This window comes from Lepidochelys kempii, chromosome 14 (genome assembly GCF_965140265.1).
Source record: "Lepidochelys kempii isolate rLepKem1 chromosome 14, rLepKem1.hap2, whole genome shotgun sequence".
Taxonomy (NCBI): domain Eukaryota; kingdom Metazoa; phylum Chordata; order Testudines; family Cheloniidae; genus Lepidochelys; species Lepidochelys kempii.
Genome location: NC_133269.1, coordinates 35037860 through 35109948, shown reverse-complemented (window position 1 = coordinate 35109948; position 72089 = coordinate 35037860). Strand labels below are relative to the sequence as shown.

Below are 72089 nucleotides of genomic sequence, written 5' to 3'. Positions count from 1 at the left end.
TGCCACAAGTACTCCTTTCCTTTTTACTCACAGAGAAGGTGCAGCGAGGTAAATCTAGCCATGTATCAATCAGAGGCCAGACCAACCTGCTTGTTCCAATAAGAACAGTTACTTAGGTGCACCATTTCTTATTGAAAGTCTCATGAAGTCCTGCCTGAAATACTCATTGATGTAAAGCCACCCCCTTTGTTGATTTTAATTCCCTGTAAGCCAACCCTGTAAGCCATGTCGTCAGTCGCCCCTCCCTCCGTCAGAGCAACAGCAGACAATCGTTCCGTGCCTTTTTTCTGTGCAGATGCCATACCAAGGCAAGCATGGAGGCCGCTCAGCTCACTTTGGCAATTAGGAGCACATTAAACACCACACGCATTATCCAGCAGTATATGCAGCACCAGAACCTGGCAGAGCGATACCGGGCGAGGAGATGACGTCAGCGCGGTCACGTGAGTGATCAGGACATGGACACAGATTTTTCTGAAAGCTTGGGCCCTGCCAATGCATGCATCATGGTGCTAATGGGGCAGGTTCATGCTGTGGAACGCCAGTTCTGGGCTCGGGAAACAAGCACAGACTGGTGGGCCGCATAGTGTTGCAGGTCTTGGACGATTCCCAGTGGCTGCGAAACTTTCGCATGCGTAAGGGCACTTTCATGGAACTTTGTGACTTGCTTTCCCCTGCCCTGAAGTGCATGAATACCAAGATGAGAGCAGCCCTCACAGTTGAGAAGCGAGTGGCGATAGCCCTGTGGAAGCTTGCAACACCAGACAGCTACCAGTTGGGAATCAATTTGGAGTGGGCAAATCTACCGTGGGGGCTGCTGTGATGCAAGTAGCCCACGCAATCATAGATCTGCTGATATCAAGGTTAGTGACCCTGGGAAATGTGCAGGTCAGAGTGGATGGCTTTGCTGCAATGGGATTCCCTAACTGTGGTGGGGCCATAGACAGAACCCATATCCCTATCTTGGCACTGGAGCACCAAGTCAGCGAGTACATAAACCGCAAGGGATACTTTTCAATAGTGCTGCAAGCTCTGGTGGATCACAAGGGACGTTTCACCAACATCAAGATGGGATGGCCGGGAAAGGTACATGACGCTCGCACATTCAGGAACTCTGGTCTGTTTCAAAAGCTGCAGGAAGGGACTTTATTCCCAGACCAGAAAATAGCAGTTGGGGATGTTGAAATGCCTATAGTTATCCTTGGGGACCCAGCCTACCCCTTAATGCCATGGCTCATGAAGCCGTACACAGGCAGCCTGGACAGTAGTCAGGAGCTGTTTAACTACAGGCTGAGCAAGTGCAGAATGGTGGTAGAATGTGCATTTGGATGTTTAAAGGCGCGCTGGCGCAGTTTACTGACTCGCTTAGACCTCAGCAAAACCAATATTCCCACTGTTATTACTGCTTGCTGTGTGCTCCACAATATCTGTGAGAGTAAGGTGGAGACGTTTATGGTGGGGTGGGAGGTTGAGGCAAATCGTCTGGCTGCTGGTTACGTGCAGCAAGACACTAGGGCAGTTAGAAGATCAAAGGAGGGCGCGGTACGCATCAGAGAAGCTTTGAAAACCAGTTTCATGACTGGCCAGGCTACGATGTGAAAGTTCTGTTTGTTTCTCCTTGATGAACTCCCCCGCCCCTTGGTTCACTCCACTTCCCTGTAAGCTAACCACCCTCCCCTCCTCCCTTCAATCACCGCTTGCAGAGGCAATAAAGTCATTGTTGCTTCACATTCATGCATTCTTTATTCATTCATCACACAAATAGGGGGATGACTACCAAGATAGCCCAGGAGGGGTGGTGGAGGAGGGAAGGAAAATGCCACACAGCACTTTAAAAGTTTACAACTTTAAAATTTATTGAATGCCAGCCTTCTGTTTTTTGGGCAATCCTCTGTGGTGGAGTGGCTGATTGGCCAGAGGCCCCCCCACCGCCTTCTTGGGCGTCTGGGTGTGGAGGCTATGGAACTTGGGGAGGAGGGTGGTTGGTTACACAGGGGCTGTAGTGGCAGTCTGTGCTCCAGCTGCCTTTGCTGCAGCCATACACTGGAGCATACTGGTTTGATCCTCCAGCAGCCTCAGCTTTGAATCCTGCCTCCTCTCATCACGCTGCCACCACATTTGAGCTTCAGCCCTGTCTTCAGCCTGCCACTTACTCTCTTCAGCCCGCCACCTCTCCTCCCGGTCATTTTGTGCTTTCCTGCATTCTGACATTATTTGCCTCCACGCATTCCTCTGTGCTCTGTCAGTGTGGGAGGACAGCATGAGCTCAGAGAACATTTCATCACGAGTGCATTTTTTTTCTTTCTAATCTTCACTAGCCTCTGGGAAGGAGAAGATCCTGTGATCATTGAAACACATGCAGCTGGTGGAGAAAAAAAAAGGGACAGCGGTATTTAAAAAGACACATTTTATAAAACAGTGGCTACACTCTTTCAGGGTAAACCTTGCTGTTAACATTACATACTTAGCACATGTGCTTTCGTTACAAGGTCACATTTTGCCTCCCCCCACCGCGTGGTTACCCCCTCAACCCTCCCCCCTCCCCATGGCTAACAGCAGGGAACATTTCTGTTCAGGCACAGGCAAACAGCCCAGCAGGAACGGGCACCTCTGAGTGTCCCCTGAAGAAAAGCACCCTATTTCAACCAGGTGACCATGAATGATATCTCACTCTCCTGAGGATAACACAGAGAGATAAAGAACGGATGTTGTTTGAACGCCAGCAAACATACACTGCAATGCTTTGTTGTACAATGATTCCCAAGTACGTGTTACTGGCCTGGAGTGGTAAAGTGTCCTACCATGGAGGACACAATAAGGCTGCCCTCCCCAGAAACCTTTTGCAAAGGCTTTGGGAGTACATCCAGGAGAGCCGCGAATGCCAGGGCAAATCAATCCTTTCACATGCTTGCTTTTAAACCATGTATAATATTTTAAAAGCTACACTCACCGGAGGTCCCTTCTCTGCCTGCTGGGTCCAGGAGGCAGCTTTGGGTGGGTTCGGAGGGTACTGGCTCCAGGCTCAGGGTGAGAAACAGTTCCTGGCTGTCGGGAAAACCGGTTTCCCCGCTTGCTTGCTGTGAGCTATCTACAACCTCATCATCATCATCATCATCTTCTTCGTCCCCAAAACCTGCTTCCATGTTGCCTCCATCTCCATTGAAGGAGTCAAACAACACGGCTGGGGTAGTGGTGGCTGAACCCCCTAAAATGGCATGCAGCTCATCATAGAAGCGGCATGTTTGGGGCTCTGACCCGGAGCGGCTGTTCGCCTCTCTGGTTTTCTGGTAGGCTTGCCTCAGCGCCTTAAGTTTCACACGGCACTGCTTTGGGTCCTTGTTATGGCCTCTGTCCTTCATGCCCTGGGAGAATTTGACAAAGGTTTTGGCATTTCGAAAACTGGAACGGAGTTCTGATAGCACGGATTCCTCTCCCCATACAGCAATCAGATCCCGGACCTCCCGTTCAGTCCATGCTGGAGCTCTTTTGCGATTCTGGGACTCCATCATGGTCACTTCTGCTGATGAGCTCTGCATGGTCACCTGCAGCTTGCCACGCTGGCCAAACAGGAAATGAGATTCAAATTTCACGATTCTTTTCCTGTCTACTTGGCCAGCGCATCTGAGTTGAGAGTGCTGTCCAGAGCGGTCACAATGGAGCACTCTGGGATAGCTCCCGGAGGCCAATACCGTCGAATTGTGTCCACAGTCACCCCAAATTCGACCCGGCAAGGCCGATTTAAGTGCTAATCCACTTGTCAGGGGTGGAGTAAGGAAATGAATTTTAAGAGCCCTTTAAGTCGAAATAAAGGGCTTCATCATGTGGACGGGTGCAGGTTTACGTCTATTTAACGCTGCTAAATTCGACCTAAAGTCCTAGTGTAGACCAGGGCTTAGAGAGAAAAGGTGGGTGAGGCAATATCTTTTGTTGGACCAGCTTCTCTTATCAAAAGACTAGCTTTTGATCTTACACAGAGATCATCTTCCTGTCAGACCCAGACTCATGCTCACTGCACTGGGAAATTTGAAAAACGCACCATATCCTCCCAGGAAAAATAACACCTGAAGAAACACTGGAAGTCCTGAAAAGTCCTCATGGAAACAATCAGTGTTAATAGATGCTGCAGGGTCTGCATTTGGATAGAAAAGAACTATATCTTGAATGCCAAGAAGAAATCCAATTACAAGCTAGAGACCTCACAGCAGAGGAAAGGTCCAGACTCGTCCAAATATTCCAGGAATTTGACTGTTTTCTCTAAAGAAAACCTCGTTGTGGACTCGGTGTGCTCCACATTGTAGAGATCCCCTAGCTTTCCATAGAATATTAGGGTTGGAAGAGACTCAGGGGGTCATCTAGTCCAATCCCCTGCTCAAAGCAGGACCAACACCAACTAAATCATCCCAGAGAGGGCTTTGTCAAGCCAGGCCTTAAAAACCTCTAATGATGGAGAGTCCATCACCTCCCGAGGTAACCCATTCCAGTGCTTCACCACCCTCCTCGTGAAATAGTGTTCCCTAATATCCAACCTAGACCTCTGTCACTGCAACTTGAGACCATTACTCCTTGTTCTGTCATCTGCCACCACTGAGAACAACCTAGTTCCATCCTCTTTGGAACCCCCCTTCCGGTAGTTGAAGACTGCTGTCAAATCCCCCCCTCACTCTTCTCTTCTGCAGACTAAGTAACCCTAGTTCCCTCAGCCTTGCCTCGTAAGTCATGTGCCCCAGCCCCCGACTCATTTTTCTTGCCTTCCGCTGGACTCTCTCCAATTTGTCCACGTCCCTTATGTAGTGGCGGACTAACTCTGGACGCAATACTCCAGGTGTGGCCTCAACAGTGTCGAATACAGGGGAATAATCACTCCCTTTGATCTGCTGGCAATGCTCCTACTAATACAGCCCAATATGCCACTGGCCCTCTTAGTAATGAGGGCGCACTGCTGACTCCTATTCAGCTTCTTGTCCACTGTAATCCCCAGGTCCTTTCCTGCAGAACTGCTGCTTAGCCAATCGCTCCCCAGCCTGTAGTGGTGTGGGATTCTTCTTTCCTAAGTGTAGGACTCTGCACTTGTCCTTGTTGAACCTCATCAGATTTCCTTTGACCCAATCCTCCAATTCATCTAGGTCTCTCTAGACCCTATCCCTACCCTCCAGCCTATCTACCTCCGCCTCCAGCTTAGTGTCATCTGCAAACTTGCTGAAGGTGCAATTCATCCCATCATCCACATCATTAATAAAGATGTTGAACAAAACCGGCCCCAGGACCGACCCCTGGGGCGCTCCGCTTCATACCGGCTGCCAACTAGACATCAAGCCATTGATCACTACCCGTTGAGCCTGACAATCTAGCCAGCTTTCTATCCACCTTATGGTCCATTCATCCAATCCATACTTCTTTATCCTGCTGGCAAGAATACTGTGGAGACCATTTCAAAAGTTTTGCTAAAGTCAAAATATATATCACATACACTGCTTTCCCCATATCCACAGAGCCATTTATCTCATCATAGAAGGCAATCCGGTTGGTGAGACATGACTTAGCCATAGTGAATCCATATTGACTGTTCCTGATCCCTCTCTTCCAAGTGCTTCAAAATGGATTCCTTTAGGATCTGTTCCATGATTTTTGACGGGGACTGAAGTAAGGCTGACCAGTCTGTAGTTCCCCGGGTTGTCTTTCTTCCCTTTTGTAAATATGGGCACTATATTTGCCTTTTTCCAATTCTCCAGGACCTCCCCCGATCACCATGAGTTTTGAAAGACAATGGCCAATGGCTCTGCAATCACATCAGCCAACTCCATCAGCACCCTTGGATGCATTAGATCTGGACTCATGGACCTGTGCACATCCAGCTTTTCTAAGTAGTCCTTAACTTGTTCTTTCACTACTGAGGGCTGTTCATCTCCTCCCCATACTGTGTTGCCCAGTGCAGCAGTCTGGGAGATGACCTTGTCTGTGAAGACCGAGGCAAAAAAGCATTGAGTACTTCAGCTTTTTCCACATCATCTGTCACTATGTTACCTCCCCCATTCAGTAAGGGTCCCACACTTTCCCTGACCACCTTCTTGTTGCTAACATGCCTGTAGAAACCCTTCTCGTTACCCTTCACATCCCTTGTTAGCTGCAATTCCAATTGTGCCTTGGCCTTCCTGATTACACCGCTGAATGCTCTCACAATACTTTTATACTCTTCCCTAGCCATCGGTCCATATTTCCACTTCTTTTAAGCTTCCTTTTTGCGTTTAAGCTCACCGAAGATTTCGCTGTTAAGCCAAGCTGGTGGCCTGCAATATTTGCTATTCTTTCTGAACTTCAGGATGGTTTGTTCCTGCACCCTCAATAAGGCTTCTTTAAAATACAGCCAGCTATCCTGGACTCCTTTCCCCCTCATATTAGCCTCCGAGGGGATCCAGCCCATCGGTTCCTTAAGGGAGTCTGTCTGCTTTTCTAAAGTCCAGGGTCCGTATTTTGCTGCTTTTCTTTCTTCCTTTTGTCAGGATCCTGAACTCAACCATCTCATGGTCACTGCTGCCTAGGTGGTCGCCCGCTTCTACTTCCCCTACCAATTCTTCCCTGTTTGTAAGCAGCAGGTCAAGAGAAGCACGGCCCCTAGTTGGTTCCTCCAGCACTTGTACCAGGAAGTTGTCCCCAACACTCTCCAAAAACTTCCTGGATTGTCTGTGTATTACTCTCCCAGCACATGTCAGGGTGATTGAAGTCCCCCATTAGAACCAGGGCCTAGGATCTGGAAATTTCAGTTAGTTGTCCGAAGGAAGCTTCATCTACCTCATCCTTCTGATCTGGTGGTCTATAGCACATGCCCACCAGAACATCACTCTTGTTGCTCTCACCTATAAACTTAACCCAAAGACTCTCAACAGGCTTTTCTCCAGTTTCAAAAGGGAGTTCTGGGCAATTACACTGCTCTCTTACATACAATGCAACTCCTCCACCTTTTCTCCCCTGCCTGCCCTTCCTGAACAGTTTATACCCATCCATGACAGTGCTCCAGTCATGTGAACTGCCCCACCACGTTTCTATTGTTCCAATCATGTCATAGTTCCTTGATTGTGCCAGGACTTCCAATTCTTCCTGCATGTTTCCCAGGCTTCTTGCATTCGTGTACATGCACCTAAGATAACTAGCTGATTGCCCTACTTTCTTAGTATGAATCAGAAGTCCTCCTGTCTTTTACCCTCCTTGTGTTTCCTCCCGGTATAGGAAAGGTGCAGCCCAATGGCCAATGGACAGCAGCCAAAGTGGAAGGGCAAGAAAGCAGAACTTGTGTTGCCAAATGACCAAGAGAGGGAAGTAGAAAGGGAGGTGAAGGTATAGAACAGTGTATAAATAGCGAGGAAAGAGCATTGAAGAGCAAAGGCCCTCTATGCTATGTAATGAATGCTGGATAGTAGTAGATGTTCGGGATTGAGAAATGGGCTGTTTTACTAACTAATGTCCACCAAGTGACATGAGAGTCAAAAATGGGAAAGAGACAGCTATAGCAAGAAGAATCCACTAGAGGAGAGCACAGTAACAGGCTGTCATGCTGGGAAATCAACATTAGATGGCAGTAGAGTAGAGGAAATGAAAGGGGGGATCAGAACTACTGACTAGTGACCAATAGATTTCAGTAGCCAATAAAATAATGGGAAAGTTATACTGTAAATTGGCCACTAGGTGGTAGCATAGAACCATTGGGTAAGAAGGGACTGCAAGGGTCATCTAGTCTGACCCCCTGCCAAGATACAGGATTTGGTGAGTCTCAGCCATCCAAGCCTGATTACTGTCCAGCGTCCACTTTCTCTACATCCTTTCTATACATGATGACCAAAATTGGACACAGTCTCCAGCTGAGGCCTAACCAGAGCCCAACAGAGCCTTACTGTCACCTCCTGAGACTTGCATGCTATGCCTCTGTTAATGAAACCTAAAATTGCATTTGCTTTTTTTGAAACAGCATCACATTGCTGACTCATGTTGAGGTTGTGATCCACCACAACTCCCAGATCTTTCTCAGAAGTGCTGCTGCCAAGCCAGTTATCCCCTATTCTGTATTTGTGCATTTGTTTTTTCGTCCCTAAGTGAAAGCAGGTGGTAAGGGTGATGTATGGGCAGCTAGTTTCAGAAATGCCCACTAGATGGCAGCATATCTTGAATATTAATAAAGGTGTAAGTAAATTATAACAGGCCATCACCTTGGACAGGCATCTTCCAAAAATGAAAGCTGGTGTTTGTTCATGATCTCAAATATTTTCCACATAGGATCATTAGACTTAAAAAAAGTTGCAATTCTACAAGTCCCGCTGAACAAGTCCCATTGGACATTGTTAGCTACAAAGCATTGGAGACACAAAATGAACCAATTGGGAGAAAGGTTGAAGTGGGAGCATATTAAAAAGCATGAATGCTGAATACAAATATGAGGCAGCATTTACACTTTGTAAATCCAAGGGGAAGCTCATTTTCCAAAGGTTGATCAAATGCACTTGCTCATCCCTTCAGGTAACTGCAGGTCTCTTCACTGAGAAAATCCAGTTTCTGCAGAAAGAGGAGAGACAAGAACCTCAGCTGAGGAACCTACGTCCTGGTGGCCAAGCCCTGAGAAATAAGAGCTCATCGCTTCAAGCTTGGGCTGTGCTGTGGTTACAGGTGAGCACCATCTTCCTGACTGCATTTCTATACCACCACCAAACAGGGGCATGAATGTGCTTTGTGAATATTAGAGGGACAAGGTAGTGAGTTAATATCTGATATTGCACTAACTCTTGTTGGTGGAGGAGAGAAGCTTTTGAGCTACACAGAGCTCTTCTTCAGGTGAATATTAGCAGTTTTAGCCTCTCTTTCCCACAGCAGTGCCAGTCAGCATTCATAGCATCATTTCACAGAGGTAGAGGCTGAGATCCATGTCTTGTGAGGAGAGCGGAGAAGTTATTCCTCCGGGCACTGAAATGCGGAATATACCAGGAAACATTGTTAGAATAATTTGCATTTATTCTAACAGAAGATCAATGCCTAAGGAAAAATATTCTGCAGCGGATATCTCAGTTCAACATTTTAGCTGATGTATTTATTGATTTCTGACTTCTAAGTCATGGCATGATTCTGGCAGTTGCTGGAAGTGAAATACTGCATTTAAGCATCGTTGTTCAGCTTCAGTATGTCACTAGATGGGATACGACAGTAGATAAAGAGTCTGATCTGCATATCAGTACTATGCTACCAAAGAGAAATGGCTTGTTATATTAGTCATTGCTCTGATACGGCATAGGGTTGTCTACATGGATACAAAAGATCTGTTCTTGAACTGTGACTCCTTGCACTTTGACTAAAGTCAACACTTAGTCTTAAAACTTCAGCTGGTAACCAGGAGAGGGAGGGGAGTTTCTGAATATTTATAGAATTAATTAACACTTGATTGGCTTTCAGCTCTTATGTTCTTCCAATTCAATTGCACAGTTTGCTTTATTCTTCCTAGACTCAACCCATGGCAGACAGAAACCAGAGAAACCGAACGGCTGTCACAGAATTTATCCTCCTGGGATTCGGGGATGTCCCTGAACTGAAAATTCTTCTTTTCCTCATGTTCTTAGTGATCTACATGGCAACTATGGTCGGGAACATGCTCATCACTGCACTAGTTGTTGCTGATCAGCACCTTCACACCCCCATGTACTTCTTCCTGGGGAACTTGTCCTGCCTGGAGACCTGCTACACCTCGACCATCCTGCCCCGGATGCTGGCCAGTCTCCTGACTGGGGACAAAACCATCTCATTCAGTGGCTGCATCACACAACTGTATTTCTTTTGTGCTCTGGCGGCTACGGAATGCTGTCTCCTTGCAGCGATGTCTTATGATCGGTATTTAGCGATATGTAAACCCCTGCACTATTCAACTCTAATGAATATCAGGTTTTGCCTCCAGTTGGCTGCTGGGTCATGGTTAAATGGTTGTTTGGCTACTGCAATCTTTGTATTATTCATGTCGCATTTAATATTCTGTGGCCCATATGAAATTGACCATTTCTATTGTGATCTCATCCCATTGATAAAACTTTCCTGCAGTGACACATACCTGATCATATTGCTGGATTTCGTACTATCCTGTGTATTCACTCTACCTGCGTTTCTCCTAAGCCTGACATCCTATGTGTGTATCATTGCCACCATCCTGAGAATCCCTTCCACCACAGGGAGGCAGAAGGCATTTACTACCTGCTCCTCTCACCTCATTGTGGTGACAATTTTCTATGGAACCCTAATGATTGTCTACATGCTACCGAAACATGAGACACTAAGCGTCCTAAACAAAGTGCTCTCTCTTTCCTACACAGTCCTGACTCCTGCAGTAAATCCCCTCATCTACAGCCTGAGAAACAGAGATGTCAAGGAAGCCTTGAGCAAAGCAGTCAGTAAATATGTGGCTTTCACAAAAGCATGCAGAGATGCCTAGATAACAACTTTGCCAAAATCAGCCAGGCAGCCTGAGGTTTTCACAGCTATCAGCCCCCAGTGAAATTGAGTTGAAAACCCCCATTAAAAATCTTATCACTAATGCATCTGACGAAGTGGGCTGTAGCTCATGAAAGCTTATGCTCAAATAAATTTGTTACTCTCTAAGGTGCCACAAGTACTCCTGTTCTTTTTATGCAGGATGATGGTATTTTTGTCCACGGTCTTGGCTAAACAGTCACCCTATGTGAGGAGTGTGTATGGCATTTGAAAATGCATAGAGCTGACATTGTATAAGGCACAAAATCCACTAACGATTCAAGTAAATCCCTGTGTCTATTCCCTGTTCATTGTTTCTCAGTGTTAGATAATAAAGTTTTGTAATCTAATTCAGACAGTCAAATAGAAATAAAACACAATGTGTGGCATCATGTTTTTTGTTGCAGTTCTTAAGACCCTAAGGACACAATGGAAAATCCAGCCTGAACTCGGGTCCGTGTTGTCAATCTAAGTGGAAGGACCAGGGAGGGAGGTGGCCATTAACCATGTTTCCATCATGGAGTTTAACTGGGCACGAGGCAGAATGGAGACAATTTTAACAAATTTTTTATTTCCATAAAAAAGCCATTTTTGATCAAAATCATTTTTGTGTTTATATTAATTGTGATTATTGCCATCATACCCCTCTGCAAACCCACCTTCACTGCACTCCCACAGGCTGGAGGCAAACAGCCAGGCCCTCTGGACACTTCACCAGGAGCAGCTTCATTGCTCTTATCTGGACTAAGCCCGGCTGGGACCAGCTCCGACAAAATACCAGCACCAGGCTCACCAGGCCCTTGGAGGCAGGGAGGTTGGGCAAACAAAGAGGTAGACTCACAAGCCAGGGGCACTGGGACTGCCCAGACCCAGCTGGGGGTTTGCCAGGGCACCCATAGAACTGAGGCTGTTCCTGGGGGCGGGTCTGTCAACCGGGCACCGAGGAGGGACTTGGCCTGTGGCCCTGCAGGACAGAAGCTGCTTTGCTGCTGCCAATGGTACAGAGCAGTTCAAAGGGAGGGGACGTGTTACACTGAGTGTCCCCAAAACTGACTGCAACGAGTGCCCATCCCGAGGAGCCCCTAGTTCTCAGGGCACGGTGTCTAGTCAGTCCTAATTGCCTTAGACAGCTCTGCTGCATGCAGGGCCCTCTCCTCAGGGCATGTGTCAAGCTATGGTGAGAGGAAGCAGCTACCTCCTACCAACGGGCAGAACTCCTGTGAGGTCACAATGGCAGTGCTGGCTCAGACAGTGGGAGCACGTCAGGGCTTGGCCAGAGGCAGGGGACTGGTGAGAACAGAATCATAGAATAGAATCATAGAATATCAAGGTTGGAAGGGACCTCAGGAGGTCATCTAGTCCAACCCCTGCTCAAAGCAGGACCAATCCCCAATTTTTGCCCCAGATCCCTAAATGGCCCCCTCAAGGATTGAACTCACAACCCTGGGTTTAGCAGGCCAATGCTCAAACCACTGAGCTATCCCTCCCCCCCAGGACTTCACCACTGCGCAAAGGATTTTCCAAGGGCCCTAATGGAGTTACACATCCAAATCCCTGTGAAATGGGAGTTGGGCACTTAAGACCCTTAGACACCTCTGAGAATCTCAGCATGGAAAGCTGCTGGGATTCTGTTACGGTAGGTTCAATCTGTGCATTTCCCTTGGAAACAGAAATGCACTGGACTGATGCGGTACCCCTGCTAAACCTCTGAGAGCTGCTGCTGTTGTTGTAGGTGCTGTTGTAGCCACCAATGTTGCAAACATGCTGTTGTACAATTTGGTTCTCAGTGGCTATAATTGGGAACAGCGCACAGCTAGCAATAGGTAAGAAATGTTCTCTAGGGTGACTAGAGGTCAGAGGAATGGGAAAGTTGCAGCCCTGATGACCAATGGCCAATGGATAGCAGCCAAAGTGGAAGGGCAAGAAAGGAGAAATGATGATGCCAAATGACTACCCGAGGGAAGAGGAAAGGGAAGTGAAGCTATATAACACTGTATAAGTGGTGAGGAAAGGATCCTGAAGAGATAAGGGCCTCTATGCATGTAATGAACTGTGGATAGTAGCAGGTGTTGCGGAGTGAGAAGTGGGCAGTTTTCTAAATGATGGCCAGCAGGTGACAAGAGTCAAGAACTGGAAAGAGGCAGCTACAGAATAATCCATTAGAGGAGAGCAGATTATCAGTCTGTCATGCTGTGAAATGACCACTAGATGGAAGCAGAGTAGTGGGAATGGGAGGGGATGTCAGAAATATTGACTAGTGACCAATAGATTTCAGTAGCCAACACAATAATGGGAAAATTGTACTGTTAAATGGTCAGAGGGGTAGCCGTGTTAGTCTGTATCCACAAAAACAATTAGGAGTCCGGTGGCCCCTTAAAAGCTAACAGATTTATTTGGGCATAAGCTTTTGTGGGTAAAATACCACTTCTTCAGATGCATGGAGTGAAAATTACAGATCCAAGCATAAATATACTGGCACATGAAGAGAAGGGAGTTATCTTACAAGTGGAGAACCAGTGATGACAAGGCCAATTCAATCAGAGTGGATGTGGTCCACTCCCAATAATTGACGAGGAGGTGTCAATACCCAGAGAGGAAATTTGCTTTTGTAGTGAGCCAGCCACTCCCAGTCCTTGTTAAGCCCAAATTAATGGTGTTAAATTTGGAAATGAATTGTAGCTCTGCAGTTTCTCATTGAAGTCTGTTTTTGGAGGTTTTTTTTGTTGCAGGATGGCTACTTTTAAATCTGTTATTGAATGTCTAGCAAGATTGAGGTGTTCTCCTACTGGCTTTTGTATGTTACCATTCCTGATGTCTGATTTGTGTCCATTTATTCTTTTACGTAGAGACTGAGTGGTTTGGCCAATGTACATGGCAGAGGGGCATTTTTCGCACATGATGGCATAAATTACATTAATAGATATTCAGGTAAATGAGCCCCTGATGGTGTGGCTGATGTGGTTGGATCTTATGATGGTGTTGCTAGAGTAGATATGGGGATAGAGTAGGCAACAGGGTTTGTTACAGGGATTGGTTCCTGGGCTGGTGTTTCTGTTGTGTGGTGTGTAGTTGCTGGTGAGTATTTGCTTCAGGTTGGGGGGCTTTCTGTAAGCGAGGACTGGCCTGTCTCTCAAGTTCTGTGAGAGTGAGGGTGAGGGATCGTTTTCCAGGAGACGTTGTAGATCGTTGATGATGAGCTGGAGAGGTTTTACCTGGGGGCTGTACGTGATGGCCAGTGGTGTTCTGTTATTTCCCTTGTTGGGTCTGTCTTGTAGTTGGTGACTTCTGGGTACCCGTCTCACTCTGTCAGTCTGTTTCTTCACTTCCCCAGGTGGGTATTGCCAGAAGTGAAATACAGCATTGAAGCATCATTGTTAAGCTCCAGTATGTCACTAGATGGGGTATGATAGTAGATAAAGAAATGGTCTGATCTGTCATGTCAGTACTCAGCTACCAGAGGAATGGGCTATGGTTACAGTAGTTATTGCTCTGATCACGGCAGAGGGACGTCTACATGGGTACCAATATCCTGTTCTCAAAGTGAGACTCCTGGCACTTGCTCTGAATTCTACATTTAGCCTTAAAATCAGCCTGTAACCAGAAGAGGAAGGGGAGTTTCTGAATATTTATGCAATTAATCTAGGAGACTTGATTGACTTTTGACTCTATGTTCTTCCAATTCAATTGAACAGTTTCTTTTATTATTCCAAGACTCATCCCATGGCAGACAGAAACTGGAGAAACCAAATGACTGTCACAGAATTTATCCTTCTGGGATTCGGGGATCTTCCTGACCTGCAAATTCTTCTCTTCCTGATGTTCCTAGTGATCTACATGGCAACCTTGGCCAGGAACACCCTCATTGTGGTGCTCATTGTGACTGATTGGCACCTTCACAGCCCCATGTACTTCTTCCTGGGGAACTTGTCCTGCTTCGAGACCTGATACACCTCGACCATCCTGCCCAGGTTGCTGGCCAGTCCCCTGACTGGGGACAAAACCCTCTCAGTCAGTGGCGTTATCACTCAACTGTATTTCTCTCATTCTCTGGTGGCTACAGAATGCTATCTCTTAGCAGTGATGTCTTATGATTGGTATTTAGCAATATGTAAACCCCTGCACTATTCAACTCTTATGAATACCAAGTCTTGCCTCCAGTTGGCTGCTGGGTCCTGGTTAAATGATTGTTTGGCTACTACCAACTTTGTCTTATTCCTATCACAGTTAATATTCTGTGCCCCGAATGAAAATGACCATTTCTATTGTGATGCCATCCCGTTTATGGAACTCTCATGAAGTGACACACACTGGTTAGTATTGTTCCATTTCATACTATCCTGTGTATTCACCCTGCCTCCATTCCGACTAACCCTGACATCCCATGCATGTATCATTGCCACCATCCTGAGAATCCCTTCCACCACCAGGAGGCAGAAGGCATTTGAAAATGCACAGAGCTGACATTGGTAAGGCACAAAATCCACTATCAGAGTAAATCCCTATGTATATCAAAGAATCATAGAATATTAGGGGTGGAAGAGATGTCAGGTCATCTAGTCCAACCCCCTGCTCAAAGCAGGACCAACACCAAGTCAATCATCCCAGCCAGGGCTTTGTCAAGCCAGGCCTTAAAAACTTCTAAGGAAGACGATTCCACCATCTCCCTAGGTAACCCATTCCAGTGCTTCACCACCCTCCTAGTGAAATAGTATTTCCTAATATCCAGCGTAGATCTCCCCCACTGCAACTTGAGACCACTGCTTCTTGTTCTGTCATCTGCGACCACTGAGAACAGCCGAGCTCCATCCTCTTTGGAACCCTCCTTCAGGTAGTTGAAGGCTGCTATCAAATCCTCCCTCACTCTTCTCTTCTGCAGACTAAATAACCCCAGTTCCCTCAGCCTCTCCTCGTAAGTCATGTGCCCCAGCCCCCTAATCATTTTTGTTGCCCTTGGTTGGACTCTCTCCAATTTGTCCACATCCCTTCTGCAGTGGGAGGACCCAAACTGGACGCAGTACTCCAGGTGTGGCCTCACCAGTGCCAAATAGAGGAGAATGATCACTTCCCTTGATCTGCTGGCAATGTTCCTACTAATACAGCCCAATATGCCATTGACCTTCTTGGCAACAAGGGCACACTGCTGACTCATATCCAGCTTCTCATCCACTATAATCCTCAGGTCCTTTTCTGCAGAACTGCTGCTTAGCCAGTCGCTCCCCAGCCTGTAGCGGTGCATGGGATTCTTCCTTCCTAAGTGCAGGACTCTGCACTTGTCCTTGTTGAACCTCATCAGATTTCCTTTGGCCCAATCCTCCAATTTGTCTCGGTTACACTGGACCCTATCCCTACCCTCCAGCATACCTACCTCTCCCCACAGCTTAGTGTCATCTGTGAACTTGCTGAGGGTGCAATTCATCCCACCATCCACATCATTAATAAAGAGGTTGAACAAAACCGGCCCCAGGACCGACCTCTGGGGCACTCCCCTTGACCCCTGTTCATTGTTTCTCTGTTAGATAATAAAGTCTTGTCATCAAATTTAGATAGTCTAATACAAATAAAACACAATGGATGACGTCTTGGTCCCGACAGATCATTTCTTACGCCCCTAAAGACACAGTGGAGAATCCAGGAAGAGCTCAGGCCAGTGTTGTCCATCTAAGTGAAAGGACCAGGGAGGGAAGTTGCCATAACCATGTTCCCATCATAGAGTTTCTAAGAGGTGGAGTGGAGACAATTTTTGATCAATTTTTATTTTAATAAAAAAGCCATTTTTGATCAGAATTAATGTTTGGACAATGAAAATACTAACTCCTGGTGCAGCATAGATGGGGACGTAAGCCTGGGAAATATGCCACCCCTGAAATTGTGCTTATTGCCATCCTCACCATATCCCCCTGCAAACCAGCTACCACCATTGCACTAACACACGCCGGATGCAAACAGCCAGGCCCCAGCAATGACCTCTTGACACTTCACCAGGAACAGCTTCATTGCTCTTATCTAGGCTAAGCACAGCTGTGACCAGCTCCAGCAAAGCACCAGCATTGGGCTCACAGGACCCTTGGAGGCAGAGAGGTTGGGCAGACAAAGACATAGACTCACAAACCAGGGCCACTGGGACTGTCCAGACCCAGCTGGGGGTTTGCTAAGGCACACGTAGAACGCAGGACATTTCTGGGGTTGGGTCTGTCAAACGGCCAGCGAGGAGGGACTTGGCCTGTGGCCCTCAGGGCAGCAGCTGCTCTGCCGCCACCAACTGCACAGAGCAGTTCAAAGGGAGGGGACCTGTTACAATGAGTGTCCCCAAAACTGACTGTAACAAGTGCCCGTCCCGAGAGGGCTAGTTCTCAGGGCACCATGTCCAGCCAGCCTCAGGTACCACAGACAGCTCTGCTCCACGCAGGGTCCCCTCCTCAGGGAATGAGGCAACCTATGGTGAGAGGAAGCGGCTACCACCTACCAACGGGCAGAACTCCTGTCATGCCAAAATGGCAGTGCTGGCTCAGTCAGTGGGAGCACGTCAGGGCTTGGCCAGAGGCAGGGGAGCTGGGCACCGGTGAGCACGGTAGAATTTCAGCACTACGGAAAGGATTTTCCAAGGGACCGAATGGAGTTAGGTACCCACATCCCTGTGAAATGGCAGTTGAATGCTTAACTCCCTTATCAGGGGGTAGCCGTGTTAGTCTGTATCCACAAGAACATTGAGTCTTTAAGGTGCCACCGGACTCCTCATTGTTTAACTCCCTTCGACGCCTCTGAGAATCTCAGCCTGGAGAGCCAGTGAGATTCTGTTATGGTCGGTTCAATCTATGCATTTCCACTGGAAACAGACACCACAGCAACAGAAATGCACTGGACTGATGGGAAACCCCTGCGAAACCTTTGAGAGCGTCCACTGTTGGGTGTGCTGTTGTAGCCACTAATGTTCCATTCAAGCTGTTCTACGATTTGGTTCTCTGCGGCTCTAATTTGGAACAGCGCACACCTAGCAGTAGGTAAGAAATGAGGAAAGATGCGATTATGCCCTTTAGGGTCACTAGAGGGCAGGGGAATGAAAATGTGCAGCCATGCTGACCAATGGCCAATGGATAGCAGTCAAAGCAGAAGGGCAAGAAAGGAGAACTTTTGTTGCCAAATGACCACCAGAGGGAAGTGGAAAGGGAGGTGAAGCTGTATAATGGCATATAAGTGGTGAGGAATGGGCCTCTAGGTATGTAATGATAGTAGCAGATGTTGAGGAATGAGAAAGGGGCTGTTATACAGGCAGTCCTCGGACTTAAGACACAATTGGTTCCTGAAAATCACATCTTAAGTCGAATCGTCCTAACTCGGAACCGAGAGTTGCAAAGTTGAAACCAGCACTGTAAAGTGGATTTTATATTTCAATTTATAAATGTCATAAGTGTCCTTTGTCTTAACTCAAAGGTCATAAAGTCGAGGACTGCCTGCACGAAATAATGGCCAGCATGTGACAAGAGTCAAGAACTGGAAAGAGGCAGCTATAGCAAGAAGAATCCACTAGAAGAGAGCAGAAAACAGGCCGTTATGCTGGGAAATGAACACTAGATTGCAGCAGAGTAGAGGAAATGGGAGGGAGGGGGGTTGCAGAAATATTGACTAATGACCAATAGATTTGAAAAAAGAAAAGGAGTACTTGTGGCACCTTAGAGGCTAACCAATTTATTTGAGCATAAGCTTTCGTGAGCTACAGCTCACTTCATCGGATGCTCTGAAACCTGTCAATAGATTTGAGTAGCCCACACAATAATGGAAAAGTCATACTGTAAAGTGGCCACTAGGTGGCAGCATGTTGTAAGGGTGAGATATGAGCAGCTATTTGCAGAAGTACCCACTGGATGGAAGCATCTATTTAATATTAATAAAGGTGTGGTGGGAGTACATTATAACAATCCATCATCTTGGACAGGCATCTTCCAAAAATATAAGCTCGTGTTTGTTCATCATCAAAATATTTTCCATATAGGATCATTAGACTGAAATAAAATGCAATTGTACAAGTCACAGTGTACAAGTCCCCGGGGGCATTGTTAGCCACAACGCTTTGGAGACACAAAATGAACCATGTGGGAGAAAGGTTGAAGTGGGACCGTATTAAAAAGTGTGAAGACCGAATACAAATAGGAGGGAGCATTTACACTTTGTAGATCGAAGGGGAAGCTCATTTTCCAAAGGTAGATCAACTGTACCTGCTCATTCCTTCAGGTAACTGCAGTGTCTCTTCAAGTGAGAAAATCCAGTTTCTGCAGAAAGAGGAGAGACAAGAACCTCAGCTGAGGATCCGGAGTCCAAGTGGCCAAGCCCTGAGAAAGAAGAGCTCATCGCTTCAAGCTTGGGCTGCGCTGTGGTTACAGGTGAGCACCGTCTTCCTGATTGCATTTCTATACACAACCAAATAGGGGCATGAATGTGCTTTGTGAATATTAGAGGGACAAGGTGGGTGAGGTAATATCTTTTATTGGACCAGCTTCTGTTGGTGAATGAGAGAAGCTTTTGAACTACACAGAGCTCTGTTTCAGATTAATATATGTAGTTTTAGGTTCACCTTCCCACAGCAGTGCCGGTCAGCATTCACAGCAGCATTTTACAGAGCTGGAGCTTGAGATCCATGTCTTGTGACAAGTCCTCAGTTGGGGATCTGCCCCACTGACACAAATGGAGCTACCTTGACTTACACCAGCTGGGGATCTGGCTCAGTGTGTGCCCCAATGGGGTGGCAAGTGGTGCTGGAATCTTACTAGCCCAGATCACATATGCCAGATTGTTTCTAGACTCCAAGTTCAGGGACAGCATCTTTCCCCCCAACCCCCACTCCCCAGTGCCTTTCATGTTCCTGTATTTTCATCCCACACTCGTCATGGAGTGCAGAGGGTCACTCCCCACTTAGGGTTGAACATGAACCTGGTTTTGCCCCTTCCTAAGATCCACCCTCCAAAGAGCTGTATTTTATTACTGCACCAGTCAACATCAGGCAACAGAAAAGGCATTGCCAGTCTCTGACAACATCACCATCACACCCAGAGGAACTAAGGGAGAATTTACGCCACTTCAGAATTTATGGCATAAACTGATCTCTTGTGAGGGGCTGAAAATTATTCCTTCTCTGACAGGGCACTGAATAGACCAGAATATATGGTTGGACTAATTTCTATTAATTCTAACAGAAGATCATGCCTAAGGGTACTAGACTACACTGGAAATCTCAGTACAAAATATTGGTTGATGTATTTATTGATTTTGACTCTGGTCATTGCCAGAAGTTAAATACAGCATTTAAGCATCATTGTTAAGCTCTAGTATGTTACTAGATGGGATATGACAGTAGATAAAGAAGTGGTCTAATCTGTCTTATCAGGACTTGGCTACCAGAAAAATGGTCTATTATGTTAGTCATAGCTCTGATATGGCAGAAGGAGATCTACACTGATACCAATGATCTGTCCTCGGACTGAAACTCCTGACACTTAGCTCCGAAGTCTACATTTAGTCTAAAACTTACAGCCTGTAACCAAGAGAGGAAGTTGCATTTCTGAATATTTATGCAATTAATTCACGAGAACTGATTAACTTTTAACTCTATGTTCTTCCAATTCAATTGCACAGTTTGTTTTCTTGTTTCTTGACTCAACCCATGGCAGACAGAGACTGGAAAAATCAAACAGTTGTCACAGAATTCATCTTCCTGGGATTCGGGGATCTCCCAGAACTGAAAATTCTTCTCTTCCTCATGTTCCTAGTGATCTACATCGCAACCGTGACTGGGAACATGCTCATCACTGCACTAGTTGTGACTGATCAGCACCTTCACACCCCCATGTACTTCTTCCTGGGGAACTTGTCCTGCCTGGAGACCTGCTACACCTCAACCATCCTGCCCCGGATGCTGGCCAGTCTCCTGACTGGGGACAGAACCATCTCATTCAGTGGCTGCATCACACAACTGTATTTCTTTGGGTCTCTGTTGTCTATAGAATGCTGTCTCTTAGGAGCGATGTCTTATGATCGGTATTTAGCGATATGTAAACCCCTGCACTACTCAACTCTTATGAATACCAGGTTTTGCCTCTACTTGGCTGCTGGGTCATGGTTAAATGGTTGTTTGGCTACTGCAATCTTTGTATTATTCATGTCTCATTTAATATTCTGTGGCCCGAATGAAATTGACCATTTCTACTGTGATCTCATCCCATTGATAAAACTTTCCTGCAGTGACACATACCTGATCAAATTGCTGAATTTTGTACTGGCCTTTCTATTCACCCTGCCTCCATTCCTACTAACACTGACATCCTATGTGTGTATCCTCACAACCATCCTGAGAATCCCTTCCACCACTGGGAGGCAAAAGGCCTTTTCTACCTGCTCCTCCCATCTCATCGTGGTGACGATTTACTATGGAACCTTAATGATTGTCTACGTGCTACCGAATCGCGACACATTAAACATCCTAAACAAAGTGCTCTCTCTTTGCTACACAGTCCTGACTCCCCTGGTTAACCCACTCATTTACAGCCCGAGAAACAGAGATGTCAAGGAAGCCTTGAGCAAAGCAGTCAGTAAATATGTGGCTTTCACAAAAACAGGCAGAGAATCCTAGATTATAACTTAGCCTAAATCAGCTTTGAAAACCTCAGGCTATCAGCCTCCACTGAAATTCATTTGAAATCCCCCATTGAAAATCTCACCACTAATGTGAAAAAAATGGAGATGATCTGTATGGAGTCACTGAGACAGTGTTGGCAGTCCCACGCTGTCTCCATGGAACAGAACAGAGAGGAAAGTGAGATTGCGGACAGCTCTGTCACGCTCTCATGTTCACCACTGACACACGCAGAATGATGGTATTTTTCTCCATAGTCTTGTCTTAACATTCACCCTCTGTGAGGAGCGTGTACAGCGTCTGAAACTGCACAGAGCTGACACTGTGTAAGGCACAAAGTCCACTAACGATCAAAGTAAATCCCTGTGTGTATCCGCTGTTCATTGTTTCTCTGTGCTAGATACTTAAGTCTTGTAATCAAATTCAGACAGTCTCATACAAACAAAACGCAATGGGTGACATCTTCATGTTTCTTGCTGCAGACCGTTTCTTATGCCCCTAAGGACACGATGGAGAATCCAGCTGGAGCTCAGGTCAGTGTGGTCCATCTAAGTGGAAGGACCAGGGAGGGAAGTGGCCATAACCATGGTCCCATCACGGAGTTTTTAACTGCGCAACAGGCAGAGTGGAGACCATTTTAACCAAGTTTTTATATTCATAAAAAAGCCATTTCTGATCAAAATTCATATTTGGACAATAAAAATACTAACTCCTGATGTAGCTGAGATGGGGACGTAAGCCTGGGGAATCTGCCACCCTTGAAATTGTGCTTATTGACGTCATATCCCTTTGCAAACAAACCACCTTCCCGACGCTCACACAGACCAGATGCAAACACCCAGGCCCCAGCAGTGGCCTCTGGACACTTCACCAGGAACAGCTTCATCGCTCTTACATGGGCTAAGTCCAGCTGTGACCAGCTCCAGCAAAGCCACAGCACCAGGCTCACCAGGCCCTTGCAGGCGGGGGGGTTGGGCAAACAAAGAGGTTGTTCTCACAGCAAAGCAGTGTAAGAGACACCCCAGGTTGGAAAATTGAGGGGACACAGCTGTCCCTCTGTGCAGATTGTACCCCAATTAATGTCACAGTATCTTAGTTCTTGCTTTATCTCCAGCACTTTTTTGATCCACTCTGCCATTCTCAGGAGGTCGATATCCCCTATCTTTGTGTCCTTATCTAGAGATTTTACTATTAGGTCATTTCCCCCCATTTCCTTTTCCTGCCCTCCTATTCTTCTTCTGGTTCCAGAGACTCTACGCTTTTCTTTTTCCTTGCTTGCATCCACTCTTCTTCAGTGCTTCCCCTATCCTCATGGTCTAGCCTGGTTTCAGTTCACTTATCTCTTTCATCTCACACTGCCAGCCAGCCAGCAGCTCCTCTGTCAGCCCATGTGATAAATAAAGGTGGGAGGGAGTAGCTTCCTTTGATGGACACCCAGCCAGCCAGTTTGCTGTAAAATCTCTCTTGGTAGCTGTTCTTTACTTGCTTTACCTATAAAGGGTTAAAAAGTCCTCTAGGTAAAGAAAAAAAAAAGTGGGCACCTGACCAAAAGAGCCAATAGGAAGGAAGAACTTTTTAAAATTGGGAAAGAAACTTTCCCTTTGTCTGTTGTTCTCTGGGCTGGAGGGACAGAGCAGCCATGCTATAAGCAGCTTAAGCCAGGTATGATTGCAAATGACCAGATCATGCCTAGAACTACTTACCTGAACTCCAACTCTGTAAGTAGATCAGAATGTTTTGCTAGACGCGATTAGGGTTATTTCTTTAAGTTCTTATTGGCTTGTGAACTTCTCTGTGCTAACCCCAGATACTTTTGTTTGCTTGTAACCTTTAAGCTGACCCCTCAAGAAAGCTATTTTGGGTACTTGATTTTTGGAATTGCTCTTTTAAAATCTAGCCAAAACCTAAGTTCCAAATGTATTTTCTTTCTTTTTGTTTTTAATAAAATGTACCCTTTTTAAGAACAGGATTGGACTTTTGGTGTCCTAAGAGGTTTGTGCCTGTTGTTTGATTAGCTGGTAGCCACAGCTAATTTCCTTTGTTTTCTTTCTCAGCTCTTCCCCAGAGAGGGGCTGAAAGGGCTTGAGGGTCCCCACAGGGAGGAATTCCCAAGTGCTCCTGCCTGGGTTCCAAGGGGTTGGGTTTTTTTGCATTTGCGTGGTGGCAGCATTTACCAAGCCAAGATCAGAGAAAAGCTGTCACCTTGGGAGTTCAATACAAGCCTGGAGTGGCCAGTATTAATTTTTAAAATCCTTGTGGGCCCCGCTTCTTCACTTGGAGTGACAGAGTTGGGATTCAGCCTTGACAGCCGACAATCACCACTGAGACAACCCCTCTTCAGACCTTAACCACTTCCTGCCACACCCCATGGGCTTATATAGGGTCAAGGAGCCAATCAGGGATTGCTAAAACCACTGTCAGTCACATCACTTGAGGCGGAACGTGCCATGGTGTTCTACCACTGCAGATTGCGTGCTGTGGGGAGTAATCAAATGACAGGTGGCAACGCTGGTTGCCTGGTAGCCCTATAGACCAGGGTGAAAGTCCCCCCAGGCCTTACATCACCCCTGTTGGCAGTGCTGCCCAGCCAGTTTCTTCAGTAAGGATGACTGTGTGCTTAGCAGATAAGGGAAGCTTGTCTATAAAATCCAACATAATGGCCACCCAGGGCTGAGATGGGGTTTCTGAAGGTGTTAGGGTGCTGAGGGGCTCCTCCTTCCTAACTGAATGAATAAGGGACAGGAGGCCTTGGGGAATAGGACACCTAGTAAATTATGGGGCTTGAGGATGTATGTCAGCTCTGTATGGGTGTGGTAATGGTCAGGGAGGTAGTCCCCTTTTTGGGACAGGGCATTGGTTGCCTTGTTCTGGGCTCCTGGGTGATGGAAAAATAAAAGTGTGTGAACAACGGGGCCTCTTGAAGCTGTCTTTGGTTCAGCACCTTTGCCCTATGGAGATACTCCATATTTTTATGGTCTGTGAATACCTGTATCAGGTGTCAGGCGCCTTCGGGGTGGTGGCACCATTCCCCGAAAGTGGCTTTGATTGCGAGAAGCTCCATATCTAAAATATCATAATTTTGTTGTGCTGGTGTGAGTTTCCGAGAATAATAGGCAAAAGGGAGCAGGTGCTGTTGGGGGCCAGATCTTGGGGAAGTATGGTCCCAATTGTAACATTACATGCATCGGTCTCACCGACAAAGGCTCATGTTTGGTCAGGATGGATCAGGACTGGAGCACTGGTGAAGGCCATCTTGAGTTGGCTGAACACCCGTTGAGCTCCGGAAAGCAGATGAAGGAGGTTGTTTGCGGAGCACTGTCAATGAGGCTATCTGGTCCAAAAACCCAGGCATGAAGTGCCTATAAAAATTAGCGAACCCAAGGAAGCACTGCAGCTCCTTGATGTTCCATGGAGGCCACCCAGGTCCGAACAGTGTTCACCTTCCTGGGGTCCATCCAAAGGCTCTCAGAGTAACCCAAGTACTCCATGGAGTGATGGTCAAAGCTGCCCCCTTTTGTTTGCAACATGGGGAGTTCCATCTCTCAACCCATTCAGGTGTACCTCGCACCCCTTGGAACATGCTGGATAGGACCACTGCCTCCATGTCCCACAAGGACAGCCTTCTACAAGTGTTAGGGGTGGTCCAGACAAACTGTCAGGATCCTGGACAAAGGTAGGCAGGAGTAGTGGCAGGAGCTTGGGGTCCCAGTCAAGCTGAGGGTCAGTGTCAAAGACAGAGTCAGGAATTGGGCTGAAGCTGAATACCAGGTATTGGTGTCCCACTCTCAGGTTCCAGGGGTCGATCAGGAGTCAGAATCCAAGTCAGAGCAGAGGTCAGTACCGTGCATTCAGGAACAGAGAGGCAGGGCGGTTGTGGCAGCTAGTTGGAATCCATGTTGTTCCCTGGACACTTCCTGGTGCGCCCCATGGGCACATATGGGAGTCAAGACCACTGTCAGTCCGATCACTCGAGGTGAAGCTTACTGTGGCACCCAACCACTGCAGATTGTGGGCCGCAGGGAATAAATCAGCTGCAGCTGCTGGCAGGTGGCTGCGTGGAGCTATTAGTTACCTGGTAACGCTACAGGTTCAAGTCCTGCTGATACTTACAGCCACTTTGGGTGGCTTGCTCAAAGGTAGATAAGGGTTATATTCTGCAGGAACCCACACGTGGTAGATGTAGACAGATCTCAATGGTGCGGTGCTCAAAAGGACAATCCTAGGAAAAGTCCCTTGGGGGAAATGCATGAACCAGTTTACTAGAGAGATAAGATGGGTGAGGTAATATCTTTTATTGAACCAACTTCTGTTAGTGAGAGAGACAAGCTTTTAGCTACTATACTGCATGAACCAGTGTAGTCAGGTTCAGATGCCCTTCTCAACCCCCCAGGGGACCTTTGGGCAGGAACCCTGAACTAAAGGACTTTGAAGTGGATAAAAAAAACAGCCTGTGGCTCAAAGGGTTAATGTGATGCTTGGATATATAAACAGGGTAATCTAGAGTAAAGAGGCTATTTTACCTCTGAATTTGGCCCTGGTGTGACCACTGCTGGAATTCTGTGTCCAGTTGTGGTGCCCACAATTCATGAAGGATGTTGAAAAACTGGAGAGGGTTCAGCGAAGAGCCATGAGGATGACTAAAGGATTCAAAAACCTGCCTATTTGTGATTGAACTCCTTGAGTCTATCTGTTCAGCTGAACAAGGAGAAGGTTAAGGGGTGGACTAATCACAATCTGTAAGCAACCATGTGGGGAACAGAAATGTGATGATGGAGGGCTCTTCAACCTAGCAGAGAAAGGTAGAACAAGATCCAATGGCTGGAAATTGAAGCTAGACAATTAATACTGGAAATAAGGCACAGTTTTTATCAGTGAGGGTAATTAACCATTGGAACAATTTACCAAAGAGTCATGGTGGATTTCCCATCAGTGGAAATTTTTAAATCTAGATCGGGTATTTTTTTTCTCAAGGGTCTGCTCTAGTTCAAACAGGAATTAATTCAGGGAAGTCTCACAGCCTGTGTTACACAGCGGTTCAGACTATATGATCCCAGGGACCCTTTCTGGCCTTGGAATTTATGAATCTATGAATAAGTGGGGAGAGATTCTGACTGGGGTGTCAGACTGTCCAGAGGCCGTGACTGCAGGGGGAAATCTGCCTCATTGTTCTTGGGGGTGTACCTGGGTTAAGTGGAACCTGCTTCAACTGGCAAGGAAAGGCAGTGTTTCGATAAGACAATATGTGCATAGGATTTTATTGTTTTAACCCTGTTTCCCTCTGCTAACTATGTTTCTGTGAACCAATTGATCACACCTGTTTTTGAAGAGTCCATCCTGAGTCACTAGAGGTTCACTTTGGTCACAGTGTTCCCGAGAGGATTCCATTGAAGGGAACAAAGCCAATTGTAGCTGCTGAAGATAAATACAGCTGGTGAAACAGGGACGCTGTAGCCTGCAGACCCATAGCACCCATTCTATAGACGTGGGAGATAGATAGATGGATATACAGCTGATTACTTAAGAAGTAACAGTAACACACATTTGGATAAACTTTGTCATGAGAAGAGACATGAGATGACATGAATCAAACGATGTGTGTCTAAATGGCTGCCCATTAGTGTGGTCTCAGGCCCATCAATATAGCAACTGAGTTCTTGGTCTAATTTGAGAGAGGTTGACATATTGTTGAATCTGCTACATAAAACTTATCCATAATATATCCAAAGAGTCAACATGGAAGCCAGCTCTATTCCCGCAACTCCATTATCAGAGCATGGGGTTTCCTTTCCCCCAACTTCTTCTTTGCTGAATTAAAGCTTAAGTCTGTTTTCTCCAGTTATCGCCAAGAAGTGTTTTTCTCTTCTTCAGTTTTTATTCTTCCTAGATACACCCTATGGCAAACACAGAAGGGAGGAATCAAATATCCATCACAGAATTCATCCTCCTGGGATTCGGGGATCTCCCTGAACTGCTGACCCTTCTTTTTCTGCTGTTTCTAGTGATCTACCTTCTGACCTTGGCTGGGAACATCTTCAACATTGCTCTTGTTCTGTCTGATTGGCACTTTCACACCCCCGCGTACTTCTTCCTGGGGAACTTGTCCTGCTTGGAAACCTGCTACACCTCGACCATCCTGCCCAGGATTCTGGCCAGTCTCCTGATTGGGGACAAAACCATTTCTGTCAGTGGCTGTATGACACAATTTTATTTTGTTAAGTTTTAGTAGATGCAGAATGCTGTCTGCTAGCAGTGATGTCTTATGATCGGTATATAGCGATATGCAAACTGCTTCATTATGCAGCCCTCATGAATGGCAGGTTCTGCCTGCAGCTAGCAGCTGGGTCTTGAATAAATAGATTTCTGGCTATGACCATAGTAATAGTTCTTATGTTACAATTAACTTTCTGTGGCCCCAATGAACTTGATCATTTCTACTGTGAATCCACAGAAATAATAAATCACTACTGCAGTGACACCAACCGGACGGAGCTTGCCAATACCATTGTGGCTGCTATATTCACTCTGCCCCCATTTGTTTTAACCGTGACCTCCTACATGTGTATCATCTTCACCATTCTGAGAATCCCTCCACCGTCGGGAGGCAAAAGGCCTTTTCCACCTGCTCCTCTCACCTCATCGTGGTGACAATTTTCTATGGAACCCTAATCATTGTCTACATGCTACCAAAAACCAACACACTAAGAGGCCTAAACAAAGTGTTCTCTGGCTTTTACACAATTCTATGTTACTATGTTATATTACACAATTTACACAACTCCTATGGCCAATCCCTTCATATGCAGCCTGAGAAACAGAGAGGTGAAGGTTTCAGAGTGGTAGCTGTGTTAGTCTGCATCAGCAAAATCAACAAGGAGTCTTTGTGGCACCTTAGAGACTTACATTTGTTAGTGTCTGAGGTGCCACAAGGACTCCTCAGTTTTTCTGGAGAGTTGAAGGAGGCCCTGAGAAAAATTGTCAATATATGTGTAGATTTTACAAGAATTTAGAAATCACAAGGGTGTTTTTTTTTCTTATTGTATTAAGAGAAAATGCTGAAACTCAGAGCTGATTTATTGTGTTGCAAAGACAGATTCTGGGTGGTCCCTAGTTCTGGCTAGGTCTTTGGGAATGAGATGCTATAATATTTGTGTATGTGCAAATATCTGAAATGTGAGATCAATCAATACCAGGATCTTTATATTCAGAATAAAATTGAACTGTATTACACTTGGTTTGAGTTAGGCAATCCCATACACTAAGCCCAATTAAGAATATAAAATAAAAAAAACAATTTAGACTGGGATTATCAAAGGATCCTAAGAGGGTTAGGCATCCAAATTTCAATGGGATTGTGTTACCTAACTCCCTTAGGTCCCTTGAAAATCCCAGTTGAATGACAAAATATTTGAAAGTATATATTTATTTTGGGTGCCTCACCCCCCACTTGAGACATCAGGATTTTTCAGAGTACATAGAATTTTCATAATCTGTTGTGTGTTCAATGCTGGGAAATGATCAGTTAACATCATCCTATCTAGGTGTATGTCAGGGCTGTCACCAACATATTAACTGAGCACCTCCTGGTCATTAACAATGGGACACCTCAAGAAAGAAGAGTTTGTTGATATGGGGAGAAATTATACCAATTTGAAGAAATATGGACCCTCTTTGTTGATACTTTTGAATAAAGAATGCTGAAATAATGCCTGACTTCCATTCCACAGGACCTCTCTGCTTTCTCCCTCCTACTTCCTGCTCCCGTTCCCAACTTACATTTTTTGCTAATTTGTGTCTTTTTTAAATGGTTGTTACCCCCTTCCTCTCTTGCAATGTTTGTCTGATTTAGTACTGTCTAGTCTTGAATCTCTGGCAAGTTGTAAAGTTGCATAATTGCATTTTTAACTAGCCTGTAAAATATGCACTGTTGGGTAACATGTACAGGTTGAAACACTTGTTCTTGTTAATTTCTTTTTGAAAATTAATAAAAAATGAATCACAAAAATAAAATGACAGGACTCCTCACAATACTCCCAGGAGGTAGGGACTTAATATCCCCGTATTGCAGAGGCACAAGGCAGATTACGGGATATGCCCAAATCCATGCAGGAAATCTGTGGTTGAGCTGGAAATTGAATGCAGATGTCCCATATCATGCTCCAGGGTCCTATCAGTATTCCATCCTTCAGCACCTGAGAGGGTAAAGCCTCCTCATTCCCATTGGTTCACCTCCTGTGCCTTCTACTGGCCACAAAATACTGACCCCACAAGCAGAAGGTAAGGTTTGAGAAACAGGCATTTATTCACTGTAAGAGCCATTGGATGGCAAACAAGGCAACTGATGACAAAGGGGATGCTGTACTGTTTATTCACTTCCGCAGGTAGGTATTGTAGTTGTAAGAATGCTTGATAGAGATCTTGTAGGTGTTTGTCTCTGTCTGAGGGGTTGGAGCAAATGCGGTTGTATCGCAGAGCTTGGCTGTAGACAATGGATCGTGTGGTGTGGTCAGGGTGAAAGCTGGAGGCATGTAGGTAGGAATAGCGGTCAGTAGGTTTCCGGTATATGGTGGTGTTTATATGACCATCGTTTATTAGCACTGTAGCGTCCAGGAAGTGGATCTCTTGTGTGGACTGGACCAGGCTGAGGTTGATGGTGGGATGGAAATTGTTGAAATCATGGTGGAATTCCTCAAGGGCTTCTTTTCCATGGGTCCAGATGATGAAGATGTCATCAATATAGCACAAGTAGAGTAGGGGCATTAGGGGACGAGAGGTGAGGAAGCGTTGTTCTAAGTCAGCCATAAAAATGTTGGCACACTGTGAGGCCATGCGGGTACCCATAGCAGTGCCACTGATTTGAAGGTATACCTTGTCCCCAAATGTAAAATAGTTATGGGTAAGGACAAAGTCAGAAAGTTCAGCCACCAGGTTAGCCGTGACATTATCGGGGATAGTGTTCTTGACGGCTTGTAGTCCATCTTTGTGTGGAATGTTGGTGTAGAGGGCTTCTACATCCATAGTGGCCAGGATGGTGTTATCAGGAAGATCACTGATGAACTGTAGTTTCCTCAGGAAGTCAGTGGTGTCTCGAAGGTAGCTGGGAGTGCTGGTAGCGTAAGGCCTGAGGAGGGAGTCTACACAGCCAGACAATCCTGCTATCAGGGTGCCAATGCCTGAGATGATGGGGCACCCAGGATTTCCATGTTTATGGATCTTGGGTAGTAAATAGAATATCCCAGGTCGGGGTTCCAGGGGTGTGTCTGTGCGGATTTGAACTTGTGCTTTTTCAGGGAGTTTCTTGAGCAAATGCTGTAGTTTCTTTTGGTAACTCTCAGTGGGATCAGAGGGTAATGGCTTGTAGAAAGTGGTGTTGGAGAGCTGCCGAGCAGCTTCTTGTTCATATTCCGACCTATTCATGATGACAACAGCACCTCCTTTGTCAGCCTTTTTGATTATGATGTCAGAGTTGTTTCTGAGGCTACTACCCAAGATCCATAAACCTGGAAATCCTGGGCGCCCCATCATCTCAGGCATTGGCACCCTGACAGCAGGATTGTCTGGCTATGTAGACTCCCTCCTCAGGCCTTACGCTACCAGCACTCCCAGCTACCTTCGAGACACCACTGACTTCCTGAGGAAACTACAATCCATCAGTTATCTTCCTGATAACACCATCCTGGCCACTATGGATGTAGAAGCCCTCTACACCAACATTCCACACAAAGATGGACTACAAGCCGTCAAGAACACTATCCCCGATAATGTCACGGCTAACCTGGTGGCTGAACTTTCTGACTTTGTCCTTACCCATAACTATTTTACATTTGGGGACAAGGTATACCTTCAAATCAGCGGCACTGCTATGGGTACCCGCATGGCCCCACAGTATGCCCACATTTTTATGGCTGACTTAGAACAACGCTTCCTCAGCTCTCGTCCCCTAGTGCCCCTCTTCTACTTGCACTACACTGATGACATCTTCATCATATGGACCCACAGGAAGGAGGTCCTTGAAGAATTCCACCGGGATTTCAACAATTTCCACCCCACCATCAACTTGAGCCTGGACCAGCCCACACAAGAGATCCACTTCCTGGACACTACAGTGCTAATAAACGATGGTCACATAAACACCACCCTATACCGGAAACCTGCTGACCACTGTTCCTACCTACATGCCTCCAGCTTTCACCCTGACCACACCACACCATCCATTGTCTACAGCCAAGTTCTGCGGTACAGCCGCATTTGCTCCAACCCCTCAGACAGAGACAAACACCTACAAGATCTCTATCAAGCATTCTTACAACTACAATACCCACCTGCAGAAGTGAAGAAACAGATTGATAGAGCCAGAAGAGTTCCCAGAAGTCACCTACTACAGGACAGGCCTAACAAAGAAAATAACAGAACACCACTAGCTGTCACCTTCAACCCCCAACTAATACCCCTCCAATGCATTATTAAGGATCTACAACCTATCCTGAAGGATGACCCAACACTCTCACAAATCTTGGGAGACAGGCCAGTCCTTGCTTACAGACAGCCCCCCAACCTGAAGCAAATACTCACCAGCAACCACATACAACACAACCACTAACCCAGGAACCTATCCTTGCAACAGAGCCCGTTGCCAACTGTGCCCACATATCTATTCAGGGGACACCATCACAGGGCCTAATAACATCAGCCACACTATCAGAGGCTCATTCACCTGCACATCCACCAATGTGAGATATGCCATCATGTGCCAGCAATGCCCCTCTGCCATGTACATTGGTCAAACTGGACAGTCTCTACGTAAAAGAATAAATGGACACAAATCAGATGTCAAGAATTATAACATTCATAAACCAGATTTCAGAGTAACAGCCGTGTTAGTCTGTATTCGCAAAAAGAAAAAGAGTACTTGTGGCACCTTAGAGACTAACCAATTTATTTGAGCATAAGCTTTCGTGAGCTACAGCTCGCTTCATCAGATGCATACTGTGGAAAGTGTAGAAGATCTTATTATATATATATATATATATTATATATATTCATGCTTTGTGTGTGTATAATAAGATCTTCTACACTTTCCACAATATGCATCCAATGAAGTGAGCTGTAGCTCATGAAAGCTTATGCTCAAAGAAATTGGTTAGTCTCTAAGGTGCCACAAGTACTCCTTTTCTTTTATTCATAAACGAGTCGGAGAACACTTGAATCTCTCTGGTCACGCGATTACAGACATGAAAGTTGCGATATTACAACAGAAAAACTTCAAATCCAGACTCCAGCGAGAGACTGTTGAATTGGAATTCATTTGCAAATTGGATACAGTTAACTTAGGCTTGAATAGAGACTGGGAGTGGCTAAGTCATTATGCAAGGTAACCTATTTCCCCTTGTTTTTTCCTACCCTCCCTCCCCCAGACGTTCTTGAAAAACCCTGGATTTGAGCTGGAAATGGCCCACCATGATTATCATACACATTGTAAGGAGAATGATCACTTTAGATAAGCTATTACCAACAGGAGAGTGGGTTTGGGGAGAGAGAAAACCTTTTGTAGTAGTAAACACCCATTTTTTCATGGTTTGTATGTATAAAAAGGTCTTCTGTACTTTCCACAGTATGCATCCGATGAAGTGAGCTGTTAAGCTCACGAAGTACTCCTTTTCTTTTTGCGAATACAGACTAACATGGCTGTTACTCTGAAACTTGATTTACTGTGTAATACTCTGATGCTGTGTGGCCCTTGTTTCTCCCTCCATTTTTGGTGATCTGCGCTTATAACTCTTGAGGATGTATAAAGATTTGAAAGTCTAAGAGGAATCAATACCAGTACTGTTAGTCAGAATAAAATTGAACTGTATTTTACTTGCTGAATGTGAGTAAATGATATCTTGGTGAATTCCATACACTGAAATAACTTAGGGCTAGATCCACAAAGGGACTTAAGCGTTGCAATGACTCAACTTTAGCGCCATACCAGCCAGTAGAAACCTCAGCCCTGAGTTTGGCAGCCAGGCTCCCTATACGGTGCATGGGGAGAAGTAGGCGGCTAAGAAAGGGATCCCCAGAGGCCAGCATGCAGAGCAAGGAGTTACCTCATCTAGCCAAGCAGAATAGCCGGTTAGAAGAGAGTTGCCTTACCCCCATCTCTCCCCTAGAGTTAGGCATTATCTCTGTTTGCGATTTTCAGCTGGGAACCCTAAGGGGGGTGGGGGGCACTCAACAGGGTGTTGGAGACCCAGGTTCAGTCCCCACCCCCCTCTAATGTGGAGCAGGGATTTGACTGTGGGTCCCACACTGAAATGATTATATTGACTGTACCCAATTGGACAATGAATTGGCTAGTGTGAATGTATAACACTGTCTTCTACAGGACAGAATCTGTACTGTTTGGTTGCTTATCAAACACTCCAGTAGACCAATCAGAGGCCTATAGTTCTGGTACAAGATTATCTAATTTGTACAATTCCTGTGGCACTGAAGATCCACATGATCCTGAAACTTGTCAGGGATTTGGGAAGAACTTGTTTGTACTTTATAATCTCAGGTTATAACCTCAATGCTTGGGTGCTCTGGGCTTTTCCAAGAAGCCGAAAGTAATTTTCCAAATTCTCACAGGAATTCAGTGGGATTTTGCTGTATATTGTATACATTACCCCCCTTTTAAAATCCCAGCCTAAATATGTAAAGCACCTTGTTCTACCTGCATTTTATCTGAGTTTCAATCGGGTAACATTATGAAAGACACATAAGCTAACATCAAAAGTGACTTAGGAGCCTGTCCTGTTGACTTTCAGTGAGACTTCGGCTGCTAAGCCTTGGTAATTAAGACACTTTTGAAAATAGGATTTAGGCACCTAAATCGCTTAGACACTTTTGAAAATGTTACCTGAACTGATTATCCAATGTTATTGGAGGGGGACTGGGTACAAGTGTGGCTGCTATTGAAGGCAACAGGAGGTTTCTTTGGAGAAAGTGCAAGCTCAGCTAACTATCTTGAGATTTTCAAAGCTGCTTAAGGGAATTGAATGCGACATTGGTGTCTAAATCACTTAGAAAAGGAGGACTTGTGGCACCTTAGAGACTAACAAATTTATTTGAGCACAAACTTTCGTGAGCTACAGCTCACTTCATCGATGCATCTGATGAAGTGAGCTGTAGCTCACGAAAGTTTATGCTCAAATAAATTTGTTAGTCTCTAAGGTGCCACGAGTACTTCTTTTCTTTTTGCAGATAGAGACTAACATGTCTGCTACTCTGAAATAAATCACTTAGGCAGCTCTGGCAATCTCAGCCATGAACTTTATTCCTAAGCCCGTTGCCAACTGTGCCCACATATCTATTCAGGGGACACCATCACAGGGCCTAATAACATCAGCCACACTATCAGAGGCTCGTTCACCTGCACATCTACCAATGTGATCTATGCCATCATGTGCCAGCAATGCCCCTCTGCCGTGTACATTGGCGAAACTGGACAGTCTCTACGTAAAAGAATAAATGGACACAAATCAGACGTCAAGAATTGTAACATTCAAAAACCAGTCGGAGAACACTTCAATCTCTTTGGTCACTGGATTACAGACCTAAAAGTGGCAATTCTTCAACAAAAAAAACTTCAAAAACAGACTCCAACAAGAGACTGCTGAATTGGAATTAATTTGCAAACTGGATACAATTCACTTAGGCTTGAATAAAGACTGGGAGTGGACGTGTCATTACACAAAGTAAAACTATTTCTCCTTGTTTATTTCCCCTCCTACTGTTCTTGTAAAGTGCTGGAAATGGCCCACCTTGATTATCGCTACAAAAGGTCCTTCCCCACCTCCTCCCACTCTCCTGCTGGTAATAGCTCACCTTTCCTGGTCACTCTTGTTACAGTCTGTATGGTAACACCCATTGTTTCATGTTCTCTGTGTATATAAAATCTTCCTACTATATTTTCCACTGAATGCATCCAATGAAGTGAGCTGTAGCTCACGAAAGCTTATGCTCTAATAAATTTGTTAGTCTCTAATGGTGCCACAAGTCCTCCTTTTCTTTTTGAGGGATACAGACTAACACGGCTGCTACTCTGAAACCTAGAATTAATTAGTTATTACTTCACAATCAAAATAACATTCACTCAGGAAACAGAAATTTGTTTAAGGATGAAAAGTGTTTTCTCTCTCCATGACTTTCCCTTTGAGACTAGAAGTTTGACTTTGCTGACATCGCCTAGAAAAAAATGAAACACTAACTTTTCCTTATCCGTTACGTTCCCCACAGCAGTCGTGCCTCGGGAGACTGCACCTTCCCACAAAAGGATATATAATGAATCAGAGAAGACATTCCCCATTTGGCGCAGGGTGTGATGCACAGGACATGTTACCAGACATAACAGAGGCACGGTAGCTTTGATGGATGTTCTATGTACTGTGCACATGGAAGTATATGAATGTGGTGGAGAGAGAAGATGGACTGAATAAGCTGGATCCTGGTCCCCGGAATGCTGCGTGAGGAGGTGACATCAGATTCAAGTTTGTGACTCACCCGTCTTAGAGGTAAATCTACCTTTTCCTGCCCACTCTTTGACTCTTGAGGTTTTTGAAGCAATGTAAGTTTGTTGGATTCCCATGAAATTAGTTATCTAAGGGGAATTTCACAATGATCTCTCTTTAAACTCTCTACCCAAAGCAATATGACTGAATTTGGAAAAAGAAAATATCTCTCAGGTCACTGCTATCCTAGCTCCTTGTATGGCCCCCATCACCATGGTATCTGGGCACCTCACTGTTTTTAATGTATCTATCCTCCCATCACCCCGTGAGGTGCTATTATCCCAGCTTTACAGACGGGGACCTTACACCCAGAGGGACAGATTTATAGAGGTGTTTCAGCACCTAAAGACACAGACACCCCTAGTGGGATATTTAATCGATGGGCGTTAGGTACCACACCTACTCAGGCATCTGTGTGCACTTCTACGTACCTACCGGCATTTGGAAATCTGGCCTGAAAGTCACACAAGGAGTTTGTGAAGAAGCAGGGAATTGAACCAACATCTCTCAAGTCCAAAGTGAGCTCTTCAAACACTGGCACATCCTTCATTCCTCTTTGAGCTTCCCTCCATACTACATACAGGACTGTGCCCTTGATGGCAGCTCTCCCCTCACTGGGGTGTTGAGAGCATTAGTGAGATGAGGTGGGTAAAACAGAGCTGATATTTGCTGCTGTGCTCAGAGCTCAGGGTACAGACATTGGCTATAAGTAGGCTTGGCAGAATTTGCTTTTCTTTTTCTTTTGCCCTTTTGATGATTAATATTGGGATTTTTACCTTTACGATTATTCCCAATTTTTCACTATTTCAATTATTACAGTTGCAGGAAATGCAGTGGTGGTAGGTTGGGGTCAGGGTTAGGGCAGTGGGGATGCGGGGGGCTCCCAGCAGTGACAGGAGGGATACAGTTCACTTTCTGCCAGCTGAGGGGTTCAAGACACCAAAGTGAAAGGGGCAGGGAAGGCGGCTGCTCTGGCCCAGTGGAGCAGAGATCCATGGCCAGGGCTGTGAGCGTGTCACTCATGTGACAGCTGGGTGCAGAGGGCTCTTGCACAGCTGCAGGGCCAGTGACACCCAACCCTGCAGGTGTAAGGCGCAGCAGGAGGCTGGACTAATATCGACTGTTACTGATCTTTCCTGTTGTTGATTTCAGTGTCTCAGCTGATATTGACGTTTACCAATATCTATTGACTGAAATCAAATCCTGCGGAGCTATAAGTGTCAAAGAAGGCTCAAGGAAATCAATGGGCCCCATCCTTGAAGTCAGTGGAGATTTTATCTTTGACTTCACCGAGAGAAGGCTCAGACCGAACAGAATTATTCCCGATTTGTAAAATTAACTCTGTGCATAGCTGTACACAGAATCAGGTCCTTACTTAGCAGTTAATAAAGATTAGTAAATTGGTCCAATAAAAGATATTACCTCACCCACCTTCTTTCTCTAAGGATTAGTAATGGCAAGAGAGATTGTGGCTCTCTCATCTGTCATTCCTAACAAAAAGATGGGGGAGAGAGAGAATTAATATTTTTAACCACTGTTAAAGAAGAAGAGGATAAGAAATAGAGCAGATTTTTTTTTCAAATGGAATATTTTTGCATCAGAAAATGTCAGTTCATTGAGATCAAAATGTTCCATGGGTACATATCAATTTCTACAAAATTTTGTTTAGGAAAAATGTTATTGTACATATTTTATAAAATAATATCAAATGAAATAAAATATAAAAATAAACTAATATAAAATAAATTTAAATTATAAAATAGGATTCAAATAAAATACAATAAATATTTAAAATAACATAAGTAATATAAAATAAAAAATAGTCAAGAAATAAAATTAAAAATAGATAAATACATTTGAAAAAAGACAAAGTTGGACTGAAAACCAACATTTGAAATCATGGAATTGTTGATGAAATGGAAATGTGGGTTCCACACCACTATCATAATATGAAAATAGCAAATTGTATAAAATTAGAAATTGATAAAGAGAGTTTTTTCTTGCAATAGAGGATAAATGTCTACCTAAAACGGTGGTTTCTAGCTGGATTTTTGTTTGTTTGTTTGTTTATTTTTAATGAAGTTTGGGTCTCTGTGTAGAGTGTCCCACTGCAGGACAATGAAATATTGTCCTAGGGAACGACAGGTATTTGCCTGTTTAGGATAAAAACTTTCAAAGGGCGCTAATAGCGTTAGACTGTCCATTTCCATTGCAATTCACCTGGAGTTGGCCGCCCAGCCACTACAGTTCCGAGCCTTATTTGCTTGGTTTGTTTCTTTGTTGTGGCTTCCCCTAAAATATAAAATCCTGACCTGTTTCAGCAGTGGAACTCCAGCCTGTCAAAGGACACTGTTCTGCTTTGATAGACCAGGAAGTGAAATGTATGACTGTTTGAACCAATATCTATCTGTGTTTCTGTATGGTTGTACATGAGACCCATCACCACAGTACTTAGGTGCTTGGTGTGATCTGTCCAGTTACAACACAGGTTTCCAGAGAGATTCACGTTTTGTTTAACCGGCAGTCTGATCAGATATGAAATCTATCCCAGGGGTCAAGTGAGATGTTTTTTTCCCCATTTCCCATCCCCTAGCCTCCACTCTCTACTTAGCTATTGTTCAATAGCTAGTTGGGGGACAATGAAAACAATGCTAATGTTTTATTGAGTGAATGTTCTTCATTTATATCCCAGAGTGAATTTCTTTCCCGTAGACACAACCTATGATGAATCCAGAACAGGGAAATCAAACATCCATTGCAGAATTCATCCTCCTGGGATTCGGCACTCTCCCTGAACTGCAAATCCTTCTTTTCCTGCTGTTTCTAGTGATCTACTTTACAACCATGGCTGGGAACATCCTCATTGTGGTGCTTATTGTGGTTTATCGCCACCTTCACAACCCCATGTACTTCTTCCTTGGGAACTTGTCCTGCCTGGAGACCTGCTACACTTCAACCATCCTGCCCAGCATGCTGGACGGTCTCTTGAGTGGGACAAAAACTATTTCATATAGTGGGTGTCTCACACAGTATTATTTCTTTTCTTCTCTAGTTATTACAGAATGCCTTCTCTTATCGGTAATGTCATATGATCGGTATTTAGCAATATGCAATCCAATGCACTATGCAGCCCGTATGAGTGGCAGGTCTTGCCTCCAGTTTATAGGTGGCTCTTGGACAGGTGGCTTCCTGTGTACTGGCATAATAATATTGCCGATATCCCAGTTATCTTTCTGTGGCCCCAATGTTATTGACCATTTCTTTTGTGATCCTATTCCCCTGATAAATCTCTCCTGTAATGATCCTCACCTGATGGAAATGTTGGCTTTCACACTCAGCTTGATTTTCTTACTGGTCCCATTCCTAATTACCTTGATGTCCTACATCTTCATCATTGTGACCATCCTGAGAATCCCTTCCACAAGTGGGAGGCAAAAGGCATTTTCCACTTGCTCCTCCCACCTCATTGTGGTGACCATGTATTATGGAACTCTATTGTTTGCCTATATGTTCCCAACAATCAACACACTGAGAGACTTCAAGAAAGTTCTCTCAGTCATCTACACTATCCTGACTCCCCTGGTCAATCCCCTCATCTACAGCCTGCGAAACAAAGAGGTCAAGGAGGCTCTGAGGAAAGCTAGCCATAAGTTCATGTTTGGACGAGACTAACCCATCAATTTCCAAAGGTTAAAATAAAATAGACATACCATAGACTGGTTTAGTGCCTGAACTGAAGCCTGGTATAGTCCAAGGTTGTGTTCCATTCGCTTATTAGGCTTTCTGTCATACTCTTACAGAGTCACAGCCATAGGAGAAAGTGGAGACAGATAGGTCCTTAAAAAATGGGGTCACAGGTTTTAAGAGGTCTGTGTAAGATACCACAGGTGAGTACTACTGAGCTGGTGGGAGGTTGGAACTTGTGGCTGCTCTAAGTTCAGACAATGAGGGGCGATTGTGCTCAGTGAGAGGGTGCAGGGATAATGGCCCCACTTGGAATGCTGAGCATCCATTCCTTGTATGATGAGAGACTTATATAAACACACACACACACATAAAAATACATGATTCCTTCATTATAAAAATATGGAGTTGATACATCACCATGGAATGCTAATGTTAGGAAATTGTATAATTAAATGGTGTTTCTCATAGTGTATTTCATCCCCAGGATTCCTTCAAAAAGAGTAGAAAAGCAAAAGGAAACCCTCTAACCTGTGCCACAGAACACAGGATGCCCATATAGTGCCCATCTATAAAAAGGGAAGTAACTGCAACTGGGGAATTGCAGACCAGTCAGCTTAACTTCAGTACCCGGAAACATAATGGAGCAAATAATTAAGCAACCAATTTGCAAACACCTAGAAGATAATGAGGTGATAAGTAACCGTCAGCATGCATTTGTCAAGTACAAATCATGTCAAACCAAGCTGATAGCTTTTGTTGACAGGGTAACAAGCCTTGTGGACGGGGTGTAGATGTGGTATATTTTAACTTTAGTAAGGCTTTTGGTATCATTTCACATGACCTTTTCATAAACAAACTAGAGAAAGACAACCTAGATGGAAGTGAGCTGTAGCTCACAAAAGCTTATGCTCAAATAAATTTGTTAGTCTCTAAGGTGACACAAGTACTCCTTTTCTTTTTGCAAATACAGACTAACACATCTGCTACTCTGAAACCTAGATGGAGATACTATAAGGTGGGTGCATAACTGGTTGGAAAACCATTCTCAAAGAGTAGTTATCAGTGGTCCACAGTCATGCTGGAAAGGGGATAACGGTCCACAAGGATCAGTTCTGGGTCCCGTTCTGTTCAATATCTTCATCAATGATTTAGATAATGGCATAGAGAGTACACTTATAAAGTTTGTGGACAATACCAAGCTGGGAGGGGTTGCAAGTGCTTTGGAGGATAGGATTAAAATGATCTGGACAAACTGGAGAAATGGTCTGAAGTAAATAGGATGAAATTCAATAAAGACAAATGCAAAGTACTCCACTTAGGAAGGAACGATCATTTGCACACATGCAAAATGGGAAATGACTGCCTAGGAAGAAGTACTGTGGAAAGAGATCTGGGGGTACTCCCTTGATGATTACTCTCTGGGAAGGTTTTCCAACCAGTTATGCACCCACCTTACAGTACCTCCATCTAGCCTATATTTCCCTAGTTTGTTTCTGCATTACAATGGAATGCTGATAATCTGTTCTAAACTACCAAGTTAAAAGCAGCCGACTGATGGAAAGAGAGGCCAGAGTGACTAATTCACAGTTTAGACACTTGCGGAGCATCTACGCTGCAGCCGGGGGGTGGGAGGGTCGGGGGGTGAATGGCAACTTCTGTAGACGTAGCCACTCTAGCTGTACTCCAGCTAGCTCGCTAAAAATAGAAGCGAGAAAATGGTGGTATCGGCTTCAGTGCCGGCTGCACAAGCAGAATATCCCCTGGGCAAAGGGGCACTGCGGGCAGCAGAGAGTGAGGGATGGGAAAGGGGCAGCTCTGCTGTATCATGGATACTAGGGATAGCAGAGGGTGAAGGCTGGGAAAGGGGCGGCTATACTGGAAAATGGGCATCAGGGAAAGTCAAGGTTAATGTGACACATGTTTTATGCATCCTTTCTAATGATCTCTAGATGGCAGCTGTTCATATGGAATGGCAAATAGTCAGTAATTGTTAAATCCATGACTTCAGTTAAAACTATTGCTTAAGTCATTTAGAGTAAAAAATCTTGGAATTAAAAATTTAAGCCACAGTGTGTGAAGATTCTGGTCCATCCCTGTGTTAGAGCCAATTTTCCGTTTAGACATGTATCCTTCAAAGTGTTAGGCAATGGGATTTCTTCGCTGTCTTCAATAGTTTTGCTGGAGATTATTTAAAAAACAAAACAAAAAAAGAAACCTCTTTTTTCCAGAATACAATGATGTGAGCCACAAATGTTCCACATTTGGGCATTATGAACAACAAAGCTTTGTGGACACACAATTATTCACACTGGTGATACATTGGACTGAGACCTTATGACATGGTTAGGGAGCAAATTATGCTAGGAGAGGACTGGGAATAACAATCTGCTAGTTTGTTTTGCTTTCAGAAATAAGTGCATATTTGTATTCTTCTGTAAAGGCTGGAACAAACCTTTCCTTCAGGACAAGAAGCACAGTTTTGTAGTCAAGTTGCAGAATATATTGCAATACACATAACTGAAACGATTATATTGACTGTACCCAGATCGGACCATGAATTGGCTAGTGTCATAAATATAAAGGGAAGGGTAATCACCTTTAAATCCCTCCTGGCCAGAGGAAAAATCCTTTCACCTGGAAATGGTTAAGAAGCTAAAGGTAACCTCGCTGGCACCTGACCAAAATGACCAATGAGGAGACAAGATACTTTCAAAAGCTGGGAGGAGGGAGAAAAACAAAGGGTCTGGGTCTGTCTGGGTGATGCTTTTGCCAGGGACAGAACAGGAATGGAGTCTTAGAATTTAGTAAGTAATCTAGCTAAGTATGTGTTAGATTATGATTTCTTTAAATGGCTGAGAACATAGCTGTGCTGAATAGAATGAATATTCCTGTCTGTGTGTCTTTTTTGTTACTTAAGGTTTTGCCGAGAGGGATTCTCTATGTTTTGAATGAAATTACCCTGTAAGGTATTTACCATCCTGATTTTACAGAGGTGATTCTTTTTACTGTTTCTTCTATTAAAATGTTTCTTTTCAAGAACTGAATGCTTTTTTCATTGTTCTAAGATCCAAGGGTTAGGGTTCTGTGGTCACCTATGCAAATTGGTGAGGATTTTTACCAAACGTTCCCCAGGAAGTGGGGTGCAAGGGTTGGGAGGATTTTGGGGGGAAAGACGTTTCCAAACGACGTTTTCTCGGGAACCCAGATAAAGTTTGGTGGTGGCAGTGGAAGTCCAAGGGCAAAGGGTAAAATAGTTTGTACCTTGGGGAAGTTTTAACCTAAACTGGTAAAAGTAAGCTTAGGAGGTTTCCATGCAGGTCCCCACATCTGTACCCTAGAGTTCAGAGTGGGGAAGGAACCTTGACAGCTAGTGTCAACATATAACACTGTCCTCTATAGGACGGAATCTGTACTGTTCAGTTGCTTATCAAACATTCCAACAGACCAATTAGAGGCCTACAGTTCTGGTACAAGATTATCTAATTTGTACAACTACTGTGGCACTGAAGATCAGTGTAACCCTGAAACTTGTCAGGGTTTTGGGAACAAACTAGTTGCACTTTATAATCCCAGGTCTCTAACCTCCATGCTTCAATGGTCTGGGCTTTTTGAAGAAGCCTAATGTAGTTAGGTGCCAAACTCTCATAGCAATTCCGTGGGAGTTGGGTGTTTATTGTGTACATTACCAGCCTTTGGAAATCTCAACCTAAATGTGTAAAACACCTTGTTGAATCTGCATTTTATTTGAGCAGCAACCAGCACGTCTCGTTTTATAAATGACTGACCAGTAGCCATTGAAATAAGGGTAACATTTGCAAAAAATCTTCAGCAAACTTGAAAAGTGACATAGGAGCCTAAATCCCATTGCCTTTCAGTGAGATTTAGACTGGTAAGCCTTCGTAACTAAGACGCTTTGGAAAATGGGATGTAGGCTCCTAAATCACTTAGACCCTTTTTAAACTGTTACCCAAACAGATTGAATGAGCTTATTGGATGGGGACTGGGTATACGTGTGCTTGCAATGAAGGGCAAGAGGAGGTTTTATTGCAGAAAATGAAAGATCAGCTAATGCTCTGCTGAGATTTTAAAAACTTTCTAAGGGAACTGGATGGGAACTCAGTGTCTAAATCATTTAAGTGGCTCTGAAAATCTCAGGTGTAAAGTTTATTTCTAGGGTTAATGCGTTATTTCTTGACAGTCAACGTAGCATTCACCCAATAAAGAGAGAGATTTCTTTTAGCATTAGAAGTTTCTTCCCTCTTCAGGACTTTCCCTTTGAGATTAGAAGTTTGACTCTACTGACATAGTGTTTGGTTTATTTTTAGACAAACCTTTCCTTGCTTGTTACGTTCCCCAGAACAGATGTGCCTTGGGAGACTGCACCTTCCCACAGAAGGATGTATAATGAATCAGAAAAGACTTTCCCCACTTGGCGGAGGGTATGAGGCACAGGGCACATTACTTGACACGACAATGACACCTCAGTAGCTGTTCTGGGATATGAGTTCTATTTACTGGGAACATGGAAGTACGTCAATGAGGTGGGGAGAGAAGATGGACTGAATAACCTGGATCCTGGTCCCTGATATGCTAAGTGAGGAGGCGACAACAGAGACTCCAGCTGCTGATCACAGAATGATGTTTGCTTTTTTTGCAACAGTCTTACACTGTTGACTCATATTTAGCTTGTGATCCACTATGACTCCAGATCCCTTTCCGCATGACTCCTTCCTAGGCAGTCCTTTCCCATTGTGTATGTGTGCAACTGATTGTTCCTTCCTAAGTGGAGTACTTTGCATTTGTCCTTCTTGAATTTCATCCTATTTACTTCAGACCATTTCTCCAGATTGTCCAGATCATTTTGAATTTAAATTCTATCCTCCAAAGCACTTGCAACCCCTCCCAGCTTGGTATCATCGGCAAACTTTGTAAGTGTACTCTCTATGCCATTATCTAAATCACTGATGAAGATATTGAACAAAACCCCAGACCCTGAACCAATCTCTGCAGGATCCCACTTGTGATGCCCCTCCAGCTTGACTGTGAACCACTCATAACTACTCTCTGGGAACTGTTTTCCAACCAGTTATGCATCCACCTTATAGTAGCTCCAGCTAGATTGTATTTTCCTAGTTATAAGATGCCTTTTTAAAAGTTAACATACACCAAAAGCCTTCTTAAAGTTAGCATATACCAAATCTACCCCTTCCCTCCATCCACAAGGCTTGTTATCCTATCAACAAAAGCTATCAGGTTGGTTTGACATGATTTGTTCTTGACAAATACATGCTGACTGATACTTAGCACATCATTATCTTCTAGGTGTTTGCAAATTGGTTGCTTAATTATTTGCTCCAATATGTTTCTGGGTACTGAAGTTAAGACGACTGGTCTGTAGTTCCCCAGTTAGTACTTATTCCCCTTTTTAGAGGTTGGCACTATATTTTCCCTTTTCCAGTCCTCCGGAATCTTTCCCGTCTTCCTTGACTTTTCAAATCTCATTGCTAAGGGCCCAGATATCTCCTCCGTCAGCTCCTTGAGTATTCTAGGATGTATTTCATCAGGCCCTGGTGACTTGAAGCATCTAACTTGTCTAAGTAATTTTTAACTTGTTCTTTCCCTATTTTAGCCTCAGATCCTACCTCATTTTCACTAGTGTTCACTATGTTAGATGTCCAGTTGCTCCTAAACTTTTTTGTGAAAACAGAAACAAAAATGTCATTTAGCACTTCTGCCATTTCCGCATTTTCTGTTATTGTTCCCCCACCACACACATTGAGTAACGGGCCTACCCTGTCCTCGGTCTTCCTCTCACTTCTAGTGTATCTGAAGAATGTTTTCCTGTTACCTTTTATGTCTCCAGACAGTTTAATCTCGTTTTGTTCTTTGGCCTTTCTCATTTTGTCCCTACATACTTGTGTTATTTGTTTATATTCATCCTTTGTCATTTGACCTAGTTTCCACTTTTGGTAGGACTCTTTTTTTGAGTTTCAGATCATTCAAGCTCTCGTGGTTAAGCCAGGGTGGTCTCTTGCCAGACTTCCTATCTTTTCTACACAGTAGGATAGTTTGCTCTTGTGCCATTAATAATGTCTCTTTGAAAAATTGCCACTTGTCTTAAACTGTTTTCCCCCTTAAACTTGCTTCCCATGGGATCTTATCTACCCACTCCCTGAGTTCGCTAACGTCTCCTTTCTTGAGATCTATTATCTTTATTGTATTGTTTCCCTCCTACCTTTACTTAGAATCATGAACTCTGTCATTTCATGATCACTTTCACCCCAGCTGCCTTCCACTTTCAAATTCTCAACCAGTTCCTCTGTATTTGTCAAAATCAAATCTACAACAGTCTCACCCCTAGTAGCTTTCTCCACCTTCTGAAATAAGCAATTGTCTCCAATTTGGCAGATTTGAAAAAATGGCAGATACGACAGCCGCAAAAAGAGAGAGAGAATTAATATTTTTTAACCAAATGTAAAGAAAAGAAGAATAAAATGTAGAGCTAATAAAATGTCTCTTGGAATATTTTCCATCAGAAAATACCAGTTCATCAAGATCAAAATGTTACATGGAAACCAATTTATTTCTATAAAATTTTGTTTGGGAAAAAAAAGTTGTTAGATATTGTTTTATAAATGAAATAAAATAAAATAAAATGTCAATAATTTTAAAACTTACAAATAAAATGCAATAACAATAAAAACCAAGTCATCTAAAATAAAAATAATCTAGAAATAAAATTAATGATAAATGCATTTTAAAAAAGTCAAAATTGGCATGAAAACCATCATCTGAAATCATGGAATTACCCATGAAATGGAAATTTGGGTTCCTCACTACTCTACTAATATGACAATATAACATTTCTTAAAATTTTCCAATAGAAATCATTTATGCAAGAGAGGGTAATTTTTTAGCAAAATGGGTGGATTCTCGCTTTAAAAGGAGATTGGGTAACTGTATGACCAGTAGTAACATTTCCAACACTGGGGGCTAACTGCAGGGTTTTTCAGATTTCATTCTTCCTTGCATAAGATGGTCACCTGGCTGAGTCTCTGTATGTGGAGCGTCCTACTGCAGGACTATGAACTATTGTCCTAGCGAAGGACAGGTGTTTCTGTCTGTTTAGGAGAACCTTTTCAAAGGACGCTAATAGAGTTAGGCTGCCAATTTCCCCTGCAATTAACTTGCAGTTGGCTGCCCACCCATTGCAACTCCCAGCCCTATTTGCTTGGTTTCTTTCTGTGTTGCAGCTTCCCCTCAAATATAACATTCTGACCCATTTCAGCCGTGGAACTCAAGCCTACTTTTTCTACTTTTAGACACCAGGCAGTGATATCTGTTACTACTTGGACCGATACCTACCTAATCTATCTGTGTTTCTGTGCGGTGGTGTCTGAGCCCCAACACCATAGTACCTGAGTGCTTGGTGCCATCTGTCAAGGTACTACACAGGTTTCCAGAGAGATTCACATTTTGTTTAACCGGCAGTCTGCTCAGATATGAAATCTGTCCCAGGGATCAAGGGAGATGGCATTTCCCCACCCCTGTCTTCTATTCTCAACTCAGCTATTTTTTCGGTAGCCAGAAGAGGGAGACAAAAAAACCAATGCTGACATTTATTGAGTGAATGTTGTTCATTTATATCACAGAGTTAATTTCTTCCCCATAGGCATGCCTCATGGTGAGCCCGGAAAAAGGAAATCAAATGTCCCTCACAGAATTAATCCTCTTGGGATTTGGGACTCTCCCTGAACTGCAAATCCTTCTTTTCCTGCTATATCTTGTGATCTACATTGCAACCATGGCCGGGAACATCCTCATTGTGACCTTAGTTGTGACTCATCAGCACCTTCACACCCCCATGTACTTCTTCCTGGGAAACTTGTCCTGCTTGGAGACCTTCTACACCTCAACCCTCCTGCCCAGGATGCTGGCCAGTCTCCTGACTGAGGACAGGACTGTTTCATTTAGTGGGTGTCTCACACAATATTATTTCTTTGGTTCTCTGGCAGGTACAGAATGCCTTCTCTTATCGGTGATGTCTTAGGATCGGTATTTAGCGATATGCAATCCAATGCACTACGCAGCCCGTATGAGTGGCAGGGCCTGGATCCAGCTCGCAGGTGCTTCTTGGATAGGTGGCTTCCTTGGTAATGGCATAACAACGTTCTCAATATCACAGTTAACTTTCTGTGGCCCCAATGATATTAACCATTTCTTTTGCGATCTTATCCCCCTGATAAATCTCTCCTGTAATGATTCTCACCTGATGGAAATGTTGGCTTTCACACTCATCTTGATTTTCTCAGTGCTCCCATTCCTATTTACCTTGATGTCCTACATCTGTATCATTGCGACCATCCTGAGAATCCCTTCCACCACCGGGAGGCAAAAGGCCTTTTTCACCTGCTCTTCCCACCTCATTGTGGTGACCATTTTTTATGGAACTCTGCTAACTGTCTATATGTTCCCAACGACCAACACACTGAGTGACTTCAAGAAAGTTATCTCTGTCTTCTACACTGTCCTGACTCCCCTGGTCAATCCCATCATTTACAGCCTGAGAAATAAAGAGGTCAAAGAGGCCCTGATGAAAACTTGGAGGAAATGCAGCTTCTGACAATGTTAGCTGATCTGTTTCCTTAGGTTACAATGAAATTGATATAACATGGTGTGATTTGGGGTCAGTATCAAAGCCTACTAAAGTACAAGGTCACGTTTCCATTTGCTTCCATTGGTTTCTTGTCATGCTTTTGCAGAGTCACAGCCCTGGGAGAAATGGAGGTACATAGACCTTTTAAAAGCCCATGACCCCATTCTTTTTCAGACCAATATCAGATGCCATTGGTGGGTACTACTGGGCTGGTGGGAAACTTGAACTGATGACTGATCGAAGTTCAGACAATGAGGGGAGATTGTGCTCAGGGAGAGGGTGCAGGGTAAATGGATGCAGTTGGAATGCTGAGCATCCATCCCTTGTAGGGTGAGAGATACACCCAGACACATACAACACCTACATTATAAAAACACACACAACACCTACATTCCCATCTTTAAAAAAGGGAAGAAGGAGGATCCGGGGAACTACAGGTCAGTCAGCCTCACCTCAGTCCCTGGAAAAATCGTGGAGCAGGTTCTCAAGGAATCAATTCTAAAGCACTTTGAGGAGAGGAAAGTGATCAGAAACAGTCAGCATGGATTCACCAAGGGCAAGTCATGCCTGACTAATCTAATTGCCTTCTATGATGAGATAACTGGCTCCGTGGATGAGGGGAAAGCAGTGGACATGTTATTCCTTGACTTTAGCAAAGTTTTTGACATGGTCTCTGTCATAAATATAAAGGGAAGGGTAAACACCTTTTAAACCCCTCCTGGTTAGAGGAAAAACCGTTTCACCTGTAAAGGGTTAAGAAGCTAGGATAACCTCGCTGGCACCTGACCAAAATGACCAGTGAGGAGACAAGATACTTTAAAAGCTGGATGGGGGAAGGAGAAACAAAGGTTCTCTCTGTCTGTGTGATGCTTTTGCCAGGAACAGAAAAGAAATGGAGTCTTAGAACTTAGTAAGTAATCTAGCTAGATATGCGTTAGACTCTGTTTTGTTTAAATGGCTGAGAAAATAAGCTGTGCTGGATGGAATGTATATTCATGGTTTTGTGTCTTTTTGTAAACTTAAGGTTTTGCCTAGAGGGATTCACTATGTTTTGAATCTGATTACCCTGTAAGGTATTTGCCATCCTGATTTTACAGAGGTGGTTCTTTTACTTTTTCTTCAATTAAAATTCTTCTTTTAGGAACCTGATTGCTTTTTTCCTTGTTCTTAAGATCCAAGGGTTTGGGTCTGTGTTCATCTATGCAAATTGGTGAGGATTTTTATCAAGCCTTCCCCAGGAAAAGGGGTGTAGGGTTTGGGGAGGATTTTGGGGGGAAAGACGTTTCCAAGCGGGCTCTTTTCCCGATTATATATTTGTTAGATACTTGGTGGTGGCAGCAAAAAAGTCCAAGGGCAAAAGGTAAAATAGTTTGTACTTTGGGAAAGTTTTAACCTAAGCTGGTAAAAATAAGCTTAGGAGTTTTTTATGCAGGTCCCCACATCTGTACCCTAGAGTTCTGAGTGGGAAAGGAACCTTGACAGTCTCCCACAGTATTCTTGCCAGCAAGTTAAAGACGTATGGGTTGGATGAATGGAATAGAAGGTGGCTAGAAAGCTGGCTAGATCATCGGGCTCAGTAGGTAGTGATCAATGGCTCCATGTCTAGTTGACAGCAGAGTGCCCCAAGGGTCAGTCCTGGGGACGGTTTTGTTCAATATCTTGCCTTTGAACCCTATGCTGCCATCACCAAGCGTGTTAAAGAACGGGGAAAGAGCCCACTTGGAGACATCTTCCCCCAAAATATCCCCACAAGCCCTACACCCCTTTTCCTGGGGAAGGCTTGATAAAAATCCTCAGCAATTTGTACAGGTCAACACAGACCCAAACCCTTGGATCTTAAGAACAATGAAAAAGCAATCAGGTTCTTAAAAGAAGAATTTTAATTAAAGAAAAAGTAAAAGAATCACCTCTGTAAAATCAGAATGGTAACTACCTTACAGAGTAATCAGATTCTAAACATAGAGAGTCCCTCTAGGCAAAACCTTAAGTTACAAAAAGACACACAACCAGGAATATACATTCCATCCAGCACAGCCTATTTTACCAGCCATTAAAAAAAGGAAATCTAACACATTTCTAGCTAGATTAATTACTAACTTAAGGAGTTCTGAAGAGCATTCCTGATCTGTTCCCAGCAAAAGCATCACACAGACAGACAGACCCTTTGTTTCCCCTCTCTCCAGCTTTGAAAGTATCTTGCCTCCTCATTGGTCATTTTGGTCAGGTGCCAGCAAGGTTATCTTAGCTTCTTAATCCTTTACAGGTGAAAGGGTTTTGCCTCTGGCCAGGAGGGATTTATAGTTCTGTATACAGAAAGGTGGTTACCCTTCCCTTTATATTGATGACACAGGTCCACTCTGGAAAAGTTTTGCTGGTATAGCAATACAAATAAACTGTCCTAATGTAAATGTACTAGTAGTTTTGGTGGTATTGCTTACACTGGTTCTCTGAGAGAAACAAGCCACATCGCAGAAGCATCTGTAAGCTGGTTTGACCATGTTTACACTAGGGGTTTTACGGGTATAGAAATGTGGCAAAAAAAAATCCCGCTTCCAATCTGACATTGCTGTGATGGTGAAAGTTTCTAGTGTCAATCTGGCTTATGTGTTTCTTTTTGTGAGATTACATTGGAAATGCAATGTACTGAGACATTGCTTTCAGTGTGCGTTTGCTAGTCAAGTACATTGCTCACATGTGTGTTGTTGTCAGTGTACATTATTGTGAGTGTATACCTGAGTTGAAATCAGTGTGCAGGTGAGTTTTCTATTCCTGTGTGTGTCCTTGAGAACATACATGACGTGAATGTACAATATCATGTGTTTATTACTGAAAAATATTGTGTAACTTTTGTGTGTGTTGTCAGTGCTTCTTCTGGGATGCAAGTGTGCATTATTGTTGTGTTTTTGAACACACAATATTTTGTGTTTATTAGTGAAAAATATTGTGTGACTACATGTGTGTTGTGACTGTGGATTATTGTGTGGGTGTTTCTACGTGTACATAACTGTGTATTTATGGGTAACTATTATTTTGTGCATGTGTATTTTTGGAAGTGACCATTAATAAGGACTTACCGCTGAGCCTGGGATAAACATCAAAAGCTGCTGTCTTCCTGCAGCTCCTCAGCTAGTGAGATTTTAGTCCATTCAAATGTGATGCCTACAATGCATAATTTCCTCCCATGCCAAGTCTAGCTCATTTCAGGAGTCCTTCGACATTTGTATTTGCTGTCTTATTAATTTTAAAACAAAATTTGCAAGAATTATTTTGAGCCACATTTTCAAATGTCACTTTTATTCTGCATCCTGAAAGGACTCCAGAATGGTGCAAAAAATACATATTTGGGCTTTTATTTTCAAGGGAGTCTAAGGAAGTTTGTGCAGTCCTCCAAGGTATTATGCACCCAGATCTCATGGGACGTGGTTTTTGGTTTTGCCACTGACATACTTGGTGGCTCTGGGCAATAGCCAATACTTGGTGCTTCACAGCAGGTGAAAAATCAACTCATCCAGTGCTGAACATGGAATGTATTCCTTATGCCCGGAGGCCACCTCAGAAGAACTCAGTTCCCATTCAGGCACCAAATTAAATGGTGCCCATGGATGATTTTAATCTGAGAATGACATCGGCTTCATGATAGCCTCGAATGGAAGGACCTGTCATAACTCAACTCTAGAGATGATCAGGAAAAAAAGTCCCAATATTCACTGCTCTGTCTATCTAAAGTGTCCATATGGCTGCCATGACTGCAGTATCTGAGCCAGGTGTGCTCAAAAATATTCCATCACAAAGTTTTCCAGTGTATACATTACAGGGTTAAGCAAACAAAATTTGCACAGAAAGTCCTCACTTTCCTTGAACTTTTTCTGTTTTTCATGTAAAGAAATGAAAACTGGGAAAACAAATAGTTTTGGCTGAAAAATGTATTTTTAATTTAATTTAATGTTTTTTGACAGTTTTCAGACAAAAATGTTCAGTTTTGAGAAAGGTTGGGGATTTTCTTTGACAAAAAAAGCCCAAAAAATTTCATGAGGAAACAAAATTTTCAACCACCTGTGGTTTAACCACTAACTCTTTAATATATTTATCCTCCCCCCAACCATACAAGGCAGGGCAGTACTATTATGTCCATGTTAGAGATGGGAACTGTTGTCCGGACAGAATGACGTGCTCAAGATCACACAGGAAACCCATGGCAAAACAGGTAGCTGAGCTGGGTCTCTCAGGTTCCAGGTTAGCATCCAGACCACCTGGACCATTCCTCCTCAGTCACTGCTGTCACGCTATCTGGAACGGCTCACAACCATGAGTGCCAATCTCAGGTCAGATGGTCAGAACACAGGGCTGACACCCCAAACTGGTGCTATATTCGATAATTAGATTTCACCAAGCCAATAATAAATGTGAACTCCTGGATGACTATATTAGAATTACCATGGAGCCACAAACAGTCCCCTAGGATCTCCAGCCAATCTTACCAACCAGATAAACTGGACATTGTGATAAAAGGTTCTTAAAACAAAGAATCACATTCTATTGGGTTACTCCCAACCCCAAAGGGTCAGTCACTTATTCAAGCTCAATGGATACTCTTGATCTCACATCAAAGGCGATGCTGGCAGCAAATTTCTCTAGTAAACTAACTAAAGGTTTATTAGCTAAGAAAAGAAATGAAAGTTATTGAGAGGTTAAAGCAGGTAAAATACATGAACAGGTTTGGACAGTCCAAGTTTGTCAGTGCAAAGTGACAGCAGAGATGTGGTATCTGCTAGTTTTCCATAAGTCTCTCAGGGTTACCCAAGATAACTTTGGGGATTTCTGTCTTGCATCTGGAATGTTTCCTGAAAGTGTCCAAACAGCTCAGAGAGACAGAACCATTCCCTGGATCCATTCTTACAGCTGTCTTCCCCGGAAAGCAGTCTGACAAGTGTTTCCATCACAGCATGTTTTTTTTTTCTCTGTTGACTAAATGCAGACTGGGTCTATGGATTTCCCTTTGTCTAACACAATGACCAGTGCTTTGAAGTTAGCATGTTCTTCATTTACATTTCCAAGGCTCCAATTTCATTTGATGGGCAAGTGTAATTACCGGGATACATGTGATGTAAATTGCAATGTAACAGCATACAACAATCCTTCCTTAGTTTTCATGAAGTTCACACATCAAGTAAATTCACACTTTTGATCTAGGGTTAATTAAGTACAGGGATAGCATACAACGGGTTACAGATAAGTGAAGGCAATATCCCGTTTCCTTTGAACTAAATTAACACTTGAGTCAATTAGTACACTTAACATTTCTTTGATAGTCACACGTTAGTGATGGTAATATAGCATGTAGTTCTGTTTATTTGCCTGAGATAGAACTTGGGGTTTTGTTTGCCCAATGGAATTTTGAGGTTTTTAAAATAGAATTGTGTGTGTCTCATACCCATATCAACATATGTGAACAAAGGGGGGCGGGACACACTCTGTGTTGCTTCTGCCTACAGCCAGATGGGATATTTTAGTACAAAGAGAAAAGATACAAAATAGAGTTCAAGTCTTGCTGGATATGGCGCTGGAGGATCAAAAGCATCACACTTTGGGAAAAATTCCACAAAGACCAACAGACTTCGTTTTTGCTTTCAATTTTACATGTGTCACCAATTGTCGCCATCCCCAAATCCATGGCCATTTCCATCACAAACACCAGATCTTATTCTTATTCTGGATGTGTTGCCCAAATCTTTCTCGTCTTCTTCTTGGCTTCAGCAGATTTTGCCTTACTGACCATCATGGTACTATGAGTCACTGATGAACAGGACAGCTTGTGTCCAAATGGCAGCCAGTGCCTGGATCAGTGGTATTCTCTACTCTGCACTGCACACTGGGATCACCTTTGAAATCTCCTTCTGTGCAGGCAATGTGGTGGATCAGCTCTCCTGTGAAATCCCCCAGCTCCTCAAGCTCACGTGCTCTGACTCGTAGCTCATTGAAGTTGGGTTTCTCATCTTTAGGGGGTCTTTCATGCAGGTCCCCACATCTGTACTCTAGAGTTCAGAGGGGGGAAGGAACCTTGACAATATGTTAGTCATCTTTTTATTATTTTAACCTAAATGAGTATAGCATCATAGAATATTAGGGTTGGAAGAGACCTCAGGAGGTCATCTAGTCCAATCCCCTGCTCAAAGCAGGACCAACGCCGACTAAATCATCCCAATCAAGGCTTTGTCAAGCCAGGCCTTAAAAACCTCTAAGGATGGAGATTCCACCACCTCCCTAGGTAACCCTCCTAGTGAATTAGTGTTTCCTAATATCCAACCTAGACCTCCCCCACAGTAACTTGAGACCACTGCTCCTTGTTCTGTCATCTGCCACTACTGAGAACAGCCTAGATCCATCCTCTTTGGAACCCCCCTTCAGGTCATTGAAGGCTGCTATCAAATTCCCCCTCACTCTTCTCTTCTGCAGACTAAATAAACCCAGTTCCCTCAGTCGCTCCTCATAAGTCATGTGCCCCAGCCCACTAATCATTTTCGTTGCTCTCCACTGGACTCTCTCCAATTTGTCCACATCTGTTCTGTTGTGGGGATGTAAAAACAGTGTCATTCTTGCTATGGTGGAAAGACTGTTTTAAAGAAAAACTTTTCCAGAATTTCCAAAATAAAATCTGACTTGGACTAAGGAGGCCAAATCTGGATTCCATAGAAGTGATTGGGTTTAGCTCCCCACTTCAAAGAGATCAGGATTTGGCCAATAGACTATCTACACAAGGATCCAGATTTGACTGACAGCACCCTGGAGAAAGCGAGTGTGACAGAGAGGTAAGGGTCAGCTTTCCCAACTCAGCTAGATCAGCACCAATGCAGAGCAGACCCAATGACATCACTAGTTGACGACTGATGAGGTTTTGGCCCAAAGTCTCTGGGCTACACTCAGTAGTGACATGAACACTGGTATAAGTTTCTTGTCTGGGGTCATTTTGTTCTAGCCCTGGTGTAAGTGGTCAAGTGCCATCACATGCACTGATCTGGTCTTCCATACGCCTTCCCGTGTAGATATACTCACACCCAAGCTGAGAAAGGATCTCAGAAGTTGGCCTGTTGGTAGTATTAGAATATCATCTTTGTGCATGGTTGTGTACACTACATATATGACAGACAAAAGCAGAGTATGTGATTAGCTAGAGAGACAGACAGACAGGACCATTCCTTGTCCTAACCCACAACCTCATTTAGTGATAATGATCGATTTCTATTTGATTGTGAATTACATGAGCTAGCTAGCTAGTGTGACAAAGTTTCTCCTCTACCTTGGTGGGTCTTGCACTTATTGGTGGATTTGCTTGCCTTGGAGCTTCACGACAGCCCTCAGTTTGGCCATTTTTGTGAACCCACAGTCCAGGTCAACTCCTCCTGTGTCTGACCAGGAGTTGGGAGGTTTGGGGAGAACCCGGGCCCGCCCTTGACTCCAGGTTCCAGCCCAGGGTCCTGTGGAATGCAGCTGTCTAGAGTGACTCCTGAAACAGCTGTGCGACAGCTACAACTCCCTGGGCTAATTCCCCATGGCCTCCTCCCAACACCTTCTTTATCCTCACCATAGGATCTTCCTCCTGGTGTCTGATAATGCTTGTATTCCTCAGTCCTCCAACAGTCCACGTTCTCACTCCTAGCACCTCTTGCTCCCAGCTCCTTACACGTGCACCACAAACTGAAGTGAGCTCCTTTTTAAACCCAGGTGCCCTGATTAGCCTGCCTTAATTGATTCTAGCAGCTTCTTGATTAGAACACCTGCAGCCAATCAGCCTGTCTGTCTTAATGGTCTCAAGAAGGTTTCTGATTGTTCTGGAACCTTCCCTGCTACCTTACCCAGGGAAAAGGGACCTACTTAATCTGGGGCTAATATATCTGCCTTCTACTACTCTCCTGTAGCCATCTGGCCTTTCCCTGTCACACTAGATAATGAATAATCTATGGAAATTATTGTGCAAATTATTGTGCTGCTTTTCCTGTTAATGATTGTCTATGTCCAGATCATGATTTTCTTATAAGTATTCCTTATTACACATTATTTAGCAAAGATTTTGTATGACGATATCTTACTCCATCGCTCATTTACAAAGAGCTCATCCTAACGCACTTAGTGTTTGAACTTTGAGCTGTTTTGACCGGATACATTTTTAACATGCTCTGGTTTGCGTCTCTGAACAAATGGAAGAATCACAGACAGGTTAGAAGAGACCTCAGGAGGCCATCTAGTCCAATCCCCTGCTCAAAGCAGGACCAACACCAACTAAATCATCCCAGACAAGGCTTAGTCAAGCCGGGCCTTAGGCCAATGCTCAGCTGATTTAAATTGTCATAGCTCTATTGAAGTCAACAGATCTATGAGAATTTACACTAGCTGGGGATCTGCTCCAAACACTCATGATTATGAATCTAAAACACATGTCCTTTGAATAATCTGTACAATGGTCCTGATTCCGCAGCCACTTCAGCACTTTCATATGAGTTGCCCCATTGAAGGTTTAAAGGTAAACTCATGTTAAAGTCCCTGTTGAGTATGGGTTAGGCCTATGGATAGGGCTTAAGCCTAACTCCAAACCAGTGCCAGACTCTGACACTCTTTCCATTTCTCTCCTTTCCCAGTCAAATAAAGCCCTGCAATTGGTGCATTGGAATTACTCTCCCCATCTGGCTTCTTTCAAAAATTAGGATTGTGGGACCTGATGTGTCAGTGACTTTCGGCACCACACCGATGAATGGAGTAGAGAGAGAGAAAGAGCAACATTGACAAGGACTTGCACAGAGAAAGGACGCAGTGCCACTGTCCATGTCATCAGTGTTAGGCGTATTCTGATGTGAGGCTCCCACAATCACGCCAGTTGAAGCTGTTCCAGTCTGGAAAAATAATTAAAGAGTTGTTGGAGCAGGGGGTCTGGACACTGGGTCTCCCAGGTGAGTGCTTTGACCACCAGGCTACAGGGTAATTCTCATGTGCTCTCTCTCCCTCTCTGACCAATGATTGTTTAATTATTTAATTCAAAGTGGAACAGCTTGAACAGGAGAGGTTGAGGGAGCCCCACATCGGAATATCCCACAGCCAAGTGATTAGGACACTCACCCAAAAGGTGGCAGATCCCCCTTCAAATCCCTTCTCCCTCAGGCTGAGGGGGGACTTGAACTGGGGGTTTCCCCATGGCCAGGTAAGTACCCTAACCACCGGGCTAAAAGTTAAACAGGAGGGCCTTCTCCTTCTCACACAAAACACCAGAGGTGCCTGACCCAAGGAGAGGGTTCCCACTTATGCATCACAAGCAGGGATAGGCATCACCCAACAGTTCGACATAGGCAACTATCTCTGTGAGGGGGCGGAGCCTGGCACATCCGTATCTAGTCATCATCTCCCAGTGGTCAGGTTAGGCACCTCCCCACCACCTGCTGGCAACTGTGGATCCCATTTAGGTGTTTACCTCTCCCCATTCATTGAACAGGGAGACTGGGCTCCGAACACAGGCTTTAGGAATCATGGGGATTTTCTAAGTGCCTAAATGTTAGGTGCTGCAACGCTCATCGTTAGAATATCTAAAGGCAAAATTTTTAAAGGTATTTAGGTGCCTGGTGGGATTTTCAAAAGCATTTAGGTACCTAAATCCAATTGAAATCAAAGGGTGTTTTGAAAGTCCTACTAGACGCTTAAATACCTTAAAAAATCAGGTCCTAATTCCTTCTGTGAATCTAGCCCCGAGTGTCTGACATCCCCTAAGAGGCTTTAACAATATCATCCCAGAAGACTGAAGACAGATCCAAAAACAATATTTTTGAGCCCTTCCTGACACTGAAGGGCTTTGTAAACTGCAGCCATATCCAGACATGGGTTCTACAAATGGCCCTGTCCCTTTAAAATGAGCCAGACACAGACCCCAGAACCAAACACTCATGAGTTTGAGCTTTTAAAATATAAGGCTGCTCCCTTCTCAACTGAGATAGGGACCACCTCACCTCTAGATCATGCAGAACAATCTGGTCCCAGCAGGGTACACGAGAAAGGCTGATATTCATTGGATAGCTGACAGCCAGTGGTAACTGGGCAGCTTTGAAAATGAGACCTCTTTGAAAATGCCAGCTGAGGGCTTTGTCAAGTGGAAAATTATCTATTGTCAGATTTTACAAATGCCCCCTCTCTTCATCATTGGCCAAACAGAAACATCCATCCCTGAGCTTTGCAGTGTTCAACATCCAGCCTTGCCTTCATCACTGCCTAGGGGTGCACAGGGACCATTCCCCCGCCAGGCTGCTAGTGACTATGTTGGCATAAGCATCAAAGTTTGTGCCTTCTGATGGCTTCATGGTGGCCTTAAGAAATGGACTGGGGGTTTTTGTGCGGTTTCTAGAAGACGTGTCCCCAACACACAAACGTAGGCATCACTGGAAATAGATTTGCACTCTTGTGCTCCATTACTATAGAGAGGTCCAGAAGTATGAAGAAAGGAATCCTCTGTCCTATATAGCAAGGGTTCCTCCAGGGCAGGGGAGAAGCACACGAGCGGGGAGTGGGGAGTGAGGGAAAATCGCACAGCTGCTACCTGGGCTTCTATATATACTACTGAAAAATGTCAGACTTCAGAACCTTGGGCTAATCATCTGGCTGCTCAGGGTTAGGGTGGTGCAAAGAAAATTAGGATACAAGGGGACAAGACAGGAATCTCTGTATATTAAGTCTGGGATATTCAAAGGGGTCTAAGGACGTCTGAGAGGAGCTGAGGTCTCAGTTCACGCCCCATTTCCATGTGGATGCTACAAATATTGTCGAGCAGGATGGGACAGGCTGGCTCGGGAGATAAGAGATGAAGTTGCTGCTTTCACCTCTAAGTCACCTGTCCAAACCCAGCCCCACTGAGCAGGAGCCGAGGGCTAAATGCGCAAAAGCATTTAGGTGCCGAAGTCCAAAATTTACATCCTCAAAACCTCTGCTCAGCTGCTGGCTAACCCTGTAAGCACCTATATTTCCCTGGATAAAGTCCACTGTGGTCGCTATTGCAGAGGTATGGAGATGGTGGTGTATCAGTTGTAGAAACCCAAGGTTTGCTCCAATAGGCTCTTTTTCAAATGATAGGTGTAATGTTTCTGAAGTTCAAGTGAAGCCCAGGACTTAGAACTTGAGAAGATAGACACAGCGTTAGGATTATAAAGGGATTTAGGCACCTACCTATTCTAATAGGTGCCCAGTGGGATTTACAATAGCACCTAAGCAGGTTAGGTGCCTAACTCCCATTGAATGTCCATGGGATTTAGCCACCTGGCTTACTTAGGAGCTTTGATTAATCTCCCTAGGTGCCTGTCTCCATCGGTAGGTGCCTAAATGCCTTGAGCAGTGCAAGATGGTATATTCCTGAGGTACAAGGCTAGGAGCTGGGGGGAGCTGTCTGGTGCCTTTCTTTGGGGGATTCATGAGTGGCTCTGGGAGCATTCATGTAATCTAGCTGGGTGTGGGGCTTTACATGCTTCTGGACTCAGTGATAACAGTACCTGGAGGGGGTTGCTGTTAGTCACTAGGAGAGCATTGTGAAAGACACCCCAGGCTAGTGAATTCAGGATCCACAGCAGTCCCACAGTCCCAGGTTGCACCCTGGGGAACATCATCACACACTCCCACTCTGCCTAGGCACACAGCATGATGGGAATGCTTTGCTCAAATGGTGACTTTTGGCTGGTGTTGGATCACAAGTCACTTTGTTATTGGGGGAGGGGTAATAAAGGGTTGTGTATGCTTCTTGTGTGAATCAAGGGCAGCAGAACTGTGCTTGACATACCCCAATTGAGGAACTCACCCTCAACTAAACTGCACTTGCTAAGCAGGGGACATGGGTGCCAAAGGCCAGGGGAGTTATGGGTGTGTGTGTGCTTGCTTGCCTGCCTGCTAGCATGGATCCTTCGTAAGGGGTTTTGGACATGGTTTGTTTCTTTCTCTCTCCACTGTGTAATAACAGAGCTGATTAAGATTAATTTGAGAGTCCTGTTGCAGACCAATAGAACTAAAGCTGCTAATAATCAGGTTTAAGCATGAGTCCTGCTTTAGGACAGTGTCTCTGATGCATAAGGCTCCCCCAATAACAGTTGAAATCCCTGAGAGCTGTGTTATATGGTGAGACCTCACAACATCCCAGAAGGTGCAGGATGGCTGGCACAGCAGAGCAGCAGGGGCCAGAGCCACTACCTTTACATCGGAGAGAGCAAGGTGCCTTTCTTTCCATCCACCAGGGTGGGTACTGAACTCCACAGATGCACCTCTGAACTCTGGGCCTTTACTGACCAAGGACAGCAGCTGTGAGTGGGGTGCGGTGAAGGGATGGGCACCTTACAGAAACTTTTGGTTGTGGGACTTAAGAACCTGAGGCAAAAGGACACTGCCCAACATATTCTGGGGTGGGTGTTTTGCTCATGGTTTATGTTATGAATCCTGCTTGCAGTGTTTTCCCAAGTTAATGCCAGGTTCCTTTCCCCTTTTTTATTGTAAGCAGAGTCAGGATGAGCTCCACCCTGACATCTAGTGGTGAGTTGTGGCAAGTTGTGGAAAAGAACTTCAGGGGCTGATCTCATTTGCATAGGTACACACACCCCGCCTAGCATGAGCCCATAGCTGCCCAAATGGTCACTTTGGCTGGTGTGGGCTCCCCAGTGTCTCTGTTATTGGGGCAGGAAGAATAAATTGTTATTATCCTGATTATGTGAATCAAGGACAGTGGAACTGCACTTGGCCTTTTGTTATGATGGAGGGGCTTGCCATCAACTAAGTAGCAGTCGCTAGACAAGAGACATTGGTTCCAAAATTCAGTGAATTGAGAGAGGTGTTAGTACTTGGTGTTATGGGTTTTTTGGGGGGAGGCTTTGAAACATCAGTTGTGCATTCTTCTTTCTCTAGTGTGAAATATCAGAGTTAATTTTGGGTTTATTAGGAGTCTAGCTACAGGTGCTGAGCTGAATTTGTTTTGGGCTTATGGTGTACTAGCACTGAGGTTCCTACTACTACAAGATGAAATTGCTAAAATTACTGAGCACTGTATTAAGCAGTGGGGAACCTGACAATATATTGCTGAGTGGAGTAGGATGGTGGGAACTGCTTGCAGGATGGCTGGTAGAGCAGAGCAAAGCCCCATGGAGCGCTGGGGCAGTCTACTTAGGATCATGTAAGGTGCCCCTTACCACACCCACCCCAGACTGGGGAGTAACACTCTGCAGATGAACTTTTGAACTCTGGCGCTGGGCTTTTGGGTTCTGGGACTTTGGGTGATCTTTGGGTTGCTGGACTCAAGAGATATTTGGGTTGTTAGACTCAAGAACCAGAGGGAAAGGACATGGCCCAATCTGCTGGGGTGGGTCTTTGCTCATGGTTTGGTTGATGAACCCTAGTTGTGCTGTTTTCCCAATTTAATGCTGATGTTGTTTACCTCATGTTATTAAAGATATTCTGCTCCACCGAGAATCTGTGCTTACGAGAGGGGAAGTATTGTCTCTTTGAGGCACCCAGAGTTGTGTGTAAGATTTTCCCAGGTCACTGGGTGGGGTCTTGAGCTGGTTTTGCGTTTGCTTTGTTCAGAGGGAACCCCTGTGTAGTGAACCCGGCCCTTGCTGCTACCAACTCGGCCTGGCAGAAGGGTTACATTGTTAAAAGTTTCTTTTCTACACTCGGGCTCTGTGCTTGTGAGAGGGGAAGTGTTATCTCTAGAGGCGCCCAACGGGGGATGTGTAATTGTCCCAGGTTACTAGCTGGGGGCTCAAGCCGGTGTTGTGTTGCATTGTTGAAAAGGACCCCCTAGATATTGAACCCGGCCCTTGTTGCTGCCGACTCCAACTGGCAGAAGGGTTACACAGGTTTCTTAAAAGTGAAGGGAGAGGTTCTCAGTTGGTCTAAATCATTATAGCTGGGTAGGTGCGACCGCGCAGTGCTGCCGGCTGGGAGAGCTGCCTGAGGCAGAAGCCTCCAGCTCGCATGATATTCCAGGCAGGACTGAATCTCCATGAGACGAAACATAAAGAAGAGAATAACCTGGAGTCTCTGACTCCCATTTGGTGCTCTAAGAGGAGAATGGCCATGTCTGTCCAGCTGCCCTGATCGACGTCACCGAGGTCTGCCAGGAGCACCCAGGAGGCATGCGCCGGCTATCAGCCCTACTGCACCGTCGTCTGCTGTGAAGGCAAGGAGCTGCTGCTGTGTAGCAATTCAGTACCGCGTCTGCTAGCAGCACCCAGGAGACGTACAGTGAGCTGAGCGGGCTCCAGGCTTGCCGTGGTATGGCGTTTGCACAGATAACCCAGGAAAAAAGGCAAGAAACGATTGTCTGCTGTTGCTTTCACAGAGGGAGGGAGGAACGGAGGGATGGGGGGCCGGATGACATGTACCCAAAATCAACCGTAACAACGTTTTTGCCCTATCAGGCATTGGGAGCTTAACCCAGAATTCCAATGGGCAGTGGAGACTGCGGGAACTGTGGGACAGCTACTCACAGTGCACCTGTCTGTAAGTCGATGCAAGCCACGGTATTGAGGACGCACTCCATCAACTTAACGCACTTAGGGTGGACATACGCGATCAACTGTAAAAACTCGGTTTCTAAAAATTGACTTCGATAAAATCGACCTAATTTCGTAGTGTAGACATACCCTAAGGCAGTTAAGCATCTAACTCCCATTGTGCAGACAATGGGCTTTGGGCACCTGTTTTCCTGAAACCACTCTGAAAATCACTGTCATATCCCACACCTTGGACCAAGTGTCCACTGTCTGCAGCACCCACACCCCCTTGGTTCTGCTCTAATTACACAGGATGCTGCAGAGTCAGTTACAGGTCCCCCGCAGAGGGCCAAGCCTATTCCTGGGGCCTCTCCATAGAAATCAGCAATTAATACCCGGGATACATGGTGCCCATTCTGTTGAGCTGTTTTCTACTCACTACCCTGATATTTTTTTCCTTTAACTACAGGGGTGTGAAAGGGACAATTCACCTCGGAGGTCCCTTGAATATGTGCCAACTACTTATGCCAAACTATTTGTTCTACCTTGTATTTAGTTGTGACACTCTGAATTCCTTTCCCACACCTGAGAAAGAGCTCTGTGTAGTTGGAAAGCTTGTTTCTCTCATCAACAGAAATAGGTTGGGTCAATAAAAGATATTACCTCATCCACCTTGTCTCTCTGTTCCCCGAAACAGCATCTTTAGAGAGCAGGACAGTCCCTGGTCTTAGCTTCCAGCACTGGACGTATGAAAGGAGAGGAAGTCTCAGTTCCACCCCATGTCCACATGAATGCTATAGCCATCTCGGCGCAGGATGGGACATGCTGGCTTGGGAGATAACAGATGAAGCAGCTGCTTTCATGTCTAGGTCACCTATTCAACCCAGCCCCAGTGAGCAGTGCCCCAGTGTCCTCCCGTTCTGAGCTCTGTGAAAAATTGAATTTTGTGCCTCATCTCCTTGGACAAGTCATGAAAGCACGCACCAAACATCTCATCCATCCAAACTAGGATGCGTTAATCCCCTGTGAGGAGCCTCAGCAGAGACCATGGACCAGCGCGGACCTGAAGAGATCATCTCAAAATGGGAGAGGGTAGATCAGGCTCCCAGTCCCCTACACTACATGGTCTCTCCATGGAGATTGTGATAGCCATCAAAGGAGCCAATTGTTGCCAGTCAAAGTAAAGGTGGGTTCTGTAGGGATGGGCTTTAGGGTGGAACCAGAACCTCAGATCCTAAGCCCCTTCGCCCGAGCTTTGGGGAAGTGAGGATCCCAAGAAGGGCCCAGTGTCTGAGCTGGGCCCATCTCAAATTAATTTGCAATTTCCTGATAGAAATAGTTTTCTTCTGTCAGCCACACAACCCTCAGCTCTTACATAGCAGGGAAGGCCCGGTCCTGATCCCACTGCAGTCACTAGCAATGCTCCCACTGACTTCAGCAGTTCCAGGGGTGGATCATAGAGGTGCACGCCGTGTGTTCATTAGAGCAAATTTCTCCAAGGAAATTTCTTCATTTCACAAGTTTTTTGTTTCATTTTCCTCCATTCCATACAGAGGTGGCCACATCAAGCAAAGGACATTTGCATGGATGGAAATGTAGGTGGGAAAGGAAATGAAGTGACCTAGTCCAGTGTTGCACAGTTAAGAATGGAGAGAGCTACAAACATGGGCTGGGGCTTCCAAGCTGTCTTAGCCCAGTTCAAACAGAGAGACGTTAATGGCATCCCTGTGTGTTCCCCCACTGGTCATTGGTGCGGATACTCTCCCCCCATGGAAACCAGGAGTGATTCCACTGGATTCAGTGACACTCATTCTTCTCGCCCTCAGCCTGGTGTAAATAAAGAGTAACTCTAGTCGAGGAAATGGAGCTGTTTCTCCTCTTACTCACCCAGTGAGTGACTCAACAGAGTCAGGCCATTTCGACACTATGGACCTTACAGCTTTTACCTTTACCGCTGTGTCTACCCTTCAGATTTTACTACCTTTACCACTTGTGTCTGTAAAACTTTTGTCGGTCGGGGTGGTTTTTTCACATCCCGACTGACAAAACTGGTAGTGTAGACAAAGCTTAAAGTGGGGGCTTTGGTTAATTTATTGTTAGTTATGTTAATTGAAGGATGAATTCACAGCCATCAATCTCAATGAGGTCTGTGATTGATCCTGTCATTCGTACCTCACAGTTTAACAATACAAGGCAGCAGAAGGAAACTGGAAGTTATGGAGGGGCTTATAACTCTGGAAGCCCTTGGTCAAATGACAACAAATTTGGAACTCGAATGCTACCCAGGCCTGCCTGAGGCACCCAAATTTCAAAGCTATCCGAGTAACCATTCAGCTTCTAGTGCACTTCCAGAAACTGAGCTTTAAACCATACAAAATGGCGGGAATGGAAATCCTCTAGCCCTCCTTCTGCATTGGCACAAGCACACAATCCAACACGCAGACTTTCTTAAATTCCATTCTCATTTCGGGTCCCCCAAGATTTAGTGGGGGCCGTGCACTACCTTGGGTAAAATGAGACAGATTGAGACCAGTTTGACCTGCCTCACATCAATAGTTTGATCTCTAGCTTTGAGCAAAATAAACAAAACCTAGAAACTTGTAACTGGGCTCATATCTCCACAACCCTTCACTCAAATGACCCCACATTTAGGTCACTAATCCTACCCTGCACCCTCCTAAGGCACATTAAATTTCAAAAGAATCTGACTAAGCTTGTCTTCTGTTTTTTCCTTTTTTTTTAAAGAAAGGAGGACCTTTAAACAGAAGTCATGGTGCAACCTTAACTAGAACGGCGTTGCTGTGATGGTAATAATATTCATCAGTTCATTTACTGGTTGGGTACCCATCTTGCAGCTTTCTATGAACCCTGCTATTGGAATATTCCAGGAGCATTGAGATGGGATTGTGATGTTCAGCAATGAGAATCTCAGAGACAGGAACAAAGAAAAAACTAGAAATCATGGCACAGATATTTAGCTCATGTAACCTGGCCGAGTTCCATAGCACTCTGCCAATTTACATTCGCTGAGGAACTGGTCTAATTGACTTCAGTGGGGCTGGGGCTGATTTACACAACAGCTGTTTGGGGATCTGGACTCTTTGAGTCCAAGGCAGCTAGAGGTGATTTACAAAAACTGGGGCATTGACCCATTCACTCCAGTGGAGCTACCCTGATTTGAACTTGCTGAGGATCGGAACCACTGATTCCAACAGGTCTCGGGCTGATTTCTACTCTCTGGCTCTTTGTATTTCATCAGTTTCTCTGACATGAATGTCTCGTGTAAATTACACATTTTTAAACAGTGCATCTACAGCCAAAGGAGCCTTTTATTTTAATGTTGTCTGCCGAAAGGAAAAAAAAATATTACTACTGAGAAAGAAAGCAAGAAAGAAAGAAAGAAAGAAAAGGAAAGACCTGGGCTATTCATCCCAATAAAAGTTGAAGATCAGATGCAGAAAATCTCCACAACACTGTCCCCAGTTCTGTCCCAAGTGGGAATGAATCGCTCTGTCACCCTTACAAGTTATACTTGTAATTCATCCCAGTGGACAAAGAGCTAGGAAAGAGGAGACTGGTTACGAATGTTTGATTCTTCTTTGGTTCAGTTTTACAGGCAAAAGATGTGGGTTGGAAACTGTGTAATGAGCCAGATCCCCAGCTGGTGTAAACGGATGTAGCTCCCTGAAAGTCAATGAGTCAGATCCCCAAGTCGTGTAAATAGCCCACGCTACTCTGAAGTCAGTGAAAGTGTGTCAGTTTACATCAGTTCAGGAGCTGGTCCTTAATTTTTAGTGTTTGTCTCTCAGTGAGGAACTTCAAGCAGCCAGAGCAGCCTGAGCTGTGGGTTCCTCTGGTGGCTGCATCCCAAGAGCTGCTGGTGCAATGCAGGAGAAAAACATCTCTGCTCCCCTAGAAGTGACTATGTGGAGTTAATGAAGGAACAGGCTATTCCAGGCCAGCTGAGACTCTGGTGCCAAGAGGCTCTTGGCTCCTGTAGATCCCATGTCTGTGCTACAAATATATGTTTTATTTTGCCATACTGTGGGGACCCCCTTTGTGATCCAGCCCTGCCTTGTTTTTAGCTAAGGGTCCTTCAAGAGATGCTGTCATCATGTGAGATGCAGGGCAGGTGCTGTTCCCCCTCTGGGGGGTTAGGATCAACTAGGGCAGGTTGTCAGGATGGTTTGCTCCTGAGGTGAGAGCAGAGCTGGGCTCACAGCCCTGGAGACCAGATTCAGCTATTTAGCCCCAGAGCAGGGATATCTTGGGTTGTGACCTGGTCTGAAGCTGGCACAAACCAGGATCAGCTCTAGAGTTGGGAGTGTCTTTCAGTCCCTGATCCCATTTAGTCCATCACCTTTCACCCAAGCCTGCCCTAGGAGGGAAGCAGGGAGGACCCATCTGTGCTAGGAACTGCAGAGAGACCCCTGCAACTCAGGACATCCAGCGAAGGGATGCGACAACAGCTGGTGGATACGACAGTGGTGGTGCATGAGAGAGAGAGAGAGAGAACCAAACAATCCTGGCAGTGGGTGAATAGATAGAAAGATTAGATTAGATTAGATAATGACCAATGATTCCTAACACAGTCAGATCAAATGCATCGCAAATTGGAATAAAGACCAACAAAGTAAGTTTTCTATTTCAATTAAATATGTTAGAGTATTAATATATGGGGCAAATTTAATATCAGAAATATGAATTGCAATTAGAACTCTTGAAGACTTTTACTATCAAATTATGCAGACATCTAGAGATGATCCGATTTTTTTTTCCACCAGACTTTTCATTGATGTTGTGAGAACCAAATAGTTTCAGCCAAAAACTGTTGGAACCTGAACATTTTTGGCATAATCAAAAAAAGTTTTGATTTTTTTATGGATATCAGAGACTTTCCATGAAAATATATTCAACTGAAAACTGAATTTTCCTTTGAAATAAAGTAGAAATTGTCTGACTTCTCCTAACTGGAAACTTAGCTTTAAGCCAGGGTGGGAAACATGAATATTGCCCAATAACACCATAATTTCCAACCCCATTCCCTCTATTGCAACCGTGTTTGTCTGTTTCAAAGGGGCAGCTGCAGGATGGTAAAACTGAATAAGTAGCAAAGTTGGTAGCCCAGAGAATGTGTTTTAAACATACTAACCTCTCTAAACTAAAGTCCTGAGAGTCGAAGCTCCCAGACAAAGCCTGTCTATTTTGATCCTACCCAAGGACAGTCAGGAGGTTGATGGAACAAGAACCCAGATCTCCACTTCTACCATCATAGCCTCTGTCCCACACTGCTGCCTGCTAAACAAAAATACTGTCAACATGTGCACAGAACATGCACATAAGAAGACACAATCCATCCCCAAAAGAGTTCATATTCAAAGTACACAAGACAGACAAAGGGAAGGGGAGGAAAGAGAGGCAACAGTGACTGCTCCATGGTCACAAAGTGACAGAGGCAAGACTAGAACCAAAGTCTCCTGACTCACACAGAACAGAAATAAAGTCACAGAGGGGAACCACAAAACCTAGCTGTAACTGAGCAATGCGACCAGCCCATCATCACCCAGCAATGGGAGTGCAGCTGGGATCTGGTGCCATAAATCAATGTGTAAGTAGGCATCAGGCGGTATGTGGGATGTTGGGGTGGGATCATCACAGAAAAGCTGCCATGGGGGAAGCTGGGTGATTCTGTGCTGTATTTCTGTTAAGTGGGAATCAGACTGTGCTGGCATTTCAGTATTTTAGTTGAGTTGGCCAAGTTGGGAGCCTGCTGTCTGTAGCAATAGGGGCATAATTTTGGCTCAAATTGTTGGATTTGGGTTGTACTTTGTTCCATCTTTCATCCTGCTTTTGATCAAGCCACATCTTGGGCCAGCTCCTCAGATGGTGTAAAACTGACCCAGCTCCAGTGACTTTAAGGGAGCGATGCCAATTTACACTCCTGTGATAATGCACCAGAGTAGTGCCCTGGTTGTGAGCGGTGAGGAGCCCTCACTACTCCAGTCAATGGAAGTGACAAGTGCTGTGCCCCTTTGACATTCACACCATGAGAAATCATGGAGAGGGGAATCAGAGTCATTCCCTCTCTCACTATAACCCTGACCATTGCTTTTGTCCTTCCCTCCACAGCAATCACACGATGAACTAGGAAAAAAAATGTCCAACCGAACCACCGTGACTGAGTTCCTCCTCCTGGGATTCTCTGATGTTCGAGAGCTGCAGATTTTGCACTTCATGGTGTTTCTAGTGCTTTACCTGGCAGCCCTGACAGGGAACCTTCTCATCATCATAGCCATAGCTCTTGACCACCACCTTCACACCCCCATGTACTTCTTCCTGATGAGTTTAAATCTATGGCCAATTCCCTTATGAACACCAGGTCCATTTCCTATTCTGGATGTGTCGCCCAAGTCTTTTTCCTCATCTTCTTTGCTGAAGCCGACTTTGTCTTACTCACCATCATGGCGTACGATCGATATGTCACCATCTGCAAACCACTGCACTATGAGACTATAATGAACAGGAGAGCTTGTGTCCAAATGGCAGCCAGTGTCTGGATCAGTGTAATTCTCTTTGCTTCATTGCATACCGGGAACACGTTTTCGATAACCTTCTGTGGAGGCAACATGGTGGATCAGTTCTTCTGTGAAATCCCCCAGCTACTCAAGCTCGCCTGCTCTAACTCGTACCTCAGTGAAGTTGGGGTTATTGGATTTGGTGTGTGTTTAACCGTAAGTTGCTTTGTTTTTATAATTGTGACATATGTTCAGATCTTGACCATGGTATTGAGAATCCCCTCTGAGCAGGGCTGACATAAAACCTTCTTCACATGCCTTCCTCACCTCATCGTAATTTCCATGTTTGTTTCTACTGGTGCCTTTGCCTACATGAAACCCATCTCCAGCTCTCCGTCAGCTCTGGATCTCGTGGTGGCTGTTCTCTATTCCATGCTGCCTCCAGTGATGAATCCGCTCTGGATCTCGTGGTGGCTGTTCTCTATTCCATGCTGCCTCCAGTGATGAATCCGATCATCTACAGCATAAGGAACAAGGAAATCAAAGCTTCCCTGAGGAAACTGACTGGGTGGAGGTTATTCAACAAGAATAAAATGTCTGTGTTTCTCTGATGAATGGTTTTATCTGTGTTTTTTTTCCAAATACAATCAACTGATGACATTATTGTCCCCATAAAAATATGGTATGTGATGTTTTTTTATGCAAAATGCTGTATGCATTGTGGTAAGTCCACACTAACTCCACTAAGTCAGTGGACAGGTTTCAGAGTAACAGCCGTGTTAGTCTGTATTCGCAAAAAGAAAAGGAGTACTTGTGGCACCTTAGAGACTAACCAATTTATTTGAGCATGAGCTTTTGTGAGCTACAGCTCACTTCATCGGATGCATACCGTGGAAACTGCAGCAGATATTATATACACACAGAGATCATGAAACAATACCTCCTCCCACCCCACTGTCCTGCTGGTAATAGCTTATCTAAAGTGATCATCAAGTTGGGCCATTTCCAGCACAAATCCAGGTTTTCTCACCCTCCACCCTCCTACACACAAACTCACTCTCCTGCTACAGCTGTAGCAGTGTTCTCCGATTGGTTTTTGAATGTTATCATTCTTGACATCTGATTTGTGTCCATTTATTCTTTTACATAGAGACTGTCCAGTTTGTTCACTGTACATGGCAGAGGGGCATTGCTGGCACATGATGGCATATATTACATTAATAGATATTCAGGTAAATGAGCCTGTCAGGGTTTCTTCCCCACTCTGAACTCTAGTGTACAGTTGTGGGGACCTGCATGAAAACCTCCTAAGCTTACTTTTACCAGCTTAGGTTAAAACTTCCTCAAGGTACAAATTATTTTACCCTTTGCCCTTGGATTTCCACTGCCACCACAAAACTTTATCTGGGTTCCTGAAAAAATGGAGTTTGGACACGTCTTTCCCCCCAAAACCCTCCCACCCCTTGCACCCCACTTCCTGGGGAAGGTTTGGTAAAAATCCTCACCAATTTGCATAGGTGACCACAGAACCCAAACCCTTGGATCTTAGAACAATGAAAAAGTGTTCAGTTTCCTTACAAGAAGACTTTTAATAGAAGTAAAAAGAAAAGAATCACCTCTGTAAAATCAGGATGGTGAATACCTTACAGGGTAATTTGATTTAAAACATAGAGAATCCCTCCAGGCAAAACCTTAAGTGACAAAAAAGACACACAGACAGGAATATTCATTCTATTCAGCACAGCTATTTTCTCAGCCATTTACAGAAATCATAATCTAACAAATACCTAGCTAGATTACTTATTAAGTTCTAAGACTCCATTCCTGTTCTGTCTCCGGCAAAAGCATCACACAGACACAGACCTTTTGTTTTTCTCCCTCCTCCCAGCTTTTGAAAGTATCTTGTCTCCTCATTGGTCATTTTGGTCAGGTGCCAGTGCGGTTACCTTTAGCTTCTTAACCCTTTCCAGGTGAGAGGATTTTTCCTCTGGCCAGGAGGGATTTTAAAGGGGTTACCCTTCCCTTTATATTTATGACAGAGCCCCTGATGGTGCAGCTGATGTGGATGGATCTTATGATGGTGTTGTTAGAGTAGATATGGGAACAGAGTAGGCAACAGGGTTTGTTACGGGGATTGGTTCCTGGGTTAGTGTTTCTGTGGTGTGGTGTGTAGTTGCTGGTGAGTATTTGCTTCAGGTTGGGGGGCTTTCTGTAAGTGAGGACTGGCCTGTCTCCCAAGGTCTGTGAGAGTGAGGGATCATTTTCCAGGAGATGTTGTAGATCGTTGATGATCTGCTGGAGAGATTTTAGCTGGGGGCTATACGTGATGGCCAATGGTGTCCTGTTATTTCCCTTGTTATTTCCCTTGTCTGTCTTGTAGTTGGTGACTTCTGGGTACCCGTCTCACTCTGTCAATCTGTTTCTTCACTTCCCCAGGTGGGTATTGTAGTTATAAGAATGCTTGATAAAGATCTTGCAGGTGTTTGTCTCTGTCTGAGGGATTGGAGCAAATGCGATTGCATCTTAGGGCTTGGCTGTAGACAATGCATCTTGTGATGTGTCATGGATGGAAGCTGGAGGCATGTAGGCAAGAATAGCAGTCAGTAGGTTTCCGGTATAGGGTGGTGTTTATGTGACCATCACTTATTTGTACTGTAGTGTCCAGGAAGTGGATCTCTTGTGTGGGCTGGTCCAGGCTCAAGTTGATGGTGGGGTGGAAATTGTTGAAATCCCGGTGGAATTCTTCAAGAACCTCCTTCCCGTGGGTCCATATGATGAAGATGTCATCAGTGTAGTGCAAGTAGAAGAGGGGCACTAGGGGACGAGAGCTGAGGAAGCGTTGTTCTAAGTCAGCCATAAAAATGTTGGCATACTGTGGGGCCATGCAGATACCATAGCAGTGCCGGTGACTTGAAGGTATAAGTTGTCCCCAAATCTGAAATGGTTGTGAGTGAGGACAAAGTCACAAAGATCAGCCACCAGGTGTGCCATGGCCACATCAGGGATACTGTTCCTGACAGCTTGTAGTCCACCCTCATGTTGAATATTGGTATATACAGCTTCTACATCCATGGTGGCCAGGGTGGTGTTTTCAGGAAG

General features: G+C 44.6%; 3 protein-coding genes and 4 pseudogenes across 3 annotated transcripts; all 7 read left to right on the top strand.

Moving 5' to 3' along the window:
* The first annotated feature begins 9481 nt into the window (after window positions 1-9481).
* LOC140897744 (olfactory receptor 6N1-like) lies at window positions 9482-10450 on the top strand. Its single transcript, XM_073310746.1, has one exon. The coding sequence runs from the start codon at window positions 9485-9487 to the stop codon at window positions 10448-10450; it is 966 nt and encodes a 321-aa protein (XP_073166847.1). The 5' UTR covers window positions 9482-9484.
* A 3785-nt stretch (window positions 10451-14235) lies between these two features.
* LOC140898164 (olfactory receptor 6C75-like) lies at window positions 14236-14949 on the top strand (annotated as a pseudogene).
* A 5191-nt stretch (window positions 14950-20140) lies between these two features.
* LOC140898163 (olfactory receptor 10A7-like) lies at window positions 20141-21123 on the top strand. Its single transcript, XM_073311598.1, is given in 2 exon segments — window positions 20141-21070; window positions 21073-21123. Coding segments are annotated over 2 exon segments (981 nt in total).
* Window positions 21124-25381: 4258 nt separating this feature from the next.
* Window positions 25382-29310, top strand: LOC140898162 (olfactory receptor 6B1-like; annotated as a pseudogene).
* A 9051-nt stretch (window positions 29311-38361) lies between these two features.
* Window positions 38362-39312, top strand: LOC140898161 (olfactory receptor 11A1-like). The gene has a single exon (XM_073311597.1). It carries the CDS (start codon window positions 38362-38364, stop codon window positions 39310-39312), a length of 951 nt encoding a protein of 316 aa, XP_073167698.1.
* A 7696-nt stretch (window positions 39313-47008) lies between these two features.
* LOC140898160 (olfactory receptor 6P1-like) lies at window positions 47009-53168 on the top strand (annotated as a pseudogene).
* Window positions 53169-68631: 15463 nt separating this feature from the next.
* Window positions 68632-69601, top strand: LOC140898188 (olfactory receptor 14A16-like; annotated as a pseudogene).
* Window positions 69602-72089: the final 2488 nt, after the last annotated feature.

Excerpts from the sequence above, each read along its gene's own strand:
- LOC140897744 (XM_073310746.1), top strand. The coding sequence starts at position 9,485 with ATGGCAGACAGAAACCAGAGAAACCGAACGGCTGTCACAGAATTTATC.
- LOC140898161 (XM_073311597.1), top strand. The coding sequence starts at position 38,362 with ATGATGAATCCAGAACAGGGAAATCAAACATCCATTGCAGAATTCATC.